Below are 71,558 nucleotides of genomic sequence, written 5' to 3' on the forward strand. Positions count from 1 at the left end.
ACAAAATTTCCTCTCTGGGCATTTGAACTTTTGACATATTTATTTTCCTAAAGAAAGAAAAAAGTATCTAGTATAAATTAGAGTGGCTCAATAGTCCAACCACAATGCATGGAGCATCTGAAAAAAAAGGAGTACTTAGTCCAAGTACTATTAATAGTTACCTCCAGTAAAGTGGTGACATTGACAGTAAAAGTGATGATTCAGCTAATGCAAAAATTCCAGTCAATTCTGAGACATATCACTTTTGCATAAACAAATGCATCAGATCAAGGTGACAATGATCTCATAAAAGACCCAATAAATGCTGTAGAAGGAAATTCTGCATCGGATACAGGTAAAACATTTGTCTTCCAGTGTCTCTTCTGACTCTAGGAGTCTATGATTCCATGACAGAACAAAATAGTTTCTTCAACTGGATTTTCTTTGCCCCAGGAATCTCCCTTTGGGGCTCTGAAGGCAGCAGAGGGAAAATATACGGCCATGGGAAGGAATATCAGCATGATGACCAAGTTCATCCTTTTGGGATTTTCAGAGCCTCCAGAGCTGCAGGTTATCCTCTTTGTGTTGTATCTGGGGATCTATTTCATGACACTGGCTTGGAACCTAGGCCTCATTGTCCTGATCAGGTTGGAGTCACACCTCCACTCCCCCATGTATTTCTTCCTCGGTAACTTGTCCTTTGTTGACATCTCATATACCTCCTCCATCGCCCCTAAGATGCTCTGCGACTTCTTCAAGCAGCAGAAGACCATCTCCTTTGTGGGCTGTATGGCTCAGTTTTTCTTCTTCATTGGGATGGGAGGCACTGAGTGCTGTCTCCTGGCAGCCATGGCATATGACCGGTATGCTGCCATCTCCAACCCTCTGCTCTACACAGCCCTCATATCACCAACCATCTGTGTGAGGATGACCACGACAGCGTACGCTGGAGGATTCCTCACTGGATTGGTCCAAACCAGGTCCATGTTCTGGCTCCATTTCTGTGGGCCTCAAGTCATTAACCACTTTTTCTGTGACCTACAGCCTCTGCTGAACTTGTCTTGTTCTAGTACATTCCTCAGCCAGGTAGTGAACTTTCTTGTTGTGTGTGCAGTTGGTGGGATGTCAGCTCTTGTTGTCCTGGTTTCCTCTGGCTACATCATTGCTGTTGTCATGAAGATCCATTCAACCCAAGGACGGACGAAGCCTTTCAACACCTGTGCCTCTCATCTGACCACAGTGATTCTCTTCTATGGCTCTGGTCTCTTCTCATATCTCCATTCTAGTGCTGGCTCCTCACAGGACCAAGATAAGGTGGTGTCCGTGTTCTATGGAGCTGTGATTCCCATGCTGAACTCCATCACATATAGTCTGCAAAACAAGGAGATCAAAGATGCATTGAAAAAACTCAGGGAGAGAAAGAAGCAGATGTCTTCTCCGTGTCTTAGAGTTCCTTAAGTTAAGAAAATTTTAAGTTTTGCTATATGTAAACAGGCATAATAATAAGCAGCTCACAGAATCTGAGTAATAAATTAAAGAAGTTATTTCAAATTAGATCCCCAACCTACATGTCTACTGCACATTTAGGCTCAACAAAGGCTTGTTTTCTTCCCTTCACTTTTTTTGTCATAGACTGATAGAGTTTCAATTTTGGTCATTTGCAGTAGAAAATAAATGTGCTTTTCCGTGGCATTCCTTAGCTTTATGGTATCCAGTGCTGTGTCCAGGTTACCATGCCTCAGAGCCAGCTGGGGCATGGCCCCAGTACCATGAGCATCCAATAGAGACCTTTCTACAATAACACAGCTCATACCAATCCATTCACTCCTTGGGACAAATTTTCTGCTCCTCTTGTGTTGGGTTCCTACGTATCCAAGCTTTGATACTGACCAGGAAGGCTGACTGAATTAGGGACATGAGAGCCGTAACTGAGCTGCGTTCAGCAATGGTTACTCAGAGCCAGGAGAGCAATAAGCTACCTGTAAACCATGTGTTAGAAGAGCCAAGAGTCACATATGTGGGGTCATGAGGGCCAGAAATAGGGACCTAAATCAACAAATCCAAAGCTGTGAAGTCACAGTGAGCAAAGAGCAGGGATAAGCGTAGTTGAGAAGCCCTAAAGGAGAGTCGAGTGCCATATGGTTAATTTTCATGGCTGAAACTTCCTAGTGACGGGGAGGAACCACCTGTTTTAAGGAGTGGGGTCATGGGAGAGAGGCTTCCCCTGGAAGCTCTGATTCCATATCTGCTCCCTAGACCAGTTCTCACTCTTGGCCTTGTGTGGATATTTGAGTCACTCTCTGTCCTCATCTCATCCCTGATTTATTCCTACTTCATGTATTAGAGTTGTATCCTGTCCACTGTCTTCCTGGAATTTGACCTCAGCCTGTCCCATGATTCTGACATCCTTGCTTTCATTTTCATGCATTATCTTAGAAGGGACCCCGTTCCATAACATGATCTGAGATAGGACAACCAAGTCAGTGAGTTGCAGCAGAAATGAATTTGGATTTTAAATGGTCTTTGATCCTATATTACAAGATGGTTCTTGAGCAAAGGACAAACATTTCTGAAGTCTTGCGTCTTTGCTGGTTGCGTATATAAGTCATGGTGAATCATGACTGCCATCCCTAAGTCGCATCAACTCTGGCTATAACTATTCTGCCTCAATCCTTCTTTCAATTCATGCTGTTATTTGATCCACTCTCTGACTACTTGTACAATTGGCAGTTTATGTATAGGAGGGGCTATGACTTAGACTGAAGTTTCCTTTGTAAAGCATTCCTTGATCCTTGACTCCTCCAGACCAGGTTAAGCATTACTGCACGTGTTCCCATAGCATCCTCTATTTCATCTATCAGCACCTATCAGACTTGATTATTTTTTCTTGTTTAGTTATCTGTCTTCTCCCCAAGTTGTTAATGTCTTTGTCTAAAGTGCTCTCTGTTGTTTCCTCAAAGCATAGGTTATGACTGGGACAAACTCTGTACTTAATAAATATTTGTTTAATGAATGAATTAATCCAAATTCACTTGCAGGTAATTTAGAGATTTTATGTCAAAGGAAGGAATTAAGACTTATTAGATGCTTATTATATGCCAGGCATTGTTCCCAGAAGCTTTTAAAAATTGTATTCCAATTCTATAACATACAGAGATTCCTTGTTAAAAAGAAAAATTAAAACACTATAGGTAAGAAAATGTCTCCTTTAAGCTATAACCCTCAATTTGAATTCCTTTCTGCACTCCCCAAGAAGTAACAACTATTTATATCGGTATGTAACTTTACACTTTTTCTGCGTATTAACATTCATGTGTGTACCAATAAAAAACATGTAATACTGCTTTATGTAGCTCTATGTGTATTTACATAAATGGAATCATACTGAATGATCATTCTATACCTTGATCTTTTTTTTTTTTTTTGTGAGGAAGATCAGCCCTGAGCTAACATCCCTGCCAATGTTCCTCTCTTTTTTGCTGAGGAAGACTGGCCAAGCTAACATCCGTGCTGATCTTCCTCCACTTTTATATGGGACGCCACCACAGCATGGCCTGGCAAGCGGTGTGTCGGTGTGCGCCCAGGATCCGAACCCAGGTTGCCAGCAGCAGAGCGCATGCACTTAACTGCTACGCCATGGGGCAGGCCCCTACCTTGATTTTTTTTAATTCAATCATTATTTCTCGGAACTCTTTCCATGTTATACATATAAATCTACCTCAGTCTTTTTAATTGTTTTATAGAATTGATATACCAAAGTTTATGTTCCTATTCCTCCATTGATGGACATTTAGGTAGTTTCCAGTTTTTGCTAGTTTATTACAAACTGCGTTGCAACATACAGGTTTGTACATACTTCTTCGTGCTAATATGCATTTGTTATGGTAAAAATTGAGAAGTGGAATTGCTGCTTGTAGAGCATGTATATTTTTAAATTCTAATAGACACTGCCAAATTCTCTCTAGAGTGACTACCAATGGGTGCTCCTGTCAGCAATGTAATAGTGCACCTTTCTCCCATACCCTTGACAAAGGATGGTATTATCAAACAATTTTTTTTCCTTAATTCCACTTGATGGCCTCTCAATATGTATTCTTTTAATACTTGAAATGACCCTGTTAGGTAGGATTGTTTATTGTCCTCATTTATATACAATGTACCACATACTACAGAAAGTCTATATACACTATTTTTTTTGGTTCTTACAACCACACTATGAGCTAGAGGTTTTTTTTTTTTTTTTTTTTTTTGGTGAGGGAGATCAGCCCTGAGCTAACATCCGTGCTAATCCTCCTCTTTTTGCTGAGGAAGACCGGCCCTGAGCTAACATCTATTGCCAATCCTCCTCCTTTTTTTTTTCTTCCCCAGAGCCCCAATAGATAGTTGTATGTCACAGTTGCACATCCTTCTAGTTGCTGTATGTGGGACGCGGGCTCAGCATGGCTGGAGAAGCGGTGCGTCGGTGCACGCCCAGGGCCGAACCCGGGCCGCCAGTAGCGGAGTGCGCGCACTTAACCTCTAAGCCACGGGGCTGACCCTGAGATAGAGGTTTTAACTGTTTTTATCTAAGAGATGAGATGTGTAAGGCTTAGGAAGGAGGTTAAGTAACCTATACAAAGGCACACACTAACAAGTTAGGGAAACCCAAAGCGCATATCTACACAACACCAAGACCATTAATTGAAAATACATATACTCACCTGTATGCTTGGCATCATCCAGAGATGAAGGGGAAAATATTAAAGCAAATTCTGTCAAAAACTATTTTCTCCTGTCAGGCATGATTTAAATGCAGAAAGAGAAAGGAGAACTGACTTCTGTTAAATAGTTAAGGTTAGCTTCAATAAGATCATCACTTAAGTTATATATCAGGAGTGATGAGCTTTATTTAAAACACTGTTATTCAAAAATTAAGATAGTATATTTGATGTTGTGTGTATTTTACCACAATAAACAAAACTTGAAAAAAAAAAATGGATTTCTCAATGGAACAAGTTTATAAAAGATTTTATTCCCAAATGACCATAAAACAAAGAAGAAATCAAAATGTTAAAATAAAAATAGAATTGAATAAATAATGCTCTCCAAAGGTAACAAAAGTAATGAGGCTCCATCCTAGCTATGGCATCTGCATCTATATGCAGATTAAAGAAATGATCAGTTGTGACATAGGCTCTGTTGAGGGAAAACAGTCTTGAATGGCAATGCATCAAGATATCGGGGTTGGGGGATAATAACGGAGGGCGACTCGTGTGTTAAAGTCTACCCCTGGCTTAAGCCAGATACGAAGAGTGTTTAGCAGACAACATTGTATCAGCATCCACAATGAATTGTTTATATTGAAGGACTGTAGAAGAAATCCACTGTCTAACAACTGCCTTCTTACGAACACTTTTTCTGTATTCATCCTATCAACACTGTGAATTGTTTCACTGAACATGGAAACATGAACACTTTCTACATTGGCTGCTGAGAAGTTTTGAGTAGAATTTGTGACCCATGTGTAGCAAGAATTCAGATCACTCTGGCCTGTGCTTTTATTCCTATTCCTGGCTCTACTCTGTATCCTACTTTTTTTCTGTCACCATTTTTTAATCTATTATCATCTTGTATGTTTTATATATCTTTGCAAGTTGCTGGCTCAAACATTTTGGAGCAAAACAGAATAGAAAAATCACCAAGAGTTTGCTTTACCCATCAGGTTGGTGCATTAGAAAGTGAATTAGTCACGGTCCCTTTGGTCACTGATACCTCTAACCTCTGTTCAAATCACACCCATTTCCCCAATCTGTAGTTATCCTAGACTCCTTCCCCATTATTCTCCCCATTATCTCTCAGTCTCTCTCTCTCCCTCTGTCTCTGTTTCTCTTCTCTGTCTCTGTCTCTCTCTGTGTCTCTGTGTGCCTCTCTCTCTGTCTCTCTCTCTCTGTCTTGGAGGACCACACTGACCCTCTGGTCCAAGTTGAGATCCTCTATGTTCCTTTTCTATGAGCACCCTGTACTTTCCTTTCCATATAACGCATCATTGTTTAATGTCTATCTTCCCATTAGACTATAATCTCCGTAACAAAGTGATGCCTGACACATAGTATTTGCACAATAAATATTCCTGAGTAAATAATATGACTATATCTCAGAACATTTTTAGAGCTATAAGTGACCTCCTACTGACTAGTCTATTTCACTCCCCTCTTTTCACAAATAAAGAATTGAGGCTCTGAGTGGTGAAATAATTTGCTAATGACTCACAGCTGGTTACGAAAGCATTCCTTTCTAGCCTGGCAATCTTTCCATGTACAACACAACAGCTGGCTGTTGCCTGTCAACAATGAAGCTAAAAGGAGGTGAAAGGTTCTATAAGGAAGAATGCAGTATGATCTAAAAATGCTTGCTTCACAGTTTGGCAGCCCTGATTTCCTGTTTTTGGAGAAATTATGCTACTTCAGCTCTGTTTCGTGAATTTTACAACTAAGGAAACTTTTGTCCTCCTCGTCATAATTATAACGTCTCAACTAGAAGAAACTGTAGAAAATACATGGGGACTGGCAGTTTTCAAATGGTGTTCTGCGGATCCTAGGGATCTGCCTCCTCCAAGATGTGAAGAGGAAAGGAAGCCACTGGGCTTTGGGGCTGTGGGTCCTGTTCAACCGAGGCAGCTCCTCTTTTACATATTTTATAGACTAGTTTCCATGTAAGCTTGCATTTGAAAATAAAGGTTCTGCTGCTAAGATCATGTGTATAATCTACAAATTTAATACAATCCTCTAATTTTGTGAATGTGGAAATGAAAGCCTAAAGAAGAGAAAGAACTTGCAAGCGAGTGAGGAGGCTGGTACTCAAACTGAGTTCTCCCAGTGAATTGACCATGCACTTTTCTCTACACACACAGTCACACATACACTCACACACATACACACACTCACCCACTTGCACACACTGACTCACATACACACACACACACCCATTCACATATACACATACTCAGGCACACACATACATGCATACACACACTCACACACGCACCAACTCATATACGCAAACTCACACATACAGACAGTCACACACATACTCACACATTCACTGACACATACCATGGAAGTGAAGGGGAAGGGAGAAAGAACTGGTTCTTATTTATGACCTACTGCCGGTAAGGTTAGTCTCAGACCTTTCTCTATCCCAGGACCTCGGCTTTCTTCATCTTTCCCTCTCTCCATCTCACTTGTGCAGTACCTAGCTGCTCTCTTTCCCTCTCCCTACCCTCAGGAAATGTTCCATTCTTGTCACTTTTTGAAATAACAGATCTCCTTCTTTTTCCTACGGGTGCAGGGAGAGGAAAAGGCAGACCACATTTGAAGCTTGAGCTCTCCCTGTGAAAAGAGAGTTGTTACCTCTGGAGAAAGGGCTTCAGGCTTCAGTGAAGGTGTTCTTTTATTGGGAGGAAGGGATGTGATAGCAGCAAAGTCTGTTTTGCAAAGCCCTGATACCACAATATATATATGGCCACCCATAATATCTATGAACAAGTTAACTGTACAAAATAACCATAACAAGAGAGAATTTGGCTCACTGAGCCAACCCATGGAAAACTCCCCTCTCCCACTTAAACACACAGGCAAGGCACATTTCTCCAAACACAATGAGTCAAGCTCAAAACCAAGAAAGGGAAATTTTGGGGTAATAGAAAGAGAGAACTCAAAATCAGAGCAGAGAGTGGGAGCTGAAGCCCTGTCACTAAGGGGCTTTCTAAGCCACATGTAGACCTCATAGCAGGGTACTGGTGCTTTAAGGGCTGTGGTCAAGGCCACTAGTTCTGTGCACAATGTTCAAGGGGGGCTGGAACCGTCCTCAAGTCAAGAAGGGCTGCCTCAGCCACCACCTGCAGGTGAGAAAAACTCCACCCACTTGCCTGTGCAAAATGGCCAGGATACTTGCCACCTTCCAAGAGACCTTGGAACCCCAGGCCTGTGTTCACACAGATATGAGGTCTCAGTTCACATTGACGTCAAACCAAGAAATTAACATAAACACTGATCCAGTGGGTGTATAAAGCCTCAGCAGAGAAAAAGTTAAAACCACCTTGAAGGGACAGCTGCATGAACCAGAGCAAACCAGCCTCCGCCAGCAAACCCCAGTGGAAAAGGAAATCAAGCGTCATAAGTGATAAACCACACAAGGAATCAAGTCATCAGGAGGAAGTATCAGCAGGAACAAGTGGGAAAATGTGCATGCCATGACCTGTATGGAACAGAATAGTCTCAAAATGTTTTAGTAGAAGATCACAGCCATAACAGGTTGTAATTGGATTGCAGATTCACGGACCATGCATCATCATACAGACACCGGAAACGATCTCAAAGGCCCTTCTTATTTTACAGATGGGGAAACAGAGACTCAGAGAGGGGAAGTGACTTGTCTAAAGTCGCCAACAGATTAGTGGCAGAATGAGGAATAGAATCCAAGTCTTCAGAATTCTAGCTTGTGCTACTTTTGCTGTCCCATGATGCCCTCATTTCCCAAAGTAGAAATAAAAAACCTAGGTTTAAGAGAGGAACAGGAGAAAAGAGGGACAGAAAGGTCTACCCAGGACCCAGGAACACCCAGAAACAGGGCTCTGGTTCTTCTTAGCAGAGCTCAGATTTGGCTCTCTAATAACTAGAATTTTTAAATAAACTCCTTCTATCCTCTTTTTTGCATTATGCTGATCTGTTTCTCTTTTCTATTCTTCCTCTACTTTCCTCACTCCTGCTGCTGACTGTCAGCATGATGGAAATGTCATCAGAATTGGGCAGGTTAGTCCTGTGATAGTTTCTTCTTCCTCTCCAACCTCCACCCCACCCTCCAAGCAAGGCTTGTTTGCACACTGTGTGGGAGGATGAGGAAGAGGGAAAGGGGAAGGGAAAGGGTGAGACCAGGTAATTTTACGTCAGCCTCACTAGCTGCAGATACTTTGCAAGATAGGGACCAAGATGAATACAGAAGTGGATATAGGTTCAGTCCTGCAGAGCCAGAGCCTTAAATACCAAATCAGACACAGATAAAGCAGAAGATCTTGGCACATAGGAGAGCTTCCTCTGGGCTCTTATAATCCATTTATTATGTAAACACTAGGCTCACACCATTCCAAATTCACCAATAATACAATTATAGATCAGAAAACCAAATTACTTCACCGTAAGAAATACAAACAGCGCAAGCTAGACCCAGAGTAAGTGCTCAAAAATAATGAAGTAAATTGAAACAAAAATCCTGCAATAATGTTGCTTTGGCTTGAACATTTATTCCCAATCAGTCATGGCTTGATTTTCCAGGGAAATGTTTGAGAAATATCGTCAGCTTTGTCAGCTTTATTCAGTTGTTTATTCATTCGATAGTAACAAATATTGATTGGGCATCTGCTATGTACCAGATACGGCACTAAACTCTGGTAATACGATGATGAACCAAAAAGACACAGTCTTTCCCCATAAGGAGTTTACAGTTCACTAGAGAAGAGAGTTAAACAAAAAGTCCATTAAAGTATAGATGAATAAATGTAAGGGGTGCTGTGGACACATAAGAGGGACATGATAATATTAATTAATGTTCTACATTGTACCTCCCAGAGGTACAATCTCAGATCAGCAAATGTAAGAGGTAAAGGGAGATAAGGCAGGGAAGGAGACAAAGCAAATCTAAGGGGATATATTACTGAGCTGATGACAGCTTAAGGAAAGACTCAGACAGTTGTTTAGTCACGCAGATGTCTTCGAACAGACCACAAGAAAACACCGGTCCTCACAACAGTCCATTGGAGGGAGAAAGGCAAGACAAATTATTTTCCAGATCCCTCCTATCTCTTGTCTCTAATTCATCAATGTTCGTTGACACATGGAATTAAGTCCTCTGTGCTTCTAGTGCACAGCATCACTGTCAAGATGGCCACAGCACAGAAGTGTGATCTCAGTCACCAGAGGACCAAACAGACAATTTGGGCTCAGTTGAAGCAAAAGTTTTCTAAGAATCAGAGCTGTCCACAGACAGCAGGTAGGGAGCCAACCTGCCCTGGAGGCATCCAAGCAGAGGCTGGATGACCACTTTATAAGAGCGTATTGGAGGAGGCTCAAGTGTCGGCTAGGAGGGCATGTCCTTTCCAATCATGGGATTCTATAATTCTATAATTCTAAATTGAGGATCAGTAAACTACAAACCCCACACCAAATCCAGCCCCCAACTGTTTTTGCAAATAAAGACTTATTGGAACACAGCCATGCCCGTGCATTTACGTATCACCCATGTTTGCACTACAATGGCAGAGTTGAGTAGTTACCACAGAGACCATTTGGTTGCAAAACCTAAAATATTTACTAGCTGGCCATTTACAGAAAAAAATTTGTCAACTCCATTCTAAAAGATTCCTAGGATGAATTCTTTGATAAAGCAACCAATCACTTCTAATTTATCTATGTCATTAATCCAGATGACATGGCTACTAGATTATTTTCCTTAAAGAAATGCATGTCATTGTTTGGGATATTAATAAAAAATATCAGGTGATCCCTCTGAGTCAATATGGTTTCCTATGTTTTCAAATGGATGACCAGAGGAAAATCAAGCTCCTGAGGTGCTCTAAAATGTCTTTTCTTCCATTCCTATCCTGAAAGGATTGGACCATAGAGTCAAACTGAAGACTGCAGCAACAGGTTCAGGAAAGCTGAACTTGATATTTGTTGAGCTCCTACCTGAGTCATATAGAGTGTTACATGGATGATTTCAGTCAATCCTCTTAACAACTTCATTTACTGCTATTGTTTGTGTTTCACAGTTGAGGAGATGGAGGCTTAGGGAGACTCCAGAACTTTTGCCCAAAGTCAGCTATGGAGCCCAGATATTGCCTGTACTTCAATTCTGAAACCTCTATTTCACATCAGTCTAGCATTGAGATATTTGGAGTGACTAAACAAAGAAGAACAAAGTCTAGAGACTGAAGAGAACCACAACCCAACCCACACTCTTAATCCCATATTTAGATCACCAAAAAAATAGTAGAGACAATAAAAATATTTCAATGGAAGACTCAAAGCTCCTAATTCCACATAATTCTGTGATGGAGAAACCACATCACCTAACTCACGTGTTTTCAACTTAACCTATTCATGGTTATTTCAGGTAGAAAGAAAAGTGTTGGTAATGTTTATTTTGTCTTAGCCCAAAATCCTTCTGAAGATCCTGTGGTAAAAGAGGGAAAGATTGAAGGTTAGACTGGCTTTGTCTTACCCAACAGTGGAACACATATAGAAATATGAACTCTGCCAACGGTTAACCCAGAAAAGCTGTGGGGGATCAGAATCAGCCACTCCAAAATGTGTCTCTTTGGCATGAGGATTATTTTGGGGTGGTTACTTTTAAAAACTGCAGGGATGGGAAAAGCTCTGAAAAGTAGAATTTACTCTTTGTAAGAGACATATACATTTGTAAGGGAAATCTCCATCTGTAAATGTATCTGCTTCTCTGTACCAGGAAGAAGTGGGGATGACCTTATCTCTAAAAACTCTCACCAGTGCAGAAGGCAAGGACTTAAATCTGCATAATAACCTTACTCTTGTTTACTGTGTTTTTCTGGTAATCTCCCATAACTGACTCTTCCCACCCCCAACATCCTCCTTTGTCTTTAGCTGAAGCTGGTATTTAAGAGGAAAGCCTCTGCCATTTTGGCGAGTTGCTCTGTTTTCCTGAGTGTTTCCCATGTATACATGTTTTAAAGCTTTGATTTTCTCCTGTTATTCTGTCTCGTGAATTTAATTTGTAGCCCAGCCAGAAGGACCCAGAGGGTAGAGGATTGGTCTTCCTCCCCTAAGAAGCCCAAAGCCACTCAGTCACCTCCTTGCTCAAATCTTCCTCAAAGAGGAAGTTACATGATAGGAAAGATGTAGGGACTGAGAAACAAGGATATAAGAGAAATTCACTGTTTCCAGTCCCATTGTAAGCAAAGCCCTCCACGTTAAGCTGTTTTCAGCTGAAGGAGAATACAAAAGGCACGCTTCATATTAGGCTGGTGTCATTGGGAAACCTAAAGGCTTATGGGGATGAGGAATAGGTTGATCCTAGCTGCTCAGGCTCTATGGAGCTTAGCTTGGAGAGTAAATGAAAAGGGATGGGTAACTCCGAGGGCTCACTCAGTCTCCTAGACTCTTAAAAGAGCATTAAATTTGACATTGGGTGCTCTAAAATGGCACTTACAATGGGTGCCTGACAAATAACATTGTTTTAAGTATTTATTTAATGGGTAGATGAAACAGATTTCCATTAGAATGTCCTGGAGAACTGTGCTGAGGATGGTACTGAGGTAGCCTCGGAGCTCAGTGGCAACGGATGGTGTGACTGCCTTGACAAGGAAAAAGGCAGTGGCAGCCTCAAGACTAAGTCTTTGCCACATCAAGATTTTCTCCTTCTTTAGTGCAGTGGAAGTATCACCTTAAATCACAGACTTGTGTCCTCCAAACCTAGATATGGAAATTGCAAAGGGAAAAAAGAGCAGAAAGAGAATAGCTAATGAAGATAAAAAGAATTAGAAAAATTGGGAGGGAAAAGTGTTAACAGAGAAAAGACATAAAATGGCTTAGGCTGCCAACTTCTGGCCTAGTTTTTAATAGGAATATGCAGAATTTCACATGGGTCTTCTGTTTTTACCCACAAGATGAAAAGGAATCAAGAAATCACTATGTTCTTATTTTTGTGGTCAGGATACAAATAATCCTGATGGAAAGAAGAGTCTCTGAGAAGAAGGAGCTGACAAAGCAACTCTCAAAACATCAGGTTAGGAATCAACTGTTCAGAAAAGAAAATATTGTCACTTTGTCAACTGATACCTCCTAGATTTTCCAGAACTAAATTTATTCCAGAGTCCATAAAAATCATAGTTCTCTGATCCATTTAGCGACTATTTGTCAGTTTCCAGACAAATTCCTGCTAAAATTCCTGCTAAATTCCTGCTAAAAATAAGAAAGGTAGTGGTGCCTGCAAATGCAGCCAGACTCCTGCCCATTTCAGACCTCAGGTGAAATGCAGAAGTGAGAAACACTAGGACTGGCTCCAAGCCGACACAGAACTGAACCTAAGACATGAATCATGGTTTGGCCCTGCACGAAATGGTGTCAGAAGGTTGCACGTGCTCAAATTGAGAAAGAAAGCAGACACGGGACTTCCCTTTTGCCTCTTTTTAGAGGAAGTGAAATCACTCTTCTGCAACACAGATGCATATCTTTTGTAGAAAAGTTGGTTTTTTCTTTTAAAGAATAAGTTCAATTTTTAGACACAGGCCCTTGAGTGCGGCCATCTGGAGAGTTTATGCGACTGCATATGCATTTTAGTACAAGAAAAAGTAGAGGAAATTGCTGGTGGGCAGATTAAAGCGAGAAAGGAGTGAGTGAAATGCTCTGGTCAAACTCTTGCAGGCAGCTTCCTCACACCTGACCATTGTGACCAGCCTGGTGGCATGCAAATTCAAGTTGAGCCAAAATTCCCACCATTTGCACTTCTCCTTTCCTTGTTTCCCCATGAACTGAAAAGGAACTTCCTTGAGCGCAGTACTTGCAGAGTCATAGGCTTTGGATCATTTCAGGTAAATGGAAATTCCAGACATAACTTATTTCTTTTGTTTTTTTGTTGTATAATTGTTGTTTATTTTCCTGAGTACTAATGGGATGATTACCCAGTACCCATCCCTGAGTTTGGCACTTAGCAGCTTCTCAATAAAAAGTTGTCAAGTGAGTAAAGACATTCTCATTGCTGAAAACTCAAAAAATACAGAAAATAAGAGGAAAAGTTTTAAATAATTCATAAAACCTACCGACCAGATATAATTACTGTCAATGAGTTGGTGTCTATCCCTCTAGTTATAAATATTTGTATGCAGTGGAGGTCATGCTGAATATCTATCACGATTTTTTCATGTAACAATATGGTAGAAGAATTTCTTATGTTATTAAAATTGTTTGAAAATATAATTATGATGGCTGTAAAATATTTTGTCTATGGATGAGATATAATTTCACTCTTGTTGGGTCTTTTAGTTATTTTAAATTTTTTGCTCTGGTAAAAATGAAGAGTAAGGCTCTCCAAAGAAATGACAATGACTGGGTGTTTCAAGATACGGGAACACCTGAATACAGAATTATCTACATTCCTCTTGCTTGTACTCTCATTGGAAAAGAGTGAGGTCTCAACAAGACCTATTAAAAGGAAAACGAAGAGTAAGAAATTGTCAGCATGTGTCCAAAACAGTGTGAGCAAGTTTTCTGATTTCTGATGAACTAGCCCTGAAACACATTGAAGAGAAGTCTGTGGCTATTTCAACAGACATATTCGAAGTACTCAAGGGCGTTCAACTCTAATTTTTCTAATTCTAGGATCACTCTACTGGGCTATAAATTTATAACTAACTGATTTATAAATTAACCAGGACATCCTGTGCAAAGGCTTGCTTCTCCAGCCGAGTATAAACTGAATACTCGTTCATAAATTAATCTCTCTTGAATGTAAGTGAATTCCCTGAAGCAGGATAACTGAGGCAGGGACAGATACAGAATGTGATATTTCTGGGTTTATAGAGCACCATTGAGGTTTTAATAATAACTAGTGAAGCTCAGCCTGTGAAGCTAGGCAACTGGCCTCATTATTTCTGAAAACGTTTGTCAGCTGCATCTGTGACCATCCAAGGTAATTCTATTCTTGAAACCTTCTTTCCAGGATATATACAGGTGATAATTTGTGATACTTGTGAAATGAAACATGACTTCTCTCAGTCTCAGCACTGCATCTGGCTCATGGTATGATTTTGGGAGCCATGAAGGTACAATTGGGAGCTTCATTAACTCCTCTGGATTCCCTGGTTACCAGTAAATGGACTAAGATGCACCCTGGCTGTCCCAAAGAATTGACAGAGCTGGGCTTCAATTCATCCTGGTACTAGACCAACGGGCCTGGAAGCACTGTTCTAAATTACGGGGTCCAATAGACCTAGCATTAGCACATTAAAGGAAACACATGAACGTATGTTCTCCCAATGATATAGCAAATGAATTGTTGCTTTTTTTAAATAGAGTAATGAAGAGCCACATTCTTTTTTATGCATTTATACTGATTACATACACTAAATAATGGAATGAAAAATTAAAGGTATAATAGCAGGTACCAACTTATTGCCAACTACACACACACACACACACACACACACACATAAGATGTATAAATGTGTATACACATACACATATATTTTGGCTACTGTCTGCTTTTGATAAATCAACATCTAGATTATAGTGTGGATTTTTCTCTTTGCTTAAACATTTTTATCTGAAAGGAAATGACAGTGTGGGGGTCCCTTGTCTTCACTCTGAATGCTGAGGGCAATGCAGACTGAGGTTCCCAGCATATAGCAAATGGAATCCTCTTTAGACCCCTTCAGCTCTGCCCTAGATAACACCATCTCCAAAGCAAGGACTATCAGGGCTTATAACAATAAAACGCCACAGGACTTGTGTCCAAGATTTTCACTCCTTTCTTCTGTGTGAACGTCTTTCACCCTCAGGTGAACGGGAAACCCAGGCCTTGGCCTTGGGCTACAGCTAGCCGAGGTACAGCAGAGACAGGGTGTCTCAGCAAGGGTGATATGGCCATTCACTTCTGCATTTACAGTAAAAGGAAACTGGTACTGGAGTCCCAAGAGAGAGCAGTCAGGGAAAATTTGAAACATCAACAGAGTGAACAAAAAAGCAAAACCAAAGCTTTCTTTCAAAGCCGGAAAAGCTCCTGGGGAGGAAGCAGCGAGGCATGTGGTTACACTTTTTCCGAGTGTCCACTACTGCTGCTGAGTAACTAGCCTGGGGCTGGGGGAAGGTGGAGGATTGTCCGGGCAGTTAACTGTTGAAGATATAGCTGTATTTGCAAATCTAGCACAACGTAAGTTTTTCAAAGTGCTAATGGACCTTAGTAAATCAACTCTCATTTCCCCATTTTGCAATTAGGTTAGCCTAAAGAGGAACTGGTGGTTTTAAGAGATTTTTTTTGTTTCAGCAACTGCTTTCTTTCCTTTTGGTTCAGTTTGCACCAAGCTCGCTGGCCTGCTGCTTAGGGGTGGCGTGGGGCTGGGGCTGTCTGAGCCATGAACAGCATCAGGGGTGCCATCCTCTTCTGGGCAGTGGCAGCATGGGCTAAAACGGACCAGCCTTTGGGAAAGACAGATGAGGCTGGATTTCAAAAATGCAAGGATGCCTTGAAACTACCTGTTCTGGAAGTCTTACCTGGAGGGGGCTGGGATAATTTGCGGAATGTGGACATGGGACTGGTGATGAACTTGACTTACACCAACTGCAGGACCACAGAGGATGGGCAGTACATCATCCCCGATGAAATCTTCACCATTGCCCAGAAAGAGAGCAACCTGGAGATGAACTCAGAAATCCTGGATTCCTGGGTGAATTACCAGAGTAGCACCTCCTACTCCATCAACCTGGAACTCTCCCTTTTTTCCAAAGTCAATGGCAAGTTCTCCTCTGAGTTCCAGAGGATGAAGACCCTTCAAGTGAAGGACCAAGCTGTCACTACCCGGGTTCAGGTAAGAAACCTGGTCTACACAGTCAAAATCAACCCAGCTTCAGAACTAAGCAGGGGGTTTAAGAAGGAGCTCATGGACATCTCTGACCGTCTGGAGAACAACCAGACACGGATGGCCACCTACTTGGCAGAACTCCTGGTTCTCAATTATGGCACCCATGTCATCACCAGTGTGGATGCTGGGGCTGCTCTCATTCAGGAGGACCACATCAGAGCCTCCTTCCTGCAGGATAGCGAGAGTGGCCAGAGTGCAATGACTGCATCTGCTGGTGCTGCCTTCCTAGACATTGTGAACTTCAAACTTGAGGAGAACTACACCTCAAAGAATGCCTTCAGCAAGAGCTACTTCTCAAACCGAACGAACTCCAGGGTGCAAAGCATTGGAGGGATTCCTTTTTACCCAGGCATCACCCTCCAGGTTTGGCAACAGGGCATTACCAACCACCTGGTGGCCGTAGACCGCACTGGCCTGCCTCTGTATTTCTTCATCAACCCCAACACTCTGCCTGACTTGCCAGGGCCCTTGGTGAAGAAGTTGTCTAAGACGGTGGAAGCAGCTGTGAAACGCTATTACACATTCAACACCTACCCTGGATGCACAGATTTCAATTCACCCAACTTCAACTTTCAGGCCAACACTGATGATGGCTCTTGTGAGGGGAAAATGACCAATTTCTCCTTTGGCGGAGTTTATCAGGAATGCACCCAGTTCTCAGGAAATGATGTTGTCCAACTCTGCCAAAACTTGGAGCAGAAGAATCCACTCACTGGTGATTTTTCCTGCCCTTCTGGCTACTCCCCAGTCCACCTGCTATCCCAGATCCATGAAGAGGGTTACAACCACCTGGAGTGTCAACGGAAGTGCACCCTTGTCATCTTCTGCAAGACGGTGTGTGAAGATGTGTTCCGGGTGGCAAAGGCCAAATTTAGGGCTTTTTGGTGTGCGGCCACTGGCCAAGTACCAGAAAACTCAGGACTACTTTTCGGGGGCCTCTTCAGCGGTAAGAGCATAAACCCTTTGACAAATGCACAGTCATGCCCAGCTGGCTATATTCCATTGAGCCTTTTTGAAAACCTCAAGGTGTGTGCCTCTCAGGACTTTGAGTTGGGATATAGGTTTTCAGTCCCCTTTGGTGGGTTCTTTAGCTGTGCAGCCGGGAACCCCTTGGTGGATTCTGCCACATCCAGAGATGTAGGGGCACCTTCTCTAAAAAAGTGTCCTGGGGGCTTCAGCCAACACCTAGCCGTCATCAGTGATGGGTGCCAAGTGTCCTACTGTGTCAAGTCCGGGCTTTTTACGGGAGGGTCTCTGCCCCCTGCCAGGCTCCCACCTTACACCCGGCCACCCCTCATGAGTCAGGCTGCCACCAACACTGTCATAGTGACTAATACTGAGACCGCAAGTTCCTGGATTAAAGATTCCCAGACCCACCAGTGGAGGCTGGGAGAGCCATTAGAGCTGCGCAAGGCCATGAAGGTCATCCATGAGGACGGTAGTGGCCTGTCAGGAGGAGCAGCAGCTGGGGTCACAGTGGGTGTCACTGCTGTCCTGGCAGCTGTCATCGCCCTGGCCATCTACGGCAACCGCAAGTATAAGAAGAGGGAATACCAGGCATTAGAAGGTGAGAGGCAGAGTTTGGCTCCCGGTGCTACAGAAACTAGCGATACCCCTGACCAAGACCACGAGCAGAGCCCAGCCTAAATCTCTCCCAAAAAACTGTTTCTCATCTCCAGCCAGAGCTTCAAGCGTGAATTTCATTCCTTCTCTCTCCATTTCTGCCGTCCTAACTATTGAAGTGGCAAGTGCAACAAAAAGCAGGTATAATTTTGTGACATCCTTGGGTCTCTGGGCCAGGAAATTAATAGAGCTACATGAACAAGTTTGGGGCTGGGGTTGGGGAGCAGTTGTGACTTTTTAAGCAAAAGTCATTCTGGAGACTAAAGCGAGAAGGGGTTGTCTTTTCTCTAAGTGTGTCATTAATTATCTTCACCTGAATGCATCCTTGTGAAAAGAGAGAAGGGTGAATGCTGACATTGGACTTGGACGCTATGCATTTAATCTGAGGTCAGCTGGGTTTCCAATTCATGAGCTGCAAGAATTTCTGTCTATAAGTGTTACCCTCCCACTATTTTGTTTTTTTAAAAAAGCTGTCTGAATTTCATGCTCCTGGAGGCTGACAAGACCCCCAGAAGACCCTGGAAGTCCTGCTTGGCCACTGCTTTTCACCTTTGAGGGCTGATACTGATGGACTGTGTCATCTCAACATCATCTGAACAGAAAGATGTTGCCTGTACCCAGCCCATTTATTCCAACTTCCCAGCAGTCAAGACTTACTTAGACCAGGCCACTCTTGGACTGCAGACTAGTGTCATAAAGTTTTCAGAAAATATTTTAACTTATAAACTTCCATTAGGAGGTCAAGGGGGAGAGAATGGTTTAGAGACAAGGAGTGAGTGAAGAAAGGGTAAAAACTGGAAAAGACTCTGGTGCTCAGGGGAAATTGGAATTCTTACCCACAACCAACTACCTGGTTTCTTCCTCATCATAATTGGGGCAAAGAAAGAAGCCACAGATTTGGATAGAACAAGCATTTCAGTTTCCTGGTCTATGTTCCCAAAGTATAACCCCTTCCTCTTCCATGAGTGGCCGTTAGCCTTCCCGTCTTCCCATCACATGCACACATCCCCCCAAACACACACACACACACACACACACACACCACATTCCAACAGGAAGTCTGCATTTTTCTGGGGGTGGGAGACAAGGAAAAATGTAAAAAGTCAAAGTAAGCCCACACCTAAGTATTACTTCCTCCCTACAACCAAAACAGAGTAAAAAGCACCAATTATGTACCCTACCGTTATTTCTTCCAGCAGAAAGGGGGCTGATGTGATCAGATCCATGTTTTTAAATGAAACAAAAAAGACATCAACAACATTTGTGACACATTTATTTTCAGTTCCAGGCTGACTTCCCCGGGGCACCTAGCAGGATGCATAATTGTGACCTGGCATTTGGGGCTTTGCCCGATTTTAATACGAATCTCACCTAATTGTAATTACCGGGGTGAATCTGTTAATGTTCCGCCACAACATTTCTTCACCAAATCACACGTCATTAGTGAGTTATCGTCTATGAAGGATAATTTGTCCTCTCCCAGTTAACATTCACAATCAAGAGTTTAGGTTTACAATAGGTCCTTCTCCTGAGGAGCTTGAAGCACCTCAGCCTGTGGGAAGATGGGAGGATACTCATTCATCTCCCACTATGATACGGAGAAGAGAAGTGAATCACAGAATTTGAGGTCTGTTCTCCTGCCTACTCAGCCAGCGACACCGATTTCTACAACCTCTTCACTTGACCCTGCCTCTTAAGCATTAAAATGTTCTCCTAAACCTCTGGGTGTTTTGTGGGTAAGTTTCAGCCAAGCTAACCACTTTTCTGCAAATACTAACTTTGCCATGAATTCTTTGAAGATTACTGAGTCAGAGAGATGAAGTACAGTCTATAGGTTTCTAGATTTTTAATGCACTAACTGACCGTTGAAATAAAAAGCTCTTCACAAACTTGTATTTCTAATAACAAAATTGCACATAAATATGCATTAAAATATGTATTTAAGGAACACTCTGTCTGACTGTGCTTCCATAGGAAATCAGAATGTGGGAGTTTGCAGTTTACATTCAAGTCATTTTACAAAGTTAGAACCCTGATGGGAGGGTGGTGGTTCGTGGGCTGTGTTTTCCTGACTGGGAGCGCAGGCTGGGGTCTGTGGAAAGATGAATCCTAGCTTCCAAGAAAACCACTCCGGACTATCAGAAATAGACACACATTTGGGTGACAAAGGCAGCTTTGCAATTGCATTTTATTTTTGTGTTCTCGTTAGTATCAGGATGATTAATACTAAACATTTATTTGAAAAACAACAGCCTGTAAACTATTGACACATACACTGTATTGTGGTCAGGTGAAGGGAACTTTAAGAAGCTAATATTGGCAGTTTTTGAGAGGGTCTTTCCCCCAAAAGGTTCACTTGTTTATTTCCCCTGCCGTGTGGTCTGTGGCTTTAGAGGAACAAGAAGTCAAGCCTGGTCCCTTCGTCAAATGTGTGGGTGGAAAAGACGTGAAAAAAAAAATAGAGAAAAGGGACCTTCCCCTCCATCCAAGGCAAGCGTTTGTGGTTCCTTACAGACTTAGGGAGGTACCCCAAATGCCTCACAGATAGGTGCCCTGATGTACAGAAAGCAGAAGGTTAAACAGCAATTTGTGATTGTTCATTTACCATTTATTGTTCTGTACATACATCTCATGAGCACCAGGTGGCAATGTCCTCCCACAGAGCAACACCACAGACTTCAAAACACACCAGTTACAAACAACAGGACATTCACCTGCCCTCTCCCCGAAATCCCCCACTCAAATGCTAGTACCCACAGACAAGGAAAGGGGACAAGCCCCTTTCTTGTATGCCACGGGGCTTTCCCCCATCCTCTCATGTGCATGATGGTGCAATACCAGGACGAGTACTTTTGACCAAGTAGAAAACCGCAGAGAAGTCCAAGTTTTACAAAAGGTGGAGGGAGGGGGATGAAAACACAAAGGCACACACAATCACATATACACATTTATGTTTAAAGGATGAGCATCTGACAGGGTTTGTCTCCAATCACATTTGTCATCCCTGGAGACTCAGGAAGGGAGAAACTAGGCTGCTGGTGCTAAGACGATGAAAGGAAAGGCATGGAATTCCCTGTATGGGCCAGGGAACACAGCAGGGCTTCTGGTGGGAAAACGTCCTGTGTCAAAGTGGTGAATGCACAGGGCCTCTGCTGGCAGGGTTCTTGCTGAACCCAAGACTGTGCCTTTCCAGGTTGGCACAAGAGAAAGGGCAGAGGAAGGCGCCCTGCCTTGTATGGCACAGTGTTAGAAAGGGAATTCAACATCCCTTCTGCCCAGAGAGTCCCACAAGAAGAGCATCCTCAGAGAGGAAGAGGCACAGACATAGTCAACATCCTAGAGGAAAAGGCTTGAAGGTATGAAGACTTACTCTCAAAGCGGTATTGCCCCTGTCGTGCTGCCTGCCTTATACACTGTGTATCTCTTTCTTCTGCTCTTGGCCGTCCACTTCCCCACCAATACCTTCTTCTGCCTGATTCAGGGAAATCAGTCTCTCCCCACTGCCCACTGCCAGTTGTCAAAGCATGTCTTCTTTCCTTTCTTACCTCCTACTGCACAGCTGTGTGTTTCCACCCACTGACCCTAAGTCTATTTCCTCATCCCTGTGGGTGAGAATCCTAGCAGATACTTGACCACGGCACTGAAGGTAGAGATGCTACTAGGCCTACAATGAGGCTCTCTGATGATCTCGGGTACATGGTAGCCTGGCAAGGGGCATGGGGCATGACATTAAACCCTGCAGGGATGTCTCTTCATTGAGTTCAGATGTTTCCTTCCTAACTGTGGCAGGAAACTGCCCCATGGTGCAGTGAACTCAGGACCAATCTCATGGTCGGCTGGTAAGATAAAATGGCTGCTAACTGATGAGAGAGACTGGAACTAAAATGGCAGGAACAATTCCTCCTATCAGAGCTCCCTCTGCTGGAGCCGATTAACATTTCTGTAGCCATTTGAGAAATGAGGAAAGGCTTAGCACCGGCGTGTCCAGAAAAATTAGGTGACACACAGGTGAATCCACTGGCCACACTAACATCAAAATGGCTACAGGCCTAACAGCAAGCAGCTCCAGAGCTGGCTCTCAGGAAAGCTTGGCTTCCAGTTCTAACTTAAGTACCATTTTTGAAGGTTCTTTTGTTTCAATTTTTCTAGCATCAAAAACCTTCCAAATATTATGAAATACATATGCATATATATACGTCAAACCCCCAAAACATGAGGTATATAAATTCAAATTAGTAAGTATCCAGAGGAATTTCCCCCAAACACACAGTTCAAAGAACCCACTTTCAAAGGGGGAATTGGGTTTCCCTTCTTAATCTGCCTTCTCTCCTCCCTGACTCCCAATTCATTCCTTAATGGGAGCCAAAGGCAAGAGGAATGTTGGGGAGGGGATAGACAGGGTCTATCTTGGAACACAACCCAGACGCAGGTTGGACTGGATCATAACGTGGTCCTAACCCTATTAGGAATGAGCTAAAGAAGCTCCCTCCATGCTCTAGGTCAATCTGTAATAGATGAGGGAGTTGAAGGGCCCAGCACCATCTCTGGGCTCTGATTAGCAAATTTGTATGGAGACAGATTGAAGCCCTCATAGAAACAAGACTGGATGGAGATTGGCTCAGATCTAATCTCGAAAGAGATATAAAAAGGGATCAGTCCAGGTATCATCTTACACATCTCCCAAAGCACAGTTCTGTCTCCATCAGGGTCCAAGTATACTATGGGGTAGGTTGGCAGATGATGAGGGAAGTCAAAGGACCACAGCCTGGCTGTTTGATCCCCATCATAACTGGGGTTTGACATCTTGCAAAACAGTGTGGGAACATGATGGGACTCTCTACCAACATGGCCCAGTGGTGTGCACACACACCGCACACACACACACATATATATGCACATACACAGATGGCACAGAGCCCAGCGTGAGCTCTACTCACAGTGACTTGATGAAACTCATGGAGTCTTTGAGCTGGTCTGGGATGAGTTGGGAAGAAGGCTATGGGCTCCTCTCCCTGAGGACAGTTCAGATGCTAAGTGGGATGCAGGCTCTGGTCTGATCAGAAAAGGGCTGGAAACATCATGAGATGCTGCCCCAAAGAGGAATCCCAGAGTGCATCCATCCACACAAGAGAACCAGATGCCTCTTTGGACGATCAAAGGTGTGAGGAGGAGGGAGGGCCCGGGGAACCCAAGGACTATCATGAGAGCTAAGAGTGCTCCCAGAAGCCTTTGCCTCCCTGACCCTCTTGGCAAGAAGTGCTTCCTCGCTGTACAACTAGGCATAGATTTCTGATGTCACAGCAGTTTAGCAGTTCACCCCTTTGCCCCTCAACCTTGCACAGTGAGAGCTCCTCACCTCCAGCGGAGGAGAGAAAAGCAGAAACTCCGCTCTCAAAGCAGAGTGGAAGCAGCAAGAAGCCAGCTGAGGCACTGAACCTCAGGCTTCACAAGGCCAGGGTATGGAGTGCCCATGCACTGTCCACACCCTAAGTGTGCTGACCATGTCCCCACTTAAGGGGGTGAGGGGGGTTCTTGCCTACCCAGCACCGAAAACTCCATGGGAATAGACCAAGGATGGCCCTCATCCCATGTCCCCTTTGTGATGGATGAGATTTATGAATGACATCACCTTGTTCAATCTGGCTCCCCCCTGTGGTTGGGAGGATAGGGGATGGAGACAGGACAGGAGGGGAGATGAAGGAGTCGGGAGGGCAGGGCACCAACTTCTACCTTGACTCTTCCCACTTCCTGCCCTGTGGTCCCCATGGCCCTCCCCACCAAAGCCCCTCCAGCTCAGTCCTTCTCCTGGGCAGTGCTGTCCTCAGAAATGCCCTGGGCAGCCAGTTCAGCCAGCACATTATCCAGGTAATTAGCATCTGGGTAGCCATGGCCAGTGAGATTAGAGCCAAACTCTGTCTTGTGGTGGACTTCATTCCAGATGACGGTATCTGACTCGCCCGTGGTGCTGGAGGTACCAATGGCAAAGATGAGGCGGCGATCCCAGGCCACAAGCAGCAGCTTCAGAACCTAAGACAGTAAAGGTAGAAGACTGAAGGCAGATAGTTAGTGTTGGTCAAAGACTATCCCTTGGAATATAGAGAGTCTCCTAAGGGTCCTGCTCTTCCTACATCATGATGCCCTAAGCAGCACAGTGACTAGAAAGAGATTTGAGTGTGGAGTTAGGGACCTGTAGGTTAAGTCTTTGCTCTGTCACCAACTAACTGTGTGACCTTGGACAAGTTATATCACCTCTCTGAGCTTTAATTTCCTTACTTATAAAGTGGCAATGGTACAATCTGCCTCCAAAGGTTGTGAGCATTTTAGGGGGCTGTGCCTGGCACATACTACTCAACAACTGTTAGCTGCCAACATCATAGCTGCGTTTTAAAAGATAGGATCTAGGAATTCAAGGCACTTATGATCTGAGATCTTCTGAAGTTCTCCTCTACCATCCCCACCTGAATGTGGTATTAATTTACCCACAGCTAAAGTTGTAGACTATTTCTCCAGTGACATTGTGGAAGTGCCTTGACTTCTTCCAGGCTATTTCATATTTAGTTGTTCATCTGGTCCCCACAACCACACTTTGGGGCAGGTCTGGCAGGCACTATTGTTGTCTCTACTTTATAGGTGAAACCCAGAGAGGTTTTAGGGCTTGCAGAATGTTCTAATTTAGCTAAATTAAAAAAAGAAAATCTTTGTTGAACAAGACAAATGACTAACACCCTGCCCAGCATGAAGAAGGCACCCAATAAAAATGTATTAGATTCAGAACTGAACTACTGTAAACATGGCATAATAGTAGTAGTAATCATAAAAGCAGACTTTAAAACTATGAGCTACCATTTCCTGAGTGTTTACTAACCAGGCGCAAAGCACTGGGTCATGTAATGGTTACAACAATTAGATAAGATGGGTATTCTCATTACCCTCTTTCTGCAGACAGGGAAACAGGCTCAGAGATAAAAGACTTGTCTTGGTCATTCAGCTAGTAAGTGGCAGAAGGGGGCCTTGACTTCAGGACTGCCTGACTTTACAGTCCATGGTCTGAATCATTACTTTGTTGACTCTCAGATGGGAATCAGTATAGGTTTCATTAGAGGTGGCTGCTTCTGAGCTGAGTCTCAGAGGGAGGAGAGGATTTAAGGTATAGTAATAGAGAAGGATGTGTAGACATAGTGAATAAATATGAGCCAAGGCATGTATAATTACAATAGCTGCCACCACGTTGGGCATTTTACAAATACTACTCTCAGTTAATTCTCACATCCTCCACCCAGATAGAAATTATCACAGCTATTTTATAGGAAACAGAGACTTGAGGATGTTAAACTTTATGCCTGTCCCCACATCTGGTAAATGGTGGAACTAGGGCTCAAACCCAGGCTGGTCTGGCTCCAAGGCACATGCTCTTATTACCTCGCTCAGCAACAGGGCCCAAAGTTAGGGTCCCGGAACAGCAGACATGAAGGATAAGGATGAGGAATTAGGGAGAGGGGAAGGTTGACACCCACACTGGAGTAGGTCTTGTGAGTCAAGCTGAGAAAATTGTACTTTGTAAAGAAGGAAGGGAAAACCATCAAAACAATTTTTTTTTTACTTTATTTTAAACAGAGGAGATTAATGCTAGAAACTGTGCTTTAGGATAACTAATCTGGTGGCAGATAAAAGATGAAAGCATTAAGGAGGTTGGCAGTGGCAGGATTAGAAAAGGAGCCGAGTGGTTTGGAGGGCAGCACAGGGAAAAATGGGCTGAATGGATGTAGTGGATCAGAGCGAGAGTCCAAGATGGTTAATGTGTCCAATGTGGGTCCCAGGGTATGACATCTGGGTATGTCATTAACACAAAGAGGGAGGCCTGGAAGAGGAGCAGCTCTTGGCAAGAGGATTCAAGTTTTAGCAGCAGGACTTTATAGCAGAGACGTTTAGCCAGCAAGTGGGACTGGAGATCTAGGGCTCAGGCACAGAAATGTGGCTGTTAAGGGCAAAGAGGTATCAGGACTGGTCCTGACTCTTAATGTGAGGACACTGCACTGGGCACATCTTCATGATGGGGTTGATTTTCTCATTGTTCTGAACTACCTGCTTCCTCCCCTGTAACAGGAGAACATATCCACACCCTTTGTTGTGAAACCTGAAGGGCCTCCCTGTGGGCAGTTCATGACTCCATTCCTTGTCTCACTTGCCCATGACTTGCTGGGGTCTGTGAAATGTGAATGGAAGCAACAAGTTTCCAGGAGCAGCTCTCGTGGGATTGCACAATTACCCTTGGATTCTCTCTTGGTCCTCTGCCCGCTTCCATGGGAAGGGCATGAACCACAGAAGGGCTGCTCCTTTGACCTGGATTCTGTAACCAGAAGCCACATGGGGCAGACTGAGCTGCCCTACAGCAGCAACCAAGCCACAGCCACTGAGATGCCAAGTACATGAGAAATAAACAGTTTTTGAAGTAAGCTGCTGAGACTCAGAGGTTGTTTGTTACACAGCACAACCCAGAGAAAGCCAGTGGAAACACACCTCATCCAACATTTTCTCCAGCATCCCCACAAGAAAGGGTACAACACTCACTTAGATCAATGCTTCTTATCCCTTTTGAGATAAGAGAAGGTTTTGAAAACCCAATGACTTTCTGGCCTTATCCACAGAAAAATGAACATAAAATTTTTATTCTATTTTTTAGAATTCATTAAACCACTATGCCTGACCATGAATCACTAGGAATCCAGAAACCCACTGATTTTTCCCTCTGCCCCTTTGGGAAAAGTCAAAGAATACTAAAGTACATGAAAATAAAATAATCTCCCACAAATTAAGATCCCTGCCCCAGAGCAATGCTTCTCAAGCTTTAATGTGCTATCAGATCACCCAGGATCTTGTGAAAATGAAGTAGGTTCTGAGATTCTGCGTTTCTATCAAGTTTCTAGGTGTTGCCACTGGTGCTGTTCCCAGGACCAGCTGTTAAGCAGCAAACCTCTAGAGAAAGGATCCTAAAATAGGTGAATTATTGCCAGTAATATCCAGGACAGGAAAAAGCCAAAGGCTCTGCCTCTGCCACCCTGCAAAAAAAGTCCTAATCACATCCACCCTTACCTACAGTTGACTCAAATATGACCTTGTTACCATGTGCATCTAGAGTTAAAAGAGAACTAGTTCTCTTTAGCTTGTGCACTGTGGGAAGCACAACTTGGAGCCCTAACAGAGAAGTAAATTCCCTGGCTCTACCCTGAACCACCCAGCCCCCACCACCCCCCACCCCACACCGCCCCAGCAACTCTTACTTTTCTCCCTTTCTCGCTGTCCGGAAGGTAACAGTGTCGTGGGAAGCCACGGGCACTGAAACTCTTCCCAGGATTTGGGTGTTCTGGCCCCTGAAAGCAAAAAGAAAGAAAGTGAAGGACATTTTTTCAAAATATTTCTAATGAGAGCCAGCCCTGACAGCCTAGCAGTTAAAGTTTGGTGTGCTTCACTTTGGCAGCTTGGGTTTGGATCCTGGGCATAGAACCACACCACTCGTCTGTCAGTAGCCATGCTGTGGCAGCGGCTCACATAGAAGAACCAGAAGAACTTACAATTATACACAACTATGTACTGGGGCTTTGGCAGGGGAGAAAAAAGGATGAAGATTGGCAACAGATGTTAGCTTAAGGCAAATCTTCCCCTGCCAAAAAAAAATAAAAATTTCTAATGAAGGAAGTGCAGGCTGTGACTAATTCAAATAATGATGACAATAATAATGGCCATAGAGGCTAGACAGAGAACAGACCCAAACAGCAGTGGGAGTAGGTATTTAATACACACTTCAGAGTCCTAACTCCTAGATTTGGACCAGAGCTGCCGCCTCCCAGCTATGTTAGCTGGAGCCCGTCGTGGGGCATTGGTTCCCCAAGTTAAATAGGGAGGATGTGAATTCTCACCTTGTGGGACTGTTATGAATGTTAAGTGAGCATGGAACCTGGTACACAGTAAGAGCTCAGTAAATGTTTATCATCATCATCATCATCATCTATTCTGCCTCTTTTGTTTAATAAACTAGGAAAACTTGCAGCCCTGAGAGGTTAGATGACTTTCATAATGCTAAGGGCTTTGCCAAAACTTAAGCCCAGCCTTCTGGGGCATACTCTGGACTTTTTAACCTCTAAACTACTCAGAATAACAAAGGTGCCTCTGAGCTAGGAGCCACGCAATGAGAATTTTCTGAATAATTCTTGTGGGTTTTCTTTTTTGTCCTAACGGGTTTTTGTTTGTTTTCTTGTTTAATAATATGGATTGGGATATTCACGACTAAAAATCTTCTCATAACTTTTCAACTGTTATCGCCCAATACCCCTATTAAAAAGCAGTCTCAGAAAGAAACTGAAGCAGATTTTAGCCAGAAACCAGGCTTCCTGATTAGGGTCCAGAATGGGTCCACGGACCCCTTTGAGAACTTCATGAAAAGTGAGCGATTTTCTCCCAGTAACAACGCACATATTTCACACACAGACAAATGTTTGTCTAAAATTTCTGAACACCACTGACCCCCTCAGGGTCTGTGGAACTCTCTTTTAAATTCTCTTCTAGATGAAACCAATATAATATTGATAATTCCATGCAGCTCCTGGCACAAGCTCTCACAGAGATGATCAGTAAATATATCCTGGCTGAATAAATGAATGAGTGAGTGAATAAATAAATAACAAAACTACAAGAAAACACAGATTTTTCACTCTCTTTTATTATGGACAGTGGCTCCAAAATGATTTTAAAATTCTGTGATATTAATTTTTTTAATAGCATGCTTCAAGATCACCTATGATTTGGCAGATTGAGCACTACGATAATTGCATTGGGGTCTCAGAGAAGGAAAAGATGATTGTGAGCTGAAAGAGGCAACAATGTCTTCTTGGAGATGCAAGACTTGATGGTTCTGAATTTCACATTCATATGAAATCACTCTACATTTACAACAGTCCCATGGCCATGGCTGTTTCTAAGCCAGGCTTCCAGACTGAAAGGCCAATTCCGACCACAGCTCTGTCTGCTCCTCTCCTGCCTAGGACTGCCAGCTGTGTGGCCAACTCAGATGCCTGCCTGGCACTGACCCAGCAAGGCTGTGTGCTCCCAGCACGTCACTAAGCTGAGCAGTCACAACTCCGCCCAGCTCAGTTTCTCCCCCAAGAAATCATTCTCTTCAGTGAAGGTAGAGCTTAAACATCTTGACTCCTCATGGAAGCCAAAGCCCTTGTGGTCCCTGGAATCTCCAGAGATGGATGTGGCACTGAGAGTCTAGCTATTGACTCTCAGGGATGGGTCTACATAATGGCTGTAACGACGGCAGAGAGATGCATTTGCCTTGACACAAGCCTGGGTTTTCTTGGAGGAGCTGGGGCAGCTATAAAGGCAGCATGCAGGCACCTCTATACTCTTCAGGCTCTCTGTTCGTCAGTCCTGGAGGCTGGGATAAAGAACATCCTCCGAAATGGTGGCCCTATCCCGACCTTTGCCCACTTCAGTCTGTTCTACTTCCCACCAAAGCCATCGGCTTTTTCTCCTGACTTCCAAATTTTTATTCATGTCCCTATCATCCCAACTAGCTGCCTCAGAATCATTCCAGAAGTCTCACCTGCCCCCACATCCAACCACATCTTGCTCTCTTTTGCCCCTGTCCCCTCCCTTGTTCAAGTGCCATTACTGGAGCCTGGACTATCGCAGTGGTCTCCTAATTGGTCTGTCAGGTCATCCCTCACTCTTTCGCCAGATGAACCTTCCTAAAGCATAATCTCAACACATGACTTTCCATAATCCTAATCACAAGCCCAACAACCTTCAGGGACTCCCCACAGCCTGAGAAGGAAAGTCCACAGCCCTCACTCTAGTGTTCAAGACCTTCCTCTACCTGGCCACAATTGTTCTTCACTGCCTAGTCTTCTAAATCCTTCATGCTCACTCCTCTCCTCCCCCACTTTCACAAGTCTTGGACCCTTTAAAAATCTTCCTTATGGGCTTTCAACACCCCCACTTTGTCTCCTCTACAATTTTCCTGCATCCTCCAACTAAAAACGCTCTCCTCCATTTCGTCATGTCCTTCAAGGCCCTATTAGTGAGTGCCCTGCACCAGAAAGTCTCCTCTGACCCTCCTAGTCAGACAGACATAAGCCATCCTCCTTATTCTGATAAGCAGGATACTCAAATGATGATGGTGACCAGGTATTGAGCATCTTAGTACTGTTCTCGGTACCACAATACGCACATACAAACGTTATCTCCAGCTTTATAAAATCCCTGCTCATTAGGTTTCTGTCCACACAGATAAATAAACCAAGCTCAGAAAGGTCAAGTGGCTCTCCAAAGTCCTCATCTAATAAAGAGGCAGCCAGGAATTGGAATCCAGGTCCGCCAGACTTGGAAGGCCTTGTGTTGCCTTTGTCCACAGTGCCTCCCACAGCTTTTATCAATGGGGTACACCATTTTTTGCTCTACAGCTTAGTGATGTATGTTTATTTTTCCCTGACTGGATGGTTAGTCCTTCAAAGAAGAATCGTGCTTTTTATTCAATTCTTTTGCAGGCTATCACATCTCCCTGTTTTATTTCTTCCACATCCCTTATGACTATTTGGAAATACCTTGTTTTTCATTTGTTTACTTTATTGTCTTCTTCATCCTATTAGAATGGGGGCTTCAAGGACAGCAGGGTTTTGCTCACGATTGTTTCTCCAGCACTTAGAACACACCTGGCCCCTAATCCACCCTCAAATGTTTGTTAAATAAGAGAGAAAATAGAAGAAGACAAGGAAGAGGGAGGAAAGAAGGGTGAACCAATAAATATTTGCTAAATAAATGAACCCAGTAAGCACCCCAGACCCTTTAGAAAAAGCTTCAATGTGTGAAGGAAGGGGCACATTTGTATTCACTGTCAGGAAAACTGTTCAATTTGTTCCTTAGGATTGTCTTTCATAGATTCAAAAGAGGAAAGAAGTGCCCACAAAAATCAGAGCCAAGGACTATCTATCAAATTACAAATGCAAACACCATTTGACAAAGAAGTTCTACTTCTAGAAAATATTCTACAGATATACTCACATACGTACAAGGTTATTCATTACAGCATTATTTGTTGTAGCAAAAGATTGGAAACAATCCATATGCCCATCAAATGGAGACTGCTGAATATAAATCATGGTGCACTTATACAATGGATTATTCTGCAGAGCTAAGAAAGAATGAGGAAGCTCTCTCTATACTGACATGGAAAGATCTATAGACTATACTGTTAATTGCAAAATGCAGGGTGCAGAACAATATGTCTAATATGTCATCCTTCGTGTAAAAATGGGAGGAGTAGATGCCCTCTTTGTTCCATATGCACAAAGAAGCCCAGAAGGAGACCTAAGAAAGTAAGAACAATGGTGGAGAGTGGGGGAGGGTGAAACCGGATAGATGGGTACAAGAGTAGGAAGGTGACTTTTCATGGTATAATATCATCTTAGTCAGTTTGGGCTACTGTAAGAAAATACCATAAACTGGTTGGCTTTATGGTAGAAACAGAAATCCATTTCTCACAGTTCTGGAGGCTGGGAAGTCCAAGATCAAGGTGCCAGCGGATTCAGTGTCCGGTGAGGCTCCACCACATAACTAGTTTGGTTTCAAAGGTTCACAGTTGGAGGGGAATTTGCCTCAGGATGAATCGTACCTTGAGTCTCACCCATATCTGATTTAGTTAATATTTAGATAAGACTTTGGACTTAGACTTGAAAGTTGATGCTGGAATAAGTTAAGACTTTTGGGATTGTTGAAATGGAATGAATGTATTTTGCATGCAAGAGGGACATTGATTTTGGGGATCCAGGGGTGGAATGCTATGGAGTGAAAGTTTGTGTCCCCCAAAATTAATATGTTGAAACCTAATCCCAAATATGATGGTATTAGAAGGTGGGGCCTTTGGTAGGTTATTAGGTCATGAGGGTGAAGCCATCATGAATGGGATTAGCACCCTTAAAAAAGAGACCTCAGAGAGCTCCCTCACCCCTTCTGCCATGTGAGGACACAGCGAGAAGACAGTCTAGGAACCAGGAAGCAGGCTCTCGCCAGACACTGAATCTGCCAGCACCTTCACCTGGGACTTACTAGCCTCCAGGATGTGAGATCTAAATTTCTGTTGTTTAAAAGCCACCCAGTCTGTGGTATTTTGTTACAGCAACGTGAATGGACTAAGGTAAACACTTATCTGCAAACATTTAAACTTAAAACAATAAATGTCGATGGCTGAGGGTGAGCTCACCTGAATGCCAGGGGGGATACTGTAGATGATCCGGATGGTTTTGCAGTCTGGGTGGCCAGGCAAGGAGTGTGGGATGAGGTGGTACTCCATCTTCCCCGGAGGCTGGGTGCCTGTCTTCACCCCATAGATGGTCTTGCATGTTGGACACTGCAAACTCCCATCCTGAGGAGACAAGGCCAGAACAACCAGACTGGGAAACAGTTTTGGTAATGACCTCTCCACTCTAGCTTAGGGTCAGGGAGTCAAAATGCACTGAAATGAGGACTAGACCTTACGGCCCCCCTGCCCAGTTACCAAGGCCGTTTCTGCTTTCTCCAAAGTAAGAGGAGGTCAAGTCCCCACAGACAGCCCCAGGCTCCATGTGCGAAGAGGCAGGTAAGAGAGACTCTGTCCTTGAGGAGACCAGCTCATGAGGGCAGGGACCATACAGAGGGAATCATTATTTAACTGCTAAGCACCAAAAGAGTGGAACCGACAGCAAGCACTAGAGAGCAGCACATCAGAATCACCTCGGGAGCTTGTGAAAAACTAAAGACGCCTGGACCCACACCAGGTCCACTGAATCAGAGTTGGGAGGCTACAGAGCCATAGTGGTTAAGAGTATGAACTCTGAAGTCAAACTTCCTGGATTTGATTCCCAGCTCTGCCATCTACCCACTGTGTGACTTGGACAAATAAGTCTCAGATTCCTTATAGAACAAGGAAAACAGAAGTATCTATCTCACTGAGTTGTTGGGAGGATTCAATGAGATAATCCATAGGAAATGTTTAGCATGAGGCGTATCTAAATGTTATTAGTATTTTTATGATTTCTGTGGGGAGACTAATGCTCATACAGGTTTGGAAACCACTGCGATTGAAGAGAAATTGGGCACCATGTGCTGAAGCAAATGAAGATGCCTTTAAGAAAATGGTCCTTAAAGAATAGTTATGAATTGGTTTAGAAGGATGGAGGGTGAGGTCTACATAAATAACTAGAGGATGGAATGATGTCCTTACTTATAGAATTTTAAATCTTACAACAGAGTTTACATCTCTTGTTTTGCTTAGATTTCACCTTCTGACATCAGCTGAGAAGGAATATTAGCCTTATTATTATTAGCCTTAAAAATTATTCCATTTTACAGAGAAGGGAACTGAGGCACAGCAAAATTAAAGGACTTGCTACTAGTTAGGGCTGGGAGCCCAGCAAGTCTGTGTAAACCTCACAAGCTTTGCATTGTACCTCAGTGGCTCTGTTAGGGGGCAGAGGGGGACTCTGGATGCAGTGATGTAAGGAGTCATGGTCTCGCAGCAGGACCTGGTGAAGGGCCCCCTGGAGGGGTGGGAGGAGAGCCAGGATGACAGCCTGGACAGTAAATCATATTCCAGGCTCGCAAGAAAAAGCAGATGAGGAGAAGGAAGGCATGCATGGGCAGAGAACAACATGTATAAAAAGCACTGTCCCACAGCTGGGACCAAAGCTCTCCAGGACATCCATCTCCTTGGGAAGGCAGGACTCTTCTGTGGACATATTTAGAGACATTTCAATTCAAGCTCTACTCATTTGAAGGAATAGCTTGTATTCAGAGCAGCAGAGGTTACTCCATGTGACAAAAGGATGGGAACCCAAGGCTTGGGGTCAAGAAACCCAGGTCCCATTCTCTGCTCTGGCCTTAATTTTCTTCATGACCTTGGGTGAATCACTCTGTTTCTCTGCGGGCCCTTTTCTCCCCTCTTCTGTGCCAAGAAAATGAAAAATGCATGCTTCAATGTGTTAGTACAAAAGAGAATAAAGGATAGTGTCTTGAGAAACATTTTTGAAGCACCATCGAGATAAATGCAAGGAGGTACTAGATTCTTCTTGAATATAGTCATCAAAAAGGTAATGAATGTGCTAAGAAACCCCTTTAAACTCAAAATAACCTCTTAAAATGCGAAGTCCCAAAGAAATCTTTTAGCTTAGTGTCAGGAAAGTGAGCAGGGGATCCAGATATGCATCGTCCATCAACGATTGAGCATACACTCTCTGAAACACTGAGAAAGATTACAAGCACTTCGGGAAGTTCAATGAGAGGGCTACATAAAGATGAATGAAAAAATTATAGCCATAATACAAAGGAGATATCAATTTGAATAATAATAGTAATAAAACCCTTTAAAGTAGATATTGTTTTATCTCCATTTTCCAGACGGAAAATGAAACCTCCAAGTGGCTGAAAATCTTGCCCAACGTCACTTGGCTAATAAGCCACGCTTCAAGTTTGCCTCTCCTCTTTCCCACAGCAAGAAAGGTACAGAGCACTCCCCAAAAGGCAGTCATTTTTTTGGGTGAGTAAGAGGTTGGAGGATATCAGGGAAATCTCAGACTCGGATGCAATCCAAGCTGGGCCTGGAGAAATGAGTAGGATTCAAACTCATGGAGATGGAGCGTGAAGGTTATCCCAGGCACAGAAAAGAACACAAGAGAAGTCAATGACTTAAAAAAAGTTCAGACAGTATGAGGAGAGAGTTATCATCGAAGGACCCTCCTAGATTCCTGGAAACTAGCTCTCATGGGGGAATCTTACTCCACTGTCGTTAATGGACAAGATGAGCATCACAAACAGTCTTCCCCCCTCCAACAGTGGGATGCTAAGGGACTACCAGGTATACTTTGGCAATAGTCTCTAATTCTTTGAAGGAGTGGGAAATCACGAGTGTTCTGAAATTGTCCAGAGCCAGCCCTGATGGCCTCGTGGTTGAAGTTTGGCGCACTCTGCTTCAGCGGCCAGGGGTTCAGTTGCTAGGCATGGAACCATACCACTCATCTGTCAGTAACCATGCTGTGGTGGCAGCTCACACAGAAGAACTAGAATAAGTGTAACAACTATACACAACTATGTACTGGGGCTTGGTAGGGCGGGGTGGGGGAAGAAAAAGGAAGATTGGCAACAGATGTTAGCTCAGTGCGAATCTTTCCCAGAAAAATAAATAAATAAGTAAAAAGAAATTGTCCCAAGAAAATGAATTATAACTGAAAATTACTAGCTCTGGAGAAGGAAGGATGACTGGGAAATCCATTTATGCCACTATGAATGAACACTTACCATGGGCCCATTGTGATTCCCCTCAGAACCCTCAGGGACAGAAGTCTCCACCTCTCAGACCACCACACCCAGTGTGGGGACTGGGGGGAGTTGGGTAGCATAGCCCACAAGGAAGATAAAGGCAGGTTTTGCCAACATTATAATTTGTGGATTACTGATCCTGCTGAGAACAGCCAAGATCATCATCCCTGCTGCCCTGGGGTGCCTCTAAGACTCCCCAAATCACCTGGGCACAACCCCAATAGGGGCCCCCACACACTTGCTCCTCTAGGACCTAGCATGGGAGGTGGCAGCAGCCCCATAGACTGGCACTAACCTTGTTGCCATTGTTGTACATGGCAACCAGGCAGTAGATGTGATAGATGTGGCCGCATCTGGACAGCTTTCCCACCAGGTCAGGCTTGACTGTCGGCTGTGGGCCCTTGTAGCCCGATGGGGCTGTGAGGCGCTCCATACAGATGGTGCAGTCCTGGGGGTGGGAGGCGACAGAGCAGAGACGTCGTCAGCTTTCACCCAGCCTGGAGGCCAGAGCATCTCCAGTGGTTCCCACAAGATCTCAGAGGTCAGGTGAGCTGTTACTGCTTCTTTTCTAGAAAACCCACAAACCAGGGTATATGTGCCTTTGGGAATCTAACTATAGTTTTGTCTTGCTTTACACAACAGAGAAATTCCTGAAATAATTCCTGGTGGAAGTACATGTGAACTTGGGCTGGCCAACAAGATAATCTTGAGAGCCGCGACAATGCACCGCCTCCCTTGGTGTCCTCCAAGGGCTTGTGGAGGAAACAAACGCTTGCTGATAGACTCACCGACGAGCTTTATTTAAGCTGAACTTTTGTAAAGGAATTATATTTTGAGTGTAGTGGAGGGGCGGCTATTTAAAAAATCTACAGCAGGATTTCTCAACCTTGGCACTATTGACATTTGAGGCGGGATAATTCTTTGCTGCAAGGTCTGTCCCGGGCATCGTACAGTGTTTAGCAGCATCTCTGGCCTCTTCCAACTAGATGCCTGTAGCATCGCCACTCCCACCAAAGTTGTGCAAAATGGCCTCTGTTTGGGAACCACTGTTTTACATCAAGCCCATTTTAAAGTCAGTCTCCATAGCTTATCATACTGTTTTTCTTAAATTCAGGTGGTCATGCTAATGTAATTTAGAGTCAATTGGCACTTTGCTGAACAGGGAGGTGGAGGAGGTTAAGCTGCAGCTCAGGACCACGAACCTGGAGCCTGGGCTTCTGCTCTGACCAGCTCTGTACAGTCAGCACTTAGAAGCAGCTCCTCCCGCATCCTGCGGAAACTCTGGCAGAGGAAATGCTAGTGGGCGGTGGAGAAGGTGAGCCCTGCCCTGCCTCCCCTGCACTCACCTCATCTGGTGGGTGCCGGACTTTTTGCAGATACTTCTTTAGCACTTCTTCCGGGGTTTTACCTGTGAGGACAGGATGATCAGTAGGCCACCAAGACAGAGATAAGGGATCAAACAGCCTTGTCAAGCCGGGCATGCCAGAGAGGGGAGTTATTAGCCAGGCTCAGAGTAGGAAAGGAGAGGAATTCATTCTGAAACTGTACGTAAGCATTTGAAGGGGAGCACGGCATAGAAGGAGAGAGGTGGTTTGAGGAGGTGGGAGGTGTTCATGCCTGCCTTTACCTCTTGCAGTCACGTCCCTCACATCCCCTGCCTATTTTCAACAAACCCACTTTTGTGTGTGTGTGAGGAAGATTAGCCCTGAGCTAACATCCGATGCCAATCATCCTCTTTTTGCTGAGGAAGACTGGCCCTGAGCTAACATCTGTGCCCATCTTCCTCTGCTTTATATGGGACGTCGCCACAGCATGGCTTGCCAAGTGGGGCGTCAGTCCGCACCCGCGATCTGAACCTGTGAACCCCAGGCCGCCGAAGTGGAGCGCACGAACTTAACCGCTATGCCACTGGGCCAGCCCTCAACAAACCCACTTTTTAACTGAAATCGAAAAGCCTGGAAGAGCCTGGACCTGCCCAAATGACCTGATGACACAGAAATGAACGCACTCTGTAAACTGTTACACATTAAAAAATATTAGGTAGGCTTATTGCATTGATTTTACAGTGTGCTAAGTACTATCTTGATCTACAATGTGGCATCAGAGTGATATTATTTTTACAGGAAACCAGGAAGTTATGACCAGAGCTTCAGGATGGTCTTCCTTGGCCCCAAGTTGACAGTGTGGTCACTGCCAGCAGATGTGGCCCAGCAGCAGGGAAAAGGTGATGCTCCGGAAAGCATCCTGACAGGTATAATGATTCTGGAATTTCTTTGGGGACTGGACCCATAAGAGGCAGCCCAGCCTAAATGCAGGGGATGGGATGATACGGCCTCACAAGGAGGCATCGAAGGAAAAAAGGGGTCAGTGTCTGCTTGGTTGACTCTCTTAACGTCTCTAAACTTATGTTTTCTCACCTATAAAACGGGGAAGAGCACTAGCACCTACACCTTACGGTTACTTTGACAATTAAATGAGCCAATGGACGTGCAGCCTCTTAGCACTTTGCCAGCTAATGGTCCAATATGTGCTATTATAATAACAGGAAGAGTGGGAAAGTGCAAAATCCTGTCATTTCCTATGAGACTATGAGTAAGGCAATAAAATTCATTTAATCAGAGAAATTTTGATAGACTGGAAATGTAGCACAAGGGTTTGAGGAAGTGGCTCATGCAACAGCCAAAAGCTGGCATGCAGGCCCTTCCTTCCCAGTAGCCTGCTTCTCTTGAAAGAATTAAGCTTCTATTAATTGGGGCCCTATTGCTTGCTAGGCCGTAGGCTAAATGCAACATATGATCCCATTGAAATTTCACAAGTTTGTAAGGTGGGGGTTTAGGGGCAATGGTCAAAACATTTAACAACCAATACCAGTGACCAGACAGAGCAGCCACAGAGCTGAGGCAGGGTCCTTTGGTACCAAAGTAGGCTCAGGTATGTAGCGACCCCTTAGTTGTGGGCAGGTAGGAAGGAGCTCCTGAAGGACGGTTCAAGTGGCCAGAGCGTCTAGAGGCTCTAGAGGGACACAAGAGAGTGGCTACTTCCCAACTGTCATGGATGCATTCCAGGGCACACCTGTTGGACACTGGTTGTGAGTATTTTTACTCCACTGTAAAGGGGAGAAAATAGGGGCTCTCTATGATCACACGACTTGCAAGTGACAAAGTGGAGATCTGAATCCGCCTGTTTTGGTTCCAATGCCAAAGTCATCTTTCCAACATATTTTACTGGCGTCACACTTTATATTTTTATGTTTCTATATTTTTGCACTGCATTTTTATATTTCTCAAGGGGTCTCCATCTGATCCATACACACATCTGATCCACTTGGGTATAATCATCAGAGCAGGTACTAGTTAGGCCCACTTAGCAGATACAGAAATTAAGGCACAGGGGGTTAAGTCATGGGTACAACCTTCAGCGATGGAGGCAGAGCCAAGGCTGGGAGCCAAGGCTTTGACCCCCAGGATCCCTTAACGAGGCTGATACCTTTCTTGGCTTGTTTTTTGGTGGTCTTGCGGCTTGTGTTGGAAACCCCTGGGATGGATTTTATTTCGCTCTTGCTGACGGGGGGTGGGTGGAGGACCAGCTTGGGTGGCCTAGTGAGGCACACAGGCAGCCCCGCTGCACTCATGAGGATCCCAGTGATTCCTGGAAGGGCAAGGTGGGAGTGAGGAAGGACTGAGGTGTTAGGTCCCCAATACCCGCTAAATCCCTCCCTCCCCATTAACCTCCTCTCTCCCTTTCTAGCAGAGTTCTCATAACTCGCAAATTCTCTACTTACCCTCTACTTGTATTCATTCACGCATCTGCAACAGCATGCTTTGCTTTTAGCAGTCTAATTCTCCCCAAGCTCTTCCTGCCCTTCCAACCCAACTCCTAAAATCCCCGTTTAAGTAATATCCAAATTCTCTCTGTTTTACAAATGGTCACTACCTATTTCATTGTTTTCATTTTTCTACTTTAAGCAAGACCAGCCCAGGGTTTCTCTTACCTGCCAGGGCAGGATTGACAGGACTGGACCCATTTAGGTTTTTCACTGGGACGGTGGGGACCCTATAGAAGGAAAGAGCAGATACATTATGGTTTTGACAGATGGGACAAATTGGGCCAGTGTTGGGACCCCAAATTTCCCTCACTGAGGGGTTCCCTTTTCTGACAGAAACTACTTATCCCTACTAGAGATGCACTAAGTTTTTAGCACTACAGCCGGAGGTGATACCTTCAAAAACTAAGTCAGACCATGTCACTCCTCCACTCAGAACCTCAGAACTCAGAATGGCTCCTCAGTTCATTCAGAGTCAAAGTACCAGCACACCCCAATCCCCCCATCTCTCTCATACTACTCACCACTTTACTCTATTCTAGCTGTTCCTCCTACATGCCAGGCACGCTCCTGCCTCAGAGCCTTTCCGTATGTGGTTCCCTCTGCCTGAAACACTCTTCCACCAGACATCTGCTTAGCTCCCTCCTACTAAACCTTCAGTCTTGGCTCAAATCTTACCTTCTTAATGAGGTTCCTGAGACTATCTTATTTAATACTGCTGCCCACCCCTCCATCCCACCCCCTTACCCTGCTCTTTTTTTTTTTTTCCCCATGGAAATTATACTTTTTAAAATAAGTCGTTGCTTATTATCTCCCCTTCCAAAATATAAGCTCTACGAGGACAAATATCTCTGTCTGTTTCGTTCAGAGTCTGGCACTAGTAGGCATTCAATGAAGATTTGTTGAAGGGATGAAAAAATAAAGAAGTGAGTCCAAACCTAAGGGTCCATAAGAGCCCCCTAAGAAGCTTTTAAAAAGACAGAGCTCCAGGCCTGAATAAGAGTCTCCACCTGTGAGGCACAAGAATCTACTTTTACAAGCTTCCACTGAGAGAATGCAGATGCAGCCAATCCCAGTGCAACATTTGGAAACCATTGCTCTAACAGCTGTCGCTTCTCCTTTTTCCTGAGAAATCATAAATATCAGGCAAAGCCTCCTCTTCTTTCTGTCTTTCTCCCCAGCAACTCAAGCCAAGCTGGAGAGGAGATGGCACAGCTGGCTGGGAGAGACCAGGCCTCCCACGGCGCCAGCTAGAAAAACACGGGACATGTGGGGCTGGCTCTTGCGTCATCCACCCTGCCACCCAGGCTTCCACAGCTGGGCTTGGAGGGGGGAAGTGGGTTTGGAGAGGCCAATGGACTGGGTTACAGATGATTCCAGGAGCCAGGCCGCCTGAGAAGCCAGCAGTTCTGCTATGGGGGTAGGGTGGTCTGGGAAAACAGGAAGAGGGTGAAAGAGTATGTTTATTTGTTTATTTATTTTCTTTATTATTTGTTTATTTGTCCATTCACATTGAGCCATATTTTGTGCTGGACCACCTGCTAGATGCTGGAGACACAGCAATGAACAAGACAGTCCATGGCCCTTCATCCACACATGATAATCGCTAACATGCATAGAGCCCACCTTGTGCCAGCCAGAGTTCTAACTGCTCACAATATATAAATCCATCTAGTCCTTCCAACGACCTGTGCAGGAGGTATTAGTATTATTAAACCCATTTTAATAGGCAAGGAAGTTGAGGCACAGAGAGGTTAAGCCAACCTGACAAAGATCACACAGCTCAGGAAACCAGGAAATCTGGATCCAGAGCCCAGTTTTAGCTACTCACCAGGCTGTGCTCTTGCATCTATATATCCTTATAACACCCCACGCTGCAGAGACAGCAGGACGCTCAGAGAGTGTAAGGAATAAACCCACAACTAAGAGAAGGGAGAGCTGGAATGAGACCTCAAGGCTGAGCTTTGGGTCAGTCTGTCCCCACATGCCCACAAGGATGGGTGCTGCCCGGGCTATGCTGAGTTTTCCCAGGCCTCTGTCTCTTCCCAGGAATGATGATACATGCACCAGAGTTGTGAGAAGGATGTGAAATAACAGATGTGGGAGTGTCTGCATCTCCACAAGCCTCCAAAGGCTGCTTTTACTCAGAAACCGTCCCCAGGATAAATCAAACCCCGATGGGGGGAGGGTGATTCAAAACAACGGAAAATCGGCCAAGAAGAGAGGCACGGACTTGATTCTGGACTCTGTGACCTGCCGCACCAGGCGTGGTATGGTGGACGGGGAGTCAGGAAAACCAGGTTCGAGTCCCCATCCTGCCAGTAACTCCTCACAACGTCCCTTGACTTAACTGAGCCTCAATTTCCTTATCTGTAAACCTGTGAGGATCTCGGGTTAAAAGAGGCCAGGGAGACTTTCTGACGATTTCCCACCCTAGTAACTAAGAACAAGATGGCAGCCTAAGCCCTGGGTCCCCCACCTATGGCTGTTTCTCTTCCTCACCAGGCTGTACCTGGAGAGGCTGGGAGCGAAGACGCATCCTCCTGTGCCTGTTCCCCGGCTCCCCACCAGGGGGCAGTGCGCTGCCCAGCCCAGCACCTGCCTTTCCCCCTCAACACTTCCAGGGCCCCCACTCCAGCTGATAAGTAGCTGTGATCTGGGTCACAAAAGCCTCCTTTGTTCCTACAAACTGGACTGGCAGGTTTCCACACCCAATCTGGTTAACCAGGAAATAGGCCAATTCTCTGAGCGCACACCCCAGGCAGCCCAAGAACTCTGGGTGGGGGCAAGGTCTGAAGAAAGGGAGGGTCTGCACTGGGGCCTGTGGGAGAATGAATACTGTGGGAGAGGTGGGTGTCCCTGCCATGCCAGGAAAGGGACAACATGGTGGAAGGGCTTGTCACTAGGCTCTGGACAGCGGCAGCAAGGGTTGGGGAGGAGGGGGATTTTTGCTTGTGAAATACGGAAGGGTATGGTGGAAGGAGCCCCACACAGGGGTCAGAAATCTGCCTTCTAGCCCAGCTGTGCATTGACTTTGTGCCTTTGGGAGAGCCACACAGCCTCTCTTCACTTCGTTGACCATATCCAAGTTACCACAGCTGTAACAGGGCACCCTAAATCTCCGTCTGTGGGGTTCCTATGAGGATTTAGGATCTAGGTCAAATACTTTGTAAATAGCCAAGCCCTGTGCAAATTTGGGTGATAGTTTACATTTTTTTTTCCCAATGGTAAGAGGAAGTGGGGCTTGATAAAGTCTTTTGTTGCTTTAATATTCCAATTTTCTCAGGTTCTTGAGGACATCAAGCATAAAGTTGAGTGCTGGGCAGTACTTAGGACTGTTGAGTTGCCAATACCTGATCACCCCTCCCCCACTTTTACTGGTTAAAATGAAAACTGTGGAGACCTGCCCATGCAGTCCACACCAGTCACACCCCGTTGAGGCCCCAGGTAAATATACCTGAGCCATGCTTCTAGAAATCAGCAATCCAATGGCAGACCTGCTTCTCACATCCTCCAGGCAACTCCATTTGGCCAAAGCTGTCTGACCGAACCACTTGTCTGTCAATCAGCAGACACTCCACTGCCCCCATTTTGTTGGGCTGTTCCCAGTTACGGAGGGGCCAAGTTTTAATTTCTGTCCCTAAAATATAAAACTAAGAAAAGAGAAGAGCTGACAAGGTGGTGGGGGATGGGGGTCAATGGCGGGAGAATAGCTCTGCAGATACCATGGTGAGCAGCAGTGTTTTTCTTGGAGTTAGGAGCCAAACCAGGAATCCTCAAGCAGAACAATGATCTTGTCTCTCCAGCAACCAAGGTCTCGCTGGAGATACAGAAGCCTCAATTCTGGAGGAGAGGGCCAGAGGGGCGACTCCCACCCTCCGCTGCAGGGCCCCCTCTCTCTTCTCTTTAGAAACCCCCTGCTTGTGTCTCTGAATAATTCACAGGATCTTTTGTTCCCCCCAAACCCTTCTCTCCATCCCACCTCTCCCGCCCTCCCTGGTCTTCCTTTCTTCCGTGGGAAAGTTGCTTGAAGAGGTCATGGGCTGAGAGAGGAGGGGGAAGGGGCCATTCCACGACAGAAGGTCGATGGCAATACCAGACAAAGGGAATAAACACGCTAATTAAATGGCCAAGAAAGGCTGGAGGAGAAGATGGTAGTGGGGGTTAGGGAGGTGGGAAGAGGTGAAAAGGAAAGGGCTGGAAGATAGAGAGGGGTGGGGAGGTGCCTCCCTTGTCAGGAAAACAGAGCTGAGAAAAAAACAACTTGTTTCCATAGCCCTTTTGAAACTAGGCTGCTGGGACCTCCACCTCCACCTCCACCCTATTCTCTGGCTCCAATTCTATTGGCAGAGGGAATAAAGCAGAGAGATAAAGAGCTGCCGACTCCCTCATTGAGATTTAAAGCGATCTGGGGCTCCTTTCTCTCAGTTATGGCATGGAGTCATTTGGCATTTGTCAAGGGCCCCAGAAATGAGGTGGGGTGTTCGACTCTGCTCAGCTTTGACTTCAATTCAATAACTACACACTGCATATTCACTAGAAACCTGCTGATAATAATAAAAATAGCAGCTAATACTGACCGAACTCTTATTAAGTGCCAAACATGCTGCTAAATCTATACACTATTCATTTAATCCTCATGACAAACCCTATTATAAGGAAGGTACTATTACTATCTCCATTTTACAGATGAGCAAACTGAAGACAGGATGCAAAACTTGCCTAAAGTTACACACCAAGGAGCTTGGGTTCGAGCCCAGGCAGTCAGGTTCTGGAGGCTGTGTTCTTGCCCACCATGCGAGTCTCCTTCTGCCACACCAGTAATCCCCCTGGAGCTGTGTTAGGGGCCCCCAGATACTGCTGTGCGACAGTGTGGAGAAATTGAGAAGCGGCGCGGTTTACATACACATTCCCTCTCCCAAATACTTCTGCCGGCTCAGGGGAAGTCATATGAAAATCCCGTGTGTATCTGACTAGCATCTGACCATTTATAAATTGCCTTCACATAAAATGAGGAGCTGGGCTTTAGCCAAAAGAGCAGTGGACGAGGAGACTAAAACCTAGGTTCCAGCCCCCACTCTGGAACACGAGCTGTGTGGCTCTCCTTGGAGAGTTAATTCTGAGCTAAGTGCCCATGCCTGACACTTGTAGCACAGGGTCAGGGAATGGGATAATGCCAATGTGTGCAGGCAAGTGCATTGGGTAAACTGTTAAGGGGTGAGATCCCTTAGTGGAGGTTTGCACAATGGCTCCGTGAGGTATGATAAATAAATGAAAAGCACTAGAATATATTGGGGTATAAGAGGAAGCCATTTGGTGTAAAACTAATTCATTCTGACCAAAAGGGCCTGACGTGGCCTATTGAGCATGCATTATACATCTGCTTCAAATATTTACTATGTCCCAAAGACAAGAATATTTAAGGTGTAGTCCCCCCATATCAGCATTTCTTTAAGGACAAGCATCTCTTTCTGGAAGCTAAGGATGAATTACTGACCTGCTGTGCTCACCTTGTGACCACTGACCTGCTGACCAGCAACCTGCTGTGCCAGCTAAGCATCTCGTGACAATTGCAAACAGGACATTCCTATCATATGTGATGTAGGCTCTTTGTTCCAAGATGGTATATAACCACTCTGTACATCTCACTTGGGGAAGCAAGGCCCTGGGCTGGCCCTCAGATCCGACTCATAATAAAGTCAACCCAATTTTGATTTATCAACTGATTATGGATTGTGTGTCAACAGGTAGGTGAGGCAGGCATGACGATCCTCATTTCACACACAAGGAAACTGGACCTTGCAAAGATCCCATGGCTTATCCAAGTGGCAGAGGCAGGAATAAAGGCCGGGCCTCTCACCCTGCAGTATACCCTCCATCCTGTCTCCTCCCAGCACTGACCTCTATGTGCAGAGCTCCTCCAGGCAGCCTGAATTTCACACTCAGGTGTCCAACCTAACTAACCCATCCCAACCTGGGCAAAGGGAAGTTTGGACAGGTGCGAGAGGTCAATCTCACAAGAAATCAGGGGCTGGCAGGCCAAGGCTGTGGGCACCGCAAGGACCTCTCAGCCTCTCCCATTTTATGATCAGGAAGACAAGGAAGATCATAAAAAGCAATAATAACAGAACCTACATCACCAGGTTGTTATAGGAATAACTGAGACAATGGATGGACAGTGCCTGGCACATAGTAAGTACTCACTAAATATGCGCTGTTATTCCAATCTGGGGTCACCCCTCCAGCTTCCAGAGAGACCAGAGGAAAGGGACTAACCCTCATTTGGCACTGACTGTATGCCGAGCACTGTGGTACGTGCTCCACAGGGAAGCAGCACAGCAGGGTCGGAGAGAGTCTGGGATCTGACTTCCTAAAGTTTGAATCCTGGTCTCAGCAGATGACTAGCTACATGCTCTTGAGCAAGTCAACTTCTGCCTTGTTCATGTGTATAATGGGATCAACATGCCTATTTCCCAGAGTAGCTGTAAGGATTAAATGAAGTGATGATAAAGCTCAAACTAGAACATGGTGAGAGCTCAGTTAATGCCCCCTGTTATAACGTAGTTATATGCATAACCTTCTTTAACCCTCATAGCAACACTGACATGAGTATTATTGCTGGCATTTATACAGGAGGAAGTTAGGACTCTATGATATTAGGGATCTGCCCCAAATCACACGGCTAGTAGGAGGGAGAGTCTCAATTAGAATCCAGATCTGTCGGACCCCAAACGCCAAACCCTCCCTTATCCACCATGCTGCCTTCCACTTGCAGCCAGAGGGTCAGGACAAGATGATGAGGAGCTGAGGTCTTGGCTGTCCCTCCTTCATCTCTGACCCAGAAGACCAGTCATGTCCTATGCCTGTGAGGAGTAAATGCTCAGAGGCCACCAGGGAAGCACCTACCCAGAGGCGATCAGCACCCGGGACTGGGCGATGGCCAGTCGCTGCAGGTTGGTACGATTTAAGGTAGCCAGGGCCACCCTTCCGGTCTTGCCGTTGCCTCCCGGGGGGCTGGCAGGGGAGCCCACAGCCGCCCCTGCCGGCGTGCTAGAGGCTTGTCGCCGGATGGCCTGCGATGGGGCAGTCTTTACCGGGCCTCGAATGGTGCCTGTGCTGTCCAGTGGCTTGGCCCCAGGGCCTGATGGTGGGGGCAGCTTGACCGCTCCAGATGGGGGCATGTTCTTACGGGCTGCTGGGGCCTGCAGGGGCCCGGTGCTCCCATTGACCACGGCCGCCTTGACGCTCATCACCAGGATGCACTGTGGGCAGGAGCAGGGCGGTGCAGGGGGTGAGGCGGCCGAGCTGGGGCTGGCTGGCCAGGACTGGGCCTTAGGCAAGGTACCAGTGACCAGAGGGTAGATGAGATCGAGACGCCGACGGACGCGGCGTTGGCGCTGGGTCTGCCGGTTGATCTGGCCCATGGTGCTGAAGTCAATGATGTAGCTGAAGCCGATGGAAGTGAGGTCGATCCAGGGGTGCTGCTTCTCATAGGCATGCTGGATGGTGATGCCCACCTCCATGTCGTACGGCGTCCAAGAACCATTGTCATTCTCCCATTCCCACACCACGCCCTTCCCAGGGGCCGAGGATGGGTCGTAGTAGTTACGGCGAACTGGGCGGAGGGTCCCTGCCGGATGGAGACAGAGGAGAGGGTCAGGGTCAGTAACAATGAAACCTAATTGCATTACATTAAGAGGCAGACATTAAAGGAGTCCTACCATGTGCCGGGCCCTAGGCTGCCTATTGAGGTATCAGCTTTGAATGAGACTCATTCCTGACTTTTAGGAGTCTACAGTCTCACAAGGGTGGGAGCAGACGAGTTACAAGGGGAAGGAGGTGGAGGCAGTGCCACATACCAGAAAGAGCACCTCCTGGTTTGGAGTCTGGAGACCTTAGTCTGCAGCCAAGTCCATTCACTTACTAATATAGAACCCCTCAGCCTCTTTTTTCCCCCTGATAAATAGGATAATAACTCCTTCGCAGGCTTTTTGTGAAAATTAAATGTGACTCACTTCTTCATTTAACAAACACGTATTTCTATATGCCAGGTCCTGGATTTCTCGTGCACCCTGTAATTTGCACTAAGTCATATAAAGCCTTGGACACCTAGTGGGTGCTCATAAATATCATATCCCTTCTCCTCTGTACCTCTAAATAGTCCTGCCCTGAGGGCTATGGGGGAAAAAGAATACAGGGTCACGGAAGCCTAGAGGACAGAGGAAGACTCTGCCCTCACCAGGAAGGTTGCCCAGAGGAGGAGGCGATTGAGCTAGCTCTCTGTACCTTTATGGGTGTGGCAAAAAATGGAAAATCAGATTGAGAGAACTCTCATATTTCCCAGCATTAAATCTTATATCAACAGCAATAATAACGGTCATAAGAATAATTTTATACTTATCTAATGTCTTTCTTGCAAGAAACTCAAACCCTCCTAAAGATAGGATCATCTCAATTTTCACAGTCTCACTGAGGGGCAGGGAAGAGGTTGGGGGAATAAAACAGCAGAAATGAACCTGCGGGATCAGAAGGGAAAACTAACCCTGTAACTGTTGCTTCTTTCTCCCCTACCCACCCCAAATCTGAATTCAGACCCATCCCCAACCAAGGCTCCTTTCATGGGTATCAACATCAAGGCTGAAGGTGCTTGGCTCAAAGCAGGGTGGGGAGGCCGGGAAGAGCTCCAAGGATGCTAGAATCTCTGCATCTGTCAGCTTAAGCCCTATCCATCAAAGTGGTGGGAAAAGGGTCCCTTTCCCCGGCCTCTGACCCACCCCTCCTCCAACCCAGAGGGAGACACCAAGACTGGGGACAGAATCCCATTCAAGGGGGGAAGAAAAGGAACAATGGCTATTCAGGCCTTTGCCAGGGTCATAACTCGCCCCCCACCCCATCTCCAGGCCCCTTAATGACCCAAAACATCAACATTCAGAGGCAAGAGAGAGAAGCAGAACAATCCCCTATTCAGCACCATGAGCTCTGCTGGAGCACATGGGGATAGCGGGATGGGAGGACAGAGGAGGAAGAAGGGGGGTGGGCCACAGTTCCCTGGTTGGCCTCCATTTCCTTCCTGAGTAGCCTGCTCACTGGGGAACAAAGAGCACACGCTTTGGGCCCAACAGTGGAGGTTTCCTCCCTTCCAGCTGTGTGATGAAGCCTCAGTTTCCTCATCTGTTTGGGTCCAGGCTAGCTACTTCAAAGGGTGGACTTGAGGATGAAATGAAGGAATGAATATATTGGGCTAAAATAACACCTGCCACATGGCAGAGCTCAGTCAAAGTTGGTGACTATTATTGTAATTTATTTTCTATTATATGTCTAAGCAGGATGGACACATAATAGAAAATATGGGGCAAGTTTAGTTCAGGGGATGCAATGTGTGCTGGAGACAGAGAGAAAGGAGGAGGAGGAGACGGAAGAGAGAGAGTGTTTATATATAACTTGTATTTGTATAATCTTTATCATTTAGAAAGCACTTTCACCCACCCCACCCCATATGATCTTCACGACAGTCCTATGACACACCTTTTAGAGATGAAGAAATTAAGTTTAGAGAGCTTAAATGACACTATTTCATATTCTGTTCAGGGTAGCAGGGACAATACACTTGACCAATTCTCACAAATGTGCTCAAAAGGCATCTTTTATGATAGTGTTATCAATCCCGGAGATGCCTCAGAGTTGCCCCAGAACTTCTGGGAACTATGCCCTAGCTCTCACATACATTTCCAGGCTTATCTTCCTCTCTGCCTGTATCTTCCTCCACTCCTGACAAACAGATGCCCCTTTTATCCTCACACATTCCATCAGATTCCCTGGCCACGCCCCCTACTATTCGATGGGTTGCTTCTACTGGAACGCCTTCCTTTGCTTTTTCTCTGTTGAAATTCTCCTAATTATTCAGGTCCTATGCCATTTGCCATCCATTTTTTGAAATGATCTCCCAGCCCAGGCCTCTCCCTCAGGAAGTCTGAGGCGCATATCTGCTTGTGCCCTGATGTGTACCAGTATCTCGGCACTTTTTACGGTGACTTAAGTGGAGGCAGGGATACCACTGTACAACTCTTTGCACTCTAGAGCCTAATGCAGTGTCTGGCAGTGACGAGGGCCCCATAAACGTGCTGTGATTGAATGAAGACTTATGGCTTCTTTGGCACTTAATCATGTTATCACATATTGCTGGGTACCCACTAGCTGCTATGAGGGATGCAAAGATTCAGACTCTCCTCAAGTGGCTTACAGTCTAAAACAAGATAAGTGTGCAAATGACTATTATGAGGCAGAATATGCCACAAGAAGTGTGCCAACAAAATGCATGTTGGCAGAAAAATCTGACCACATCTCACCATGCTTAAACCTGTTCCATGACTTCCCCTTAGATCAGGACCAAAATCCCCCCCACCCACCAGCTTCTGCAGCCCCCCCACACCCTTATGCACTCTGCCCACATTTCTGCCACACTGGCCTCCTTTAGTCTTGCCCCACTGCCATGCTTATCCGATTTTAGGCCTTTTCACAATGTTGGTCCCTCCTCCAAAACACTCTGGCATCCTCTTTGCTGCTCATCCTTCAGATTTCTGCTCATTTCCTCAAGGAAACCTCTCTGGGCTGCCCTGAACAGGTCAAATTCCCATTCCTGCTTTTTTATAGCACTTATCTTGATGTGCATTTACACATTTATTTGTGTGATTAATTTGATGAATGTCTGTCTCCCTCACTGGATTCCCAATCCCACAAGTGGGCATCTAGGTGTTTGCTCATGGCTGTCTCCCCCATGCCTGGCATGTCCTAGGGCCTCAATAAATATCAACTTAATAAATGAAGTAATGATGGTTTGGAGAACATTTCATGAAATGGATGACAAATAGCATAGGACCTGAATGATGGGAGAATTTCAATACATAAAAGTGGCAAAGGAGGGCATTTCGGTAGAAGAGACTCTGAAGAGTTTTAGGGGGTGATCAGAGAGCTCTGAGAGAACGCATGAGGATAAAAGGGACATCTGTTGGGCAGAAGTACAGGAAAATATAAGGCATAGAGGAAGATAACTCTGGAAAGCTATGTGAGAGCCAGGGGATAGACAGTCTATAACACCAGGTTGTGATGGGTTTTATCTGTAAGCAATGAGAAGCTAGTGAGGTTTGTGACACAGAGAAGTGACAAGACCAGAGCTGCTCTGTTAATTGGTTCCAAGTGAGAAGTAACGAGGGTGTTGGCAGTGAAAATGAAAAGAAGGTGACAGACTGGAGGGACCCCACAGAGAGGAAATTCGAGGACTTGACCATGAGTAACTAAATGCTTTCATTCAGAGAGAAGGAGAGGTTCCAGGATCACCTCCTTCAGAATCTCCTGCAGTATGGATCAGCAATGCCCCCTAGTCCTAAGGGTCAGACTCTCCAGGGACTGGGCCTGGGACTCTGTATGTGAACAACCACCGAGCATTCGTGATGTACACTCAAGTTTCAACTGCTGGGCCACATGGTTTATGTGTTCATATTGGGCGCCCAAATAACAGAACGAGTCAAAGAATCCCGAGGTTTTGACCAAGGGCAAGTGGTAAAATGGTAGCACCATTAATAGGCAGAGGGGTGTCAAGAAGAAGAGCCAGTTTTTGGCCAGTTGAGTTCAGTTCAGCCCTAGAGGGTTAGTTAGAGATGACAGGCAGACCTCAGAAACAACATTTAGGGAAAAGACAGATGGTAGGATTTCATTCTCTGATTATTTTCAGAGACCACTCTATCTGGAATGGGCTAGCCCTGGATTTTTCGATAATCAAGACCATGAACTAGATCATCTGAGGAAATCTATTTGGTCCTAACATGCAGTGACTCAAGGAAAAGGCTTCTAATGGGACAAGGATAAAGGATGTTCACAGACTGACGAGGAATAAAAAGAAAATCAGTTTTTCCTAGCAACTCAGACACTATACCTCAAAGCACCCAAGATGTTTTGGCTCCTAGGAAATGGGAGACAACAACTTCCGGGCATGACCCTAGATCTCTAGGACATTTCTTTTCACCCATACCTATGCAACACTGTGTTAGAACATATGCTGCACCCAAGAAATCCCAAACCTCTCTTACCAGCACCTCTCACCCCCACTAGAACGTTCCACGAGGGCAAAGACTTGGAAGTTTATTATTGTTGTGTCCCACATGCCTGGCACAGTGCCTGCAGGAAGCAGGTGCTCCATAAGTGTTCATCAAATGAAGGAGTAAAGCATGGGACACTTGATTTGGAATCTCAGCTCTGCCTTGTAAAACTTTGTGCAACTTAATCTCTTTCAACTTGTTTCCTTTCCTATAAAATAGGAACACTAGTTCCTTCATAAGATCACTGTGAAGATTAAACAAGGTAATGTGTGCAATGTGCTTGGCCCATGCCCCATACGGTAACTACCTTGTGGTCATCATGACACTTGTCTCCTCCACTCCTGGGCTCACACAAAGTGGGGCATATAGTGGGGGGGGGTGCCTAAAAATCAGCTTCTGTCAAATCCTTTAAGGTCTCTCTGTCTGACCCTCCTCACCACATTAAAGACATAAAAGAGACAAAAGTTGCACAGAAAACTCTAAGCTGGAAAGAACCCTCCCTCACGTCATCATCACTGGTGTGGGGGCCAAATCATTCACCTGCTGATCTGTACGATGGGAGAAAAGGAGCCAGAAGAAATCTTAAGGCTGCTTTTCATTCTACAGAGGAGAATGAGATCTGAGCAGTTAAGGGACTTGCTCAAGGTTACACAGTAAGCCAATGAGTCTGGGATGAGAGCCCGAGTCATGTCTGCCCACTCCCAGCCCAGGTCTTCCCCCATCCTGCTGCTGGAGCCCTGGAGATGGCAGTGATCAGGTGTGTTGGAAGAGACAGTGATGCTGAAGTAAAGCATTCCAGTCACTGCCCTACAACAGAAAAAGGTCAGCCTAGTCAAGGTAAATGACCACAGACGGAGAGGACCCAACCAAGGCTTTTGGAAGCAGCCAAAGCCCCATCTCCTCCCTTCTTCCAGATTCTCTAGCTTAAAATGTCTAGAGGAGACAAGCACAGAATGCAAATAACCTCAGACTTGGAGGAGGTCTGGGGAAAGAGAAGGGCCCAGGGCAAACAGAGGCGGACAGAGGGTGTCTGCAACCTCCTGGCCATCTCCCTGGAGACAGGCTGGATGAAGTCAGAGCCCAGGGAAGCAGCGAGTCCAAGGACTCACTCAGCAGCAGGACATGCAACTTCTGAAAAAACAAAGCTCCCATGTCAGGAAATGTCCCCACATAGAGGAGGTAACAAAAAAGAGAGGAATCGCCTCTGGGCAGGGGACTTCCAGCTCTCCTTTGTTTGTGGGGATGTTTTTGGTTCCCAGCTTCAAACTATGGCTTGGGGATGGTGGGTAATTTAATTAAACATTGCCAGGGCTTGGCTGAAGTTGCCTGGGAGCCCGTGGTTTAAAGTTCCTACCCTGTCACGGCCTCATCAATGAGCTATGTTGAGAGGAACTGTGTGTCTATTGGCGGAGAAGGGAGAGGAGGGGGCTCCGAGCCCAGAAACCCAGAGATTCTATTCTACTTTGACAAGCTCCCTGACAGACCCAGCATTCCTGGGAATTCAGCCCAGCACCTTCAGCACCCAGCGCAGGGCCTGGGACTGAGGAGGGAAGCGCTCAGCACACGTCGACCAACTGACCATTAGAATGAGTGGATGTAACCTAAGCAGTCTGAATCCTGTGCCTCAAAGACAGGCAAGAACGTAAAACATACCCTAAGGCAGTCTTTAAAATGACCCAGGGCCAGCTCTCTGCCTCCAGGCTAAAATCTGAGGAGCCCTAGCCTCGGACTAAACTAACCACCAGATAGCGGTCAGCTCGTCCTCAAAGAGTGGTCAGACCTGGGGGAGGTCCGTTAACTCAGTTTTCTCCAGAACTTCACTTCTGTAAAAAGGACCCGTCAGGCTATGACCCTTCCTAGGTACTATGGCCATCTTAGATACCTCTAAACAGTGATTAAACTTTCTCCCTTCCCAAATGTGGGACATGGGGCTGGGAGCTTTATGTCACCAGGGAGGTTCTCTATATGCTGCAGAGACTTAGTCTGAAATAGAAAAGCTAACACCTGTCCGTTTATTTTGAGCAGGACTGGAATTCCCTGTCAGGTGTCTTAACTGCTGGTCTCCCTGGTCCCACCTCCATGGCTCAGCTCCCCACCTCTCCAGACATACTCCCTCACCTCCACAACCTCTATCCAAATCCTACAATTATATTCTCTCCCTCCCCCTCAGCCACACTCTATCTTCTTTCTCAATCTGCTCACATTCCTCCTTATGCCCTCCTCCTCCCAGTCTCTCCCTTTCTCACCAAGTTTCAAGCCCCTCCAGATGATAACCCTTCTGAAATCCTTTCCGCAGAAAGCTTTACTCATTCCGCCAGTGTCTGCAAAGTCCTTGGCAAAGAGGTTGTTGGGAGTTATGACTCAAGATGGGGGCATGAAGGTGGAAAGATAACCCTTTCCCATGACAATCCTAATTAGTGCACAGGATGCGGGGGCTTTCCAGGGAAGCTGAGGTCTGCTCAAACAGCTGTTCTCTGACCCTCTGGGACTCTCCCAGTCATCCTCTCTAGTCCCTCCCCTCCACACCTGCCCCTCCAGGCTCCTGGGTCACAGGCTCGGGAAAGTCCAGCCAGAATTCCAGAAACAACTCCCCATTCCCATGAGGGAGACAGAGACTTGTCCCAGGTCCTCAGTGAAGCCTGGACACACTGGGCCAAGCAGAGGTGCAGCTCTGCCCTGCCCCTTCCGCCAATGACCCGCCACCCTGACCTTCTCCCTGCAGGCTCCTCTCCTTGCTCTAACCTGGACAGGCTGGTCAGCTGGGAAGTGGGATTGTGGTGGCCACAGTGCCAACTTGATTCTTATGAAAAAACAGTTTAGTGTTCTGGGAGGCCAGAGTGTCCCTCATAGGCGGCTGTTTCAGGAGGAAGCTTGGGGATAGTTTCTCCTTAGGAATCTGCCTCCTCCTCCTCCTCCTCCTCCTCCATGGACAAAGGGAGTGGCTTCCCTGCCAGGCATTCCGGAATCCGGTGCCTCCCCCTCCTCTCTCCATCTGCTAAGGCCTGTTGCTTCAGCCCCCGGAGTGCACCAGCAGCGGCACAGCATCCAGGGCATTTCATGCCCTAGAATCCCCCCAACTCCCGTCTCTCCTCCCAGGGAGGCCCGGCCCTTCCCATACTAGACTACTGGGAGGGAGCCAGAGCCTGCGGGGAATCCCTTCTTCCTGCCCCAGCTGTGGGAAGGCATCTCACACAGGAGGGGCAGAGGCAGTCAGGTGGGCGATGAGGGTGATGTGTGGCAGGCCCAGGGGTGCCTGAGGCAAAGCAGGGTCAGCTGATGTGTGAGGGATGAAAGCAGGAAGCCTGTGCTAGAGGCAGGGATTGCTTGCGGCAGGGGCAGCCCCAGAATTTCTTTATGGGGTGATTTGGGGCCATCAAGCGCTTAAAACGGGGTGTAAAAGAGAGGTTCTTAGGAGCTAGGTTGAAGATCGATTTGCATAACCAGAACATTGATGCTACTAGCATGGACGTTTATTGCAGCGGGGATCTTAATAGGATCATGGGGAGTAAAATGCCTCGCGCACGACTACCTTTTGGTGACGCCACCGCACGGAGGTGCGGCCTGGGTGGGCTGTCCCCGGGGGCTTGCGAGGCGGGAGATCTCAGGGCAGGGAGGGGAGGGGGGGCGGGCGCGGGCGGGGCAGGGACGGCCGGCTCACCCGTGTCCTGGCGGAACTGGTTCATGGACTGCAGGTCGATGATGTAGGGCGCGAGACGGCTGTCCACCTGGCCCAGCACCACGCTGCCCCCGGCGCGGGGGCCGGCGCGGACCACCGCCTCGATGTGGTGGCTCACGGCCGGGCTGTAGGGGCGCCAGCGGCCGTGCTCGTTCAGCCATTCCCAGACCACCACGGCCGAGGCCAGGAGCATGGCGAGCCCGGGGCTGCGGCGGCGGCGGCTCTGCGCTGCCTGCCTCCGGGGCCCGGAGCGCCCGCCCTCCGCTTCCTCCTGCGCCGCCGCCTCCGGGCCTCGACCGCGCCCCCCGCCGCGCGCCCCGACGCCCCTGGCAGCCTCAGCTCCGGCCCATGGGCCGCTCGCCAGCAGCGCATCCACCGGGGCCAGGAGACCGGGGCCGCCTGGCTCCGACTGCGCGCCGCCGCCGGGGTCCGCCGCTGCCGCCGCTGCTGCCGCTGCTCCGTGGGGTCGAGTCGCTTCATGCAAATGCCCGGCTCTCTGCAAACAGGCCCCCGCCTTGCAAAGCCACCCGGCGGGCGCGCGGCCAGAGCCTGGCGGCCGCGAACTGGAACTAACAGTGAGGCGAGGACCGAGCCCTCGCACCAGTTGCGCCTCGGGCTCTGCGGACGCCGGGGTGGGATCTCGCCTCGCGACCGCGCTCGGAATGGCACGCCGTGTTTCCCTCCCCTCTGCCCACCCTCCCCCCGCTTTCGCCGCACGAAATGCTGTCGCCGCCTTGGCGAGAGCTCCCCCTCCCTGTGGCTCTGCTCAGTCGCTTCCAGAATGAATCGCCCCTCCCAAGCGGGGCGCTAGGGCAAACCCGCGCCCGCGGGGGTTTCCCCAGGCCCTGGACGCCGAAGAGCTACCCGCCATGACACGGCCCCGGGACCGCAGCTGTCGCCCGGCTGCAAATTTGCAGCCTTCCTCCCAGAAATGGAATTTCTTTTTATTTAATGCAGTGTGGTCAGTGTCTGCAGCGCCAGCTCGGAGACACGCAGTGTCTTTGGCTCGCGCACGCACTCACACATTCACACTCGCACACACACGCACCCACACCCCCACGCCCTCATTGCTCCGGCTCGTATTACCTCATCTTCACCCGCATCTTTAGCTGTCCGTCAAGGATGCAGAGCCACGCCCCTTGACTACGCGGGCTGGTGCCCTGGACCTCGCGCGCCCCCTGCTGTCCCGAAGCGACGCGTGACGGCGAATGGCCACATGCTTTAGTTACTGCTCAGCTCCTACTTCTGCTGATGGGACCCAGTCCAAAGGGACGCAGCAATTTGGGGAATGACGGATTTATATCGTCTATGTAGGGAGCAAATGCGTTTTTTCTGGCCTGCTTCAACGTTACAGTAGTCAAGAAGACATGTGCTAAATTGATTTATTCTGCAGGGTTTCTGTGACCAAAATAACGAGACGCTAGGACATACACAAGCTAGACCTGGTTATTTTGGTCATCAAATGTGGAAAATTATCTAAAAGGGCAGATTGACATCAGGATTACATGTTAATCTTACCAGAGAAGACAAACTTTGTTTTGCTGAGGTTGCAACCACATAAAACAATGGATTTATATGATCAAGATCCAGGATAGGAGATGGAAAAATAAAAATAGGTTATGTGTTAGGGACTAGGATTATGAATCCTTTTGAAATAATCGTTTTCTTTCATGATCTCATATGGTCCTTTTTTGTTTTGGAAGATTTATTTTCCCTCTCTCTTTCTTGCTTTCTCTTGTATTACAGCTGTCTTTTCTCCCATCTCTCCCATTGTTAGTATTTTCCGTATCTTTTTCATCCCTCTACACTTACCTCTCTCCTCACAGTTCTAAATACAAAGCAAAAGGAAAAATATCAGATGTGCTTTTCTTTAGGGCTCCAAAAGCACCAAGCTTAAGGCTACCTTTGAGCTTAGTTCTTTCTGGTGCCCTTGTCCAGAAATCTCCCTGTGTGACCTCCAGAATCTCCAGTCAGCCACTGCCTTAAGGCCAGTCTCCCAATCCAACTCAATCAACACCATTCATCAAAATATCACATTTCAGGGTTTGAAGGACAAAAGGAAAAGGAGTAAAGGAGACTTCGATTAATCCTACCAAGAGCCATTATTATTCCCATTTTACAAATGACGAGGTTTAGGGAATGTGAGTGATTTGTCCCAGGGTATATTTAGCCAGAGGGGAAATTGGTATTCGAAATTTAGTTGGGCACCGAAAAAAAAAAAAAAATTACTGGTTCCGTAGCACAAGTTATATGACAGGGAGGCAGTGCAATAAGAGGCAAGGCATATGGCAATGTAAAAGTGTCTCAGTGTGAAAAAAGAAAAGGGAGAAAATGAGGAGAGATTGCTCTGGAAGGACAAAAGTAGTACTGAAGAAAATGTAATGTGAAGCTTTATTGAGCTACTTTTACCTTCACCCATGAGACCAAGAGTACGAAGACTTTTCATTCCAAGCATAAGAGTATGGAAACTTGTGGTCTCAGTAGGTATAGATCCAGAAACTATCAGTAATGATGAAGGGGATGTTGGAAGGACCAGAGAGAAAACAGCGTCTGACCAGCTAAACCAGAAATTCCCAGGTGAAAAAAAGCCTGAACCGGATAAGAGGACTATTAACAAATGTTAGACAGGCTGTTTGAAAGAATAATGGAAAGCAGGAAAAAAAAATGGCTCTTACCTATGTGCAGCCTGATTTTGTATCTGGTCTTCTTGTATCTGCCAACTACAGCAGAACCAAAATGCCCAATGACAGGTGAAAAGGTTTGTATCTAGCCTGATTCATTAGCAAGAAGAAGTGAATATATAGATGACTTGACATTAGTAATCATTTACAGTGGTAAGATGTGTATTTTTGGTAAGCTATGATAGTTTGTAATTCATAACAACCCACTTGGCAATAATAATTTATAATTATAAATTCTTAGATCTTCCAAGATAATCCTAATTTCAAATAATCTGTACCATAAACTCCTGAAAACCTCAGACATTTCATTTTAGTATCCAAACTATAATAATCTTTAACCAAATGATGTGCCCAATTTGTAATTTGGAATATGGTAGCTATAATATAACCTCACTAATTAAGGCTGATTGGAATGAAGCTAGTCTGAATTGTCCAAAGGTATAATTTGATACTTCAAAAAATGCCATCATTGCTTAACATCAAGGTTCAATGAAAAAGCCATTCTCTTCTTTTTCTGTGGGATGTTCATAGACAAAAGTCACTCTTTTTTCCAATTACCTATTGCTATGAAACAAACCATCCTAAAATTAGTGGCTGAAAACAGCAACAAGCTGGGTGTTTTTTGCACAAGAATGTGTAGTTTGGAGAAGGCTTGATGAGGACAGTTAGTCTCTGCTCCACATGGGGCTCAAGGCAGCTTGAAGGACGGCTGGGGGCTGGAATCATCTGCAGGCTTGCTCATTCACATGTCTGGTGCTTGATGCTGGCTGTCACCTGGAAACTTAGCTAGGGCTGTCAGCCCAAGCCTCTACACTTGGCCTATGTTGCTGATTAGCTTCTTCACAGCATAGAGGTTGGGTTCCAAATGAGTGTGACCCAATAGAAAGAAACAGACAGAAGCTGCGTTGCCTTTTTTTTTAATTAAGTTTTTTATCTTGGAATAATTGTAAATTGACATGCAGTTGTGAGAAATAAGATAGAGAGATCCTATGTACCCTCTTCCCCCATGTTACCCAACGGTAACATCTTACAAAACTACACTTACAAAACTATAGTACAATATCACTACTGATATTGACACAGTCAAGATACAGAGTAGTTACAATTCTGCTCCTTTATTGATACAATATCATTGTATCATACATTACACATTATACACTTTGTATACAAATGTATATAATATACATTTCCATCATCACATTGGAAGTTGCTGTTTTATAGCCACATCTAATCCTCCCCCCACCACCTGTCCTTAATCCCTGGAAATCACTAATATGTTCTCCATACCTATAATTTTGTCAATTCAAGAATGTTATGTAAATAGCATCGTATAGTATGTAACCTTTTGGGACTGGGTTTTTTCCACTCGACATAATTCTCTGAAGATTCATCCATATTGTTGTGTTTATCAAGAGCTTGTTCTTTTTTATTGCTAACTAGTATAGTTTGTCTTCTTGTTACCCATTAAGGACCCAGAGTTGTTTCTAGTTTGGCATCTTATGAATAAAGCTGCTGTGAACATTCATATATAGGTTTTTGTGTGAACATAAAGTTTCCATTTCTTTGTGATAAATGCCCAGGAATACAATTGCAAGGTCACGTTTAGTTTTTTTTAAAGAAACTGCCAAACAGTTTTCCAGTGTGGTTGTACCATTTTACATTTTCACCGGCAACATGTGAGTGACGTAGCGTCTACCTCCTCATCAGAATTTGGTGTTGTCACTATATTTTTATTTTAGCCATTCTGATAAGTGTAAAGTGATGTTTCACTGTGCTTTTAATTGGCGTTTCTCTAACAGCTAATGATGTTGAACATCTCTCCCTATAATAATTTGCCATCTGTATATCCTCTTTGAGGAAATATTTGTTCATGATCTTTGCCATTTAAAAAATTTTTTTTACTATTGAGGTTTAAAGGTTATTTATATATTCTAGATAATAACCCTTTAACAGATATGTGGTTTGCAAATATTTTCTCTCAATCTATAGTTTTCCTTTCAGCCTTTTCATGGGGTCTTTCACAAAGCAAGCATTTTAAATTTTGATGAAATCCAACTTATCAAATTTTACTTTTATAGTTTCTATTTTCCATGTCAATTCTAAGAACTTTTGGCTAGCTCTAGGATTTGAATATTTTCTCCTAAAAGTTTTATGAATTTACAATTTACATTTAAAATCTATCATCCATTTTGACTTAATTTTTATGTAAGAAATGAGGTTTGAGTTTTTTCTTTCTCTCTCTCTTTTTTTTTTTGCCTATAGATGTTCTATTTCTCCAGCACCATTTGTTGAAAAGGTCATTCCCCCTCCTTTGAATTGTTCCTGCATTTTAATCAAAAATCAATCAGGCATATTTAACTGAGTCTATTTCTATTTTCTCTATTCTGTTCCATTGATCTGTGTGTCCATCCTTCCACCAGTGCCACATAGTGTTGATTAATAAGCTAAATAATATCTTGTTATAAATTGGGTAGACTGGTTCCTCCCACTTTATTCTTCTTTTTCAAAATTGTTTTAGCTATTCTAGGTCCTTTGATTTCCATAGAAATATTATAATAATCTTGTCTATATGTGCAAAAATACTAGCTGGAATTTTTATAGGAATTGCATTGAAGCTGTATATCAATTTAGGGAGAACTGACATCTTTTTACTATGCTGAGTCTTCAAATCCATGAACACAATATGCTTATCCATTTAGATCTTTGAGTTGTTTTATCAATGTTTTGTAGCTTTCAGCATACATGTCCAGTACATGTTTTGTTAAATTTATACCTAAACATTTCAATTTTTTGGAGTGAATGTAAATAGAATTGTATTTTTCATTTTACTGTCCATATGTCTATTGCTATATAGAAATACAATAGATTTTTGTGTGTTTACCTAGTATCTTGTGACCTGACGTAACTCCAAGTGTAGCTCTGTGAATTGTTTTGTGGATTTTATTTCTTCCCTCCTGATCTTTATGCTTTTTATTTTCTTTTCTTGCCCTATTGCAATTCTTAGAATTTCCAGTACTGTGTTGAATACATTGGTGAGAGTGGGCATTCTTGCCTTGTTCCTGATCTTAAGGAGATAGCATTCAGTCTTTCATCATTAAGTATCATATTAGCCATAGGTGTTTATTTTAAATGTTCTTTATCCAGTTGAAGAAGTTCTCCTCTATTCCTAGTTTTCTGTGAGTTTTTTTTTTTCCTTTCATGAACAGATATTGAGTTTTATCAAATGCTTTTTTCTGCATCAACTGATAAGAGCCTGTGAGTTTTCTTCTTTATTCTGTTAATATGGTGGGTTGCATTGATTGATTTTCAAATATGGAACCAGATTTGCATCCCTGGAATAAATCCCACTTAGTCGTGGTGTGTTATCCTTTTAAAACATTGCTTGCTGCTGAGTCAAAAACAAACAAAAGAAGTTGCTAAATTCTATTTTCTAATATCTTGTTAAGAATTTTAGGGTCTATATTTATGAAAGATATTGGTCTGTAGTTTTCTCTGTCTCTCTCTCTCTCTATCTCTCTCTCCCTGTCTCTCTCTGTCTCTGTACTGTCATTGTGTGGTTTTGGTATCAGGATAATAGTAGCTTCATAAAATGATTTGGGAAGTGTTCCACCCTATTCTATTTTCTGGAAGAGATTATATGGAATTGGTGTTAATTTGTCTTTAAAAGTTTAGTAGAATTCCCTGGGAAAATTATCTGAGTCTGCAGATTTCTTTGCCAGCAGATTTTAGGTTACAAAATCAATTTCCTGAACAGTTGCAGGACTATTCAAGTTATCTATTTCAAATTGGATGGGTTGTGATCATTTGTGCTTTCCAAGGAATTGGTCTATTTCACATAAGTTGTTAAATTTGTATGTGTAAAGTTGTTTATAGTATTCCCTTACACTTTTGATGTCTTCAAGGTCTATAATGATATCATCTGTTTCATATTTTATATTGATATTGGTAATTTGTGTTCTCTCTTTCTCTCTGCCACATTTGCTAGAGGCTTGTCAATTTTATTGACCTTATCAAAGAACTAGCTCTTTGTTTATTTCTGCTCTTATCTTTATTATTTTCTTCCTTCAGTCATGTATTTTCCTTTTCTTTTTTTCTAGATTCTTGAGGTGGAAGCTTAGATTATTGATTTCAGACTTTTCCTCTATTCTAATATAAGCATTTAGTGCTATCAATTTCCCTCTTAGCACTGCTTATCTGTGTCACACAAAAATTGATGTTTTATTTTCACTTTCATTCAGTTCAATATATTTTTAAATTTCTCTTGAGATTTCCGCTTTGGCCCATGCATTATTTAAATGTGTGTTGTTTCGTTTCCAAATGTTTGGAGATTTGCCTGTTATCTTTCTGTTATTGATTTAGTTTGATTCTACTGTGGTCAGAGAACACACTTGGTATGTCTTCAACTCTTAAATTGTTGAGGTTTGTTTTATAGCCCAGGATATGGTCTATCTTTGTATATGTTCTATTGGTGCTTGAAAGGAATGTGTATTCTGTTGTTGTTGGATGAAGTGTTCTATAAATTTTCATTGATGACTTTGGTTCTTCTATACTCAGGCTGATTTTTCTGTATAGTTGTTCTATAAATTGTTGAGAGCAGTGTGTTAAAGTCTCTAATTATAATTGTGGATTTGTCTATTTTGCCACTTTGCTGTTTTGTGCTTGCACATTTAGGATTTCTATATTTCTCGGTGGATTAACCCCTTTATCATTGTATAATACCCCTCTCTTTTCTAATTTTCTTTTATCTAAAATCTACTTTAATATTAATATAGGCACTTAGGCTTTCCTTTTATTAATGTCTGCATGATGTATATTTTTCCATCCTTTTACTTTCAATCTGCCTATAATATTATATTTGAACTAAGTTTCTTGTAGACAGTTTATAGTTGGGTCATGTTTTAATCTCCTCTGCCAATCTCTGCCCTTTAATTGGTATATTTAAACCATTTACATTTAATGTAATTATTGATATGTTAGGGCTCATATCTGCCATTTTATTTTTTGTCTTCTGTTTGTTCTCTGTTTTCTTTCTTCTGCGGGTTACTTGCACATTTTTAAGATTCCATTTTGATTTATAAATAGTGTTTTTTAATCTGTCTCTTTGAATAGCTTTTTTAGTGATTGCTCTAGCTATTACACTATATATTCATAACTTATCACAATCTACTGGGTAGTTATTTTAACAGTGTCTCTTGTAGTTTACATCCAAAGTAATGGTAAGTTTCTCCTTTTAGGGAGTCGTCTGGCCTTTGGGATTTTCCTCAGATGAATGTAATCCTTGAAACTTGGTGTCAGCTCTCTTTCTTGAACTTTTCCTAAAACACCTCTGACCAGAAAAATATTTCTTTCTCAGAGTATCTAAATTAACCTAATTGTCTTTGGGATCCTAAAAATAAATAATTTACAGATTAAAAAATTCCTAAATCAACTTAAAACTTTTCCTTTTCCTTTTGTACACAGTGTGTGATTTTTCTGTGGAAAGTTCAGAATAAATCTCAAAACCTGGTGAATAAAATCTGATCCGAGTTGGGCTTGGGACCTAAACTACAGACCAAATGTCCCATCACTTCAGCTGTTGCAGGTAGGGTTCTCCAGAAAGCCAACTCTGAGACAAAGCTTAGTGGGCAGAGTGTTTACAAAGGAGCATACTTTGGCTCATCACCTAGGAAGGAAGGAAGGAGACAAAAGCAGGATTGGGCAAAGGGAGAAGTTGTGTTGCAATGCAGGCCCTGTGGGCAACAGAGGATTAATCTCACCCGAAGAAAGGTTTGGCCCTTTGCCCCTGACTCTTGGGAGACAAGCTTTAAGCTTTTGGAATGTCCTGCCTGACAAGAGTGTTTTTGTTTACCTGGGGCCTTGCGCCATGCCAGATAGTTAATTCTAACAATGTGAAACATGGTAGAGGCCTTGGGACATAGAGTATCAGCTTGACCTCTGGAGGGGCTGGAGACTAAGGTCAGCTTCATGGGTGGTCAACCATGTCTACATGACCAACCCCTAATGAAAACTCTGGACTCAAAAGCTTGGGTGAGTTTCCCTGGTTGGCAATACTCCATGTATGTTGTCATACATCATTGCTGGGAGAAATAAGGGCCAGCCACACAACTCCACTGGGAAGGGGCAACTAGAAGCTCCACACCTGGTCTCTCCTGGGTCCTGTTCTACTGTGTCTCCCTCTGCTGATCTTTTTTTTAAATTATGCAGTTTATTTTGGGTGGCAGTTTTAGGTTTACAAAAAAATTTAGCAGAAAATACATAGAGTTCCCCCAGTGCCCCACTGCCTCAGTTTCCTCTATTATTATTATTTTTTATTTATTTTTTTTAATTTTTTGTTTATTGCGGTAACGTTGGTTTATAATTAATGTCTTGTGTTACTGTGGCACATTTGCTACAATTATGAGCCAATATTGATACATTATTATCAACTAAAGTCATATTTTACGTTAGGGCTCACTCTTGGTGTTGTACATTCTATGGGTTTTTACACAGAACCCACAGAACATAAGCAATAGTATCTCATCACTCTTTTAAGTTGTAATCTTCTAATGGCATGTGACATTAAGCATCTTTGCACCTGCTTGTTTGCCACCTATCTTTTTGATAAGACGTCTGTTAAGGTCTTTGGCACATCTCTTTAATCCAGTTGTTTGTTTTCTTATTGTTGAGTTTTAAAAGTTCTTTGTATATTTTAGATAACAGTCCTTTATCAGATGTGTTTTTCACAAATATTTTATCTTAATCTGTGGCTTGTCTTTTCATTCTTTCTCTCTCTCTCTTTTTTAATAACAGGTGTTTGCCCCATGTGAACTGCTGCAGGTGCCCCAAGGCCCAGGAGTAGCAGGAAGTGCCTTGGTGTCCCAGTGCTCAGGCTCATGTGGACTTTCTCTGAACTCATCAGCACTTACCTCTGTATCTCACAGCAGTAGGGATGAGGTGGCCTTCATTCTGTTAACAATGTCTTTCACAGAGCAGAATTTTTTCATTTTAATGAAATCCAACATAATTTTTTCTTTCATGGATCATGTTTTAGTGTTGTGTCTAAGAAGACATCACCAAATCCAAGATCACCTAGATTTTTCTATGTCGTCTTCTAGGAATTTCATAGTTTTGTGTTTTACATTTAAGTCTATGATCCATTTTGAGTTAACTTTTGTGAAAAGTGTAAAGTCTGTATCTAAATTCATATATATATATATTTTTGCATGGGGATGTCCAGTTGTTCTTGCTCCATTTGTGGAAAAGACTATGTTTGCTCCATTGTATTGCTTTTGCTCCTTTGTCAAAGATCAGTTGACTATATTTATGTGGGTCTATTTCTGAGTTCTCTGTTCTGTTCCATTCATCTATTTGTCTCTTCTTTCACCAATACCACACTGTCTCAATTACTGCTATTTTATAGTAAGTCTTAAGTCGGGTAGTGTCAGTCTTCCAACTTTGTTCTTCTCTTTCATATTGTGTTGGCTATTCTGGGTCTTTTGCCTTTTCTCATAAACTTCAGTATCAGTTTGTCAATATCCACAAAATAACTTGCTGAGATTTTAATTGGGATTACACTGATTATAGATCAAGTTGGGAAGAACTGACAGCTTGACAATATTGAGTCTTCCTATCCACGTACATGGAACATCTCTCCCTTTATTTAGATTTTCTTTGATGTCTTTCACCAGACTTCTCGTATTGATCTTGTACATATTTTGTAAGATTTATGCCTAAGTATTCCTCTTTTGGGGGTGGTAAAGAAAATGGTATTATGTTTTAAATTTCAAATTCCAATTGTTCATTGCAGGTATATAAGAAAGCAATTGAATTTTGTATGTTAACTGTGTGTCTTGCAACCTTGTTATAATCACTTATTAGTTCCAACAGGTTATTTTTTGTTGATTCTTTGGGATTTTATATATAGTACATAGACAATCATGTCATCTGTGAACAGACAGTTTTATTTCTTCTTGGTATACTTTTTACTTCTTTTCCTTGTCGTGTTTTATCAGCTAGGACTTCCAGTATGATATCGAATAAGAGTGGTGAGAGTGGACATCCTTGCCTTTTTTCTGATCTTAGCAGAAAAGCATCTAATTTCTCACCATGAAGTATAATATTAGCTGTAGGTTTTTTGTAGATGTTCTTTATCAACTTGAGAAAGTTCTCCTCTGTTCTTGATTTGCTGAGAGTTTTTATAAATGAGTGTTGGATTTTGTCAAATGCTTTTCCGGCATCTATTGATATGCTCACATGGTTTTTCTTCTTTAGCCTGTTGATGTGATGGATTGCATCAATAAATTTTTGGATGATGAACCAGCCTTGCACGCCTGGAATAAATCCTACTCCTTTGCTGATTTTATCTGTATCCTTTCACTGTAATAGACCGTAACCATGAGTATAACAGTTTCCTCAATTCTATGAATCTTTTACCAAATTATTGAACCTGAAGGCCTTTGGGACCTCCTGAACTTGTACCCTGGAATAGTCTTGGCCAATAGGAAGCTCAGGAGCTAAAACGGCCAATCAGAGATGCCCTACACTTGCCCTTTGCCGTGTAACCTAACATACTCACAAGTTCTAGGAATTAGGATGTGGATGTCTTTGCAGGGATGCTCCCCACATTGCCCGTGCAATTGACTTGTGATCTTTTGTCCTGCTCATACTCAGTCCTGGGTGTACCACTTCCATCTCATGTGAGACAGTTTTGGGCCACACCTGACATGACTATTTGGTAAATCTGATAGAACTCACCACATAATGGGCAATTCTGGATGCATAGTCACTTGATCTCTCAAGATCAGGCGTTCCATCTTTATCAAGACCAAGTAGCACACTAGGAGTTGTTATTCGAAAGGCATATAATTCTCCACTGCAAATGGCATGGCTTTACTCCAGAACACCAGAAATCTGCATTGTGGTTCTCCCACTTGGACTTTCCATATACTCCACATGGTATCTTTTCCCTCATCTGATACTTCTAATACCATAGGGTCAGCTAGTCTGCATCATCGAAGTAGCAGTACTGTTTTCATCACAGCCAGGGTCTTCTGCAGGACCCTTTCCTCATCTAAACCCCATTTAAAGCTGGCAACCTATTGTGTCACCCTGTCAATGGTGTGGAATATGCTACCATCAGAAACCAAGGAGGTGGTGTACTTCCTTCTTCACAGTAGGGTATGCAAGATTCAATAATTTATCTTTCACTCTGGATGAGATGTCCTGGCATATCCCTGATTTAGTGCACTTCTAATTCTTCATAGGGTTTCTCTCCCATCATCTGAAATGCATGTGTATCATGATCTCTAATATGTTGGCTCCTTCTTGCTCATCTGGTCTGATTAGCATGATGTCATTGATAAAGTGGATTGATGTGATAGTTTGCAGGAAGTACAAATAGTCCGGATGTTTTAATCTGTATTATAACAATAGAAGAGAATGATAATATAGTTCTGGGGCAAAACTAAAAAATATATACTATTGTCTATTCCATGTGAATCCAGCTGCTTGTGGCCACCTCTTCTGATAGTGACAGAATGGAACACATCCATCCAATCAATGGCCACATATCATGTTCCTGAGGCCATGTTAATTTGCTCTAGCAAAGATACCACATCTGGCACAGTGGCTAAAATTGAGCTTACCATGTGGTTTGACTTTGTGGTAGTCAACTGTTGTTCTTCAAGACTTCCTAGGTTTCTGCAGGGCCAGACTGATAAATTAAATGCATATCTGACAGAGACTATTATTCCTATATTTTTTAGATCTTAAGGATTACACTAATTTTCATCCCTGCCCACCCACTCAGGTAAGTGTTTTGAAAAGTGGGGCAGAGTTTCCTAAAGACTTCTAGTGCTGATGAGATAAAAATTGGACTTCAGAATTTAATAAGAGAGAGGGTCCTATATACATCCCAAGCTCTTGGCTGGGACCCCTAGAGAGGTAAACTCTAGAAGTGGAGCAGACCAGAAGTAGACAGAGCCTTAACATTCTGTAACTCTGTCTCAAGTCAGTTTCGTCCCTAACTGAATAAGATGATCTGATTTCAGTCTGTCTATCAGAAGATACGGTAACCCCTCCCTGGAGGAAAACAACAAAATCCAGGTGATGAAGTAGGGGATAAAATTTCCCCCAGAAAGGCAACTGCCACTTTTTCATGTAAAAATCCAAGATGATGCCAAAGCCAGGCTGGCTGAGCTACTGGATACGCATACCATTTGTATTTGACTACCAAGGCCTTTTGGACCCTTCCTTTGTTCAAGGAGTCTGAGTTGAACAACTCCAAAAAAAGGAGGCCAGATGGAAGAGACGTCCTTGGCTCCAGCCATCAGTTTCCGCCTGAGCGTATCCACGGGTTAATGGCTGCCTTTGTTTAGAAGGTGTGCACAGGTGGCTGCATCCAGCAGGTGGTAGTGTTGTACCAGGAAATGGCATCTCTGGGTGTTCTGGTGCCTTTCAGTCTTCAAGCTGGGATTTTCCTATCTTCTTTGGGATTCTATATTATTTTTGCTGGAATATCCAGAGGGGACAGGGCAGTGTTTTGGGGGACAATCTACATGTTCCACATGAAGCAGTTCCTGAACAGGAGAATCCCCTCTAGCACTTATGAGATGGGAAGAGCAGGAATACAGCACATGATTCCACAACAACAGCACGTCAAATCCACCCAAAAGGCTCCACATACAATGTCACTCCAGCTTTCTTTCCCCACCTCAAATCTTGCCTAAACCCCATTGACTGAGTTAGGGTGGCTTTCCTCCTATAGGAGCACAGGGGCTCCACCCAGGAGCCCAGGCAGCTTCAGGGAGGTGGGCAAGGGAGGAAGGTGGAGGAGAGAAAACTTGATTGTCAGTCTCTTTCCCTCCCTCATTTGATGTCTTATTCCAGGGTCAGCACCTAAGCGCCAGTGCTGGTTCTTCTCCCACGTACCTCTCAGTGTCTGCTGAGCATCCAAGTTCAGGGACCCCTTTTCCACCCCCACACACGCTGCCTCAGCTCCATCTGTCAGTCCTTGGCGCCTTTGACCACTCCTGTGCCCAGAATCTTTTCCTCTTCTGGGACAGGGTAGGATGGTGATTTGGGCACCTGAATTCCTCAGAGCCATAAGTTTGAATCCCCCTCTCCCATAGTCACATGAGTGTATGGCCTTCAGTTCCCCTAGAAGACAGGGAGATCTCAGCTACATCTCTGATTATCTTTCTCCAAAAGCAGACAAGGTTTTGATAGAGGGGAAGGGAGGGATCAAGGGGTGAGGAGGGAGACGAGAGTGACTACATGCTTTCATTCTTGATTTTGAGCGGCTGGTGGTGGTTTGGGTTCAACCAAATGAACTTCTAATGTTTTAGTTCACCCAAAGCTGATCAATAGCAATTGCTGTCATATAGCAAGATCATTATGGTGCTCCATTATCATAACATCTCTTCCTGTTCCTGCCAAGAGGAAAGTAACATGAGTAACAACCAAGGAACCATTTGGGTGGCTTGTTTCAACTCTATGAGTCAATCAGACTCGTTAACAGGTATGTCAGTGGGGGACCCTTAATTCCACCCCTCCTGACTGCACCCATCACTTAGTGAAAGCATTTGCTAAGAACTTCTCATATCCCTGAACCTATCCCATAGTAATCTTGTCCTTCTTCTTCCAACAGTTACTTTGAAAAATTATTTAGCTAGCCATCTAAGCATAATATCATGTTATTGCTAATAATAGACAACTTGGCATTTTTCAATCCAATAATTCCATGACAGATGAGAGACAAATGTTGTTTCTAATAATTGAAGGGGAAATTGAGGCACAGGAAAAGTTTTTTTTTTTGTCCTGAAGTCACTTATCGCCAATGAATGAAGTGAGAATCAAAACCCAAATGCTTTGTTTATTACTTTTCCTATTAGATTATGTGATTTCCTATGTGAATTTTGTGTTATCATTCACATTTGTAAGAGATTGGCTTTAGAAAAAAATGAATTAAAAGAGCAAGTTTAGATGATAGAAACTAAATGAAAACAGAGCATCTGATCCCTCAGTCTTGAAGGTATATTTTCCCAAGTCATACTCATTGTGGTATGTGGGGTAGGCTAAATAAGTACTTGTGGAGTGGGTGTGTAAATGCAATTGCTGGTGAGTCCATCTCCTGCTATCCACCTTTCCCCATCGTCTCTTCCACTCCTTCTCCCTTCTCTCAATTTCTCTGGCAGTTCAGCTTGTACTCTTCTGGCTGTCACTCAATGAAAAATTACTCCCTGATCCATTACTATTTTGCTTGCATGATTGCTTCTTGACCACACATCCTTCCTTCTTCCTCAATGAAGGCAGGCTCCCGAGGGTCATGGGCTACGCTAGGTTTTGTTCAACTCTGCCCCCCCCCATAGCCCTCTAAGTAGACACAGTCCACCTTCCCAGCTTGGCCTTGGTGACACCTTACATCTTGGGCTCCCAGGTGCCTACACCACGCAGTAGAGAGAGGATACCTTTCCCTGATCATTGATGACTGCATCTTTCCTTGCAGTGAGTGTTTTGGACAGAGTCCAGAAGTTTAGTGGAGAAAATGAAGGGATCCAGAGGGTTAGTGGAGGCAATAAAGGGACTGGAGAGATCTGGAAGCTGACAAACAAGTGACAAAGGTTGGCTCCTGCTGAGCGAGAAGGGAGGGAGAGGTGGATCCAAATGAGGCTCTGGCTTTGAAATGGGTTCCAGCTTGGAGGGAAACTGACGGGCTTCCTAGTCTTCTTTCTCCTCACCCCTTTGGCCTACCACCCCAACTTTCCGGTTTCAGGCTTTTTCAGATCTTCATGTCTTCCTCCCATTTTTTTTTTTTTCCACAAGGTCTTTGTCCTGGTGTGTGTCAAATCTCACTCTTCTTTTCCTTATAAGGACACCAATCATTGGATTTAGGGCCCACCCTAAATCTAGGATGAACTCATCTAGACATAACTTAATTACACCTGTAAAGACTCAATTTCTAAAAAAGTCATGTCCACAATCACAAGTACTAATGGCTAAGACTTGGACATATCTTTTTGAGGGACACAGTTCAACCCACCACAACCTCTGTAATTGTTTCTGTTATAACCAAAATATTAATACATTTCCCCCCCATAAAAGAGCTCTGGTTAATATTTCCCCTAAGTCTGTGGTCTCCTCTCTCAATTTCAGAAGTTCAGGGCTCAAAAGTACTGTAAAGATAATTCAGTTCAACATGTTAAAATAAGATTTGGGGTGAGTGGGGCGGAAGTAGGGGTGGCTGATCTTGCCCAGTTCCTTCAGCAGTTTGCATGGCAAGGGAAGGAAGGAAGACCCCAGGTCTTTACATCTTCTGACACTTTATCCCCAAGGAAGCCAGGAGACAGAATTGGGTCCCTGGTGATCTAGAATGGATATCCAGGCTCCAGCTGTGGTCCAAAACCTGCTGCACTGCTCTGGATGACCTTCTACCTTAGATGCCTTATTTTCTCACATATAAAATTGAGATGATGACAATATCTACCTCCTAAGGTTGTGGCAACGCTTAAATGTGATATTGTGTTTAAAATTTTAGCATGGCCCTAACTATTAAGCGCTGCATAAAATGTTAGTTACCATGATAATATTATTGATGGAAGAGATGAAAGAGAATGGAAAGAAATGAAATGGAGAGGAGGGGTCGTGTTTGAGGAGAGCCATAGATGCAACAAGACTTATTGACAATGTAGATGTGGGAGATGAGGGGAAATGAGTGACC

At 44.5% G+C, this 71,558-nt stretch overlaps 3 protein-coding genes across 6 annotated transcripts; 2 read left to right on the plus strand and 1 right to left on the minus strand.

The window, feature by feature from the left end:
• The first annotated feature begins 480 nt into the window (after positions 1–480).
• On the plus strand, positions 481–1,437 carry LOC106799973 (olfactory receptor 5A1-like). Its single transcript, XM_014793122.1, has one exon. The coding sequence runs from the start codon at positions 481–483 to the stop codon at positions 1,435–1,437; it is 957 nt and encodes a 318-aa protein (XP_014648608.1).
• Positions 1,438–15,865: 14,428 nt separating this feature from the next.
• On the plus strand, positions 15,866–20,197 carry MPEG1 (macrophage expressed 1). The gene has a single exon (XM_004437407.3). It carries the CDS (start codon positions 16,115–16,117, stop codon positions 18,266–18,268), a length of 2,154 nt encoding a protein of 717 aa, XP_004437464.1. The 5' UTR covers positions 15,866–16,114; the 3' UTR covers positions 18,269–20,197.
• A 219-nt stretch (positions 20,198–20,416) lies between these two features.
• On the minus strand, positions 20,417–55,840 carry DTX4 (deltex E3 ubiquitin ligase 4). Of its 4 annotated transcripts, none has more exons than XM_004437406.3 (9): positions 55,164–55,838; positions 46,320–47,043; positions 39,582–39,643; positions 39,077–39,238; positions 36,937–36,998; positions 35,886–36,038; positions 32,502–32,663; positions 27,523–27,612; positions 20,417–24,271 (listed from the first exon to the last, which is right to left on the minus strand). In XM_004437406.3, the coding sequence occupies exons 1-9, from the start codon at positions 55,372–55,374 to the stop codon at positions 24,038–24,040; spliced, it is 1,860 nt and encodes a 619-aa protein (XP_004437463.2). In that variant the 5' UTR covers positions 55,375–55,838; the 3' UTR covers positions 20,417–24,037. The 4 variants fall into 4 exon arrangements, with proteins under 4 accessions (XP_004437463.2, XP_087279005.1, XP_087279004.1 ...); XM_087422879.1 differs by lacking the exon at positions 55,164–55,838 and adding an exon at positions 55,035–55,079; XM_087422877.1 differs by having other exon boundaries at positions 24,035–24,293; positions 55,164–55,839.
• Positions 55,841–71,558: the final 15,718 nt, after the last annotated feature.

Source organism: Ceratotherium simum, chromosome 34 (assembly GCF_057802395.1).
Source record: "Ceratotherium simum simum isolate JZ-2026a chromosome 34, ASM5780239v1, whole genome shotgun sequence".
In the NCBI taxonomy this organism is placed as follows: Eukaryota; Metazoa; Chordata; class Mammalia; order Perissodactyla; family Rhinocerotidae; genus Ceratotherium; species Ceratotherium simum.

Excerpts from the sequence above, each read along its gene's own strand:
- LOC106799973 (XM_014793122.1), top strand. The coding sequence starts at position 481 with ATGGGAAGGAATATCAGCATGATGACCAAGTTCATCCTTTTGGGATTT.
- MPEG1 (XM_004437407.3), top strand. The coding sequence starts at position 16,115 with ATGAACAGCATCAGGGGTGCCATCCTCTTCTGGGCAGTGGCAGCATGG.
- DTX4 (XM_004437406.3), bottom strand. The coding sequence starts at position 55,374 with ATGCTCCTGGCCTCGGCCGTGGTGGTCTGGGAATGGCTGAACGAGCAC. Across the intron at positions 39,239-39,581 it reads TGTCAATCCTGCCCTGGCAG|GAATCACTGGGATCCTCATG; the intron begins GTAAGAGAAACC and ends TTGCCCTTCCAG. Across the intron at positions 36,039-36,936 it reads TCCGGCACCCACCAGATGAG|GACTGCACCATCTGTATGGA; the intron begins GTGAGTGCAGGG and ends TCCCACCCCCAG.